The sequence below is a fragment of the Rosa rugosa genome, chromosome 6 (genome assembly GCF_958449725.1).
Source record: "Rosa rugosa chromosome 6, drRosRugo1.1, whole genome shotgun sequence".
Classification (NCBI taxonomy): domain Eukaryota; kingdom Viridiplantae; phylum Streptophyta; class Magnoliopsida; order Rosales; family Rosaceae; genus Rosa; species Rosa rugosa.
The window spans coordinates 1,057,320-1,127,977 of NC_084825.1; the positions used below are offsets into that span (position 1 = coordinate 1,057,320).

General features: G+C 39.3%; 6 protein-coding genes and 3 long non-coding RNA genes across 10 annotated transcripts in view; 4 read left to right on the plus strand and 5 right to left on the minus strand.

The window, feature by feature from the left end:
* Positions 1 to 2,154: 2,154 nt before the first annotated feature.
* On the minus strand, positions 2,155 to 2,737 carry LOC133714059 (uncharacterized). The gene is made up of 2 exons (XR_009848412.1): positions 2,518 to 2,737; positions 2,155 to 2,423 (listed from the first exon to the last, which is right to left on the minus strand). It is a non-coding gene; the product is annotated as an uncharacterized LOC133714059 (long non-coding RNA).
* A 15,296-nt stretch (positions 2,738 to 18,033) lies between these two features.
* LOC133715362 (thioredoxin-like protein Clot) lies at positions 18,034 to 19,358 on the plus strand. The gene is made up of 2 exons (XM_062141841.1): positions 18,034 to 18,239; positions 18,912 to 19,358. Exons 1-2 carry the CDS (start codon positions 18,095 to 18,097, stop codon positions 19,163 to 19,165), a joined length of 399 nt encoding a protein of 132 aa, XP_061997825.1. The 5' UTR covers positions 18,034 to 18,094; the 3' UTR covers positions 19,166 to 19,358.
* Positions 19,359 to 19,828: 470 nt separating this feature from the next.
* LOC133717343 (sister chromatid cohesion 1 protein 3) lies at positions 19,829 to 26,064 on the minus strand. 2 transcript variants are annotated; one of them, XM_062144041.1, is made up of 14 exons: positions 25,909 to 26,064; positions 25,205 to 25,466; positions 25,078 to 25,124; positions 24,918 to 24,967; positions 24,750 to 24,820; positions 24,117 to 24,652; positions 23,898 to 24,015; positions 23,684 to 23,820; positions 23,021 to 23,589; positions 22,281 to 22,320; positions 22,104 to 22,149; positions 21,856 to 21,976; positions 20,883 to 21,026; positions 19,829 to 20,078 (listed from the first exon to the last, which is right to left on the minus strand). In XM_062144041.1, exons 1-13 carry the CDS (start codon positions 26,030 to 26,032, stop codon positions 20,928 to 20,930), a joined length of 2,220 nt encoding a protein of 739 aa, XP_062000025.1. In that variant the 5' UTR covers positions 26,033 to 26,064; the 3' UTR covers positions 19,829 to 20,078; positions 20,883 to 20,927. The 2 variants fall into 2 exon arrangements, with proteins under 2 accessions (XP_062000025.1, XP_062000024.1); XM_062144040.1 differs by having other exon boundaries at positions 19,829 to 20,086.
* Positions 26,065 to 27,721: 1,657 nt separating this feature from the next.
* LOC133715578 (small ribosomal subunit protein cS22) lies at positions 27,722 to 29,771 on the minus strand. The gene is made up of 4 exons (XM_062142114.1): positions 29,417 to 29,771; positions 29,071 to 29,172; positions 28,676 to 28,975; positions 27,722 to 27,884 (listed from the first exon to the last, which is right to left on the minus strand). The coding sequence occupies exons 1-4, from the start codon at positions 29,711 to 29,713 to the stop codon at positions 27,846 to 27,848; spliced, it is 738 nt and encodes a 245-aa protein (XP_061998098.1). The 5' UTR covers positions 29,714 to 29,771; the 3' UTR covers positions 27,722 to 27,845.
* A 1,580-nt stretch (positions 29,772 to 31,351) lies between these two features.
* LOC133714931 (large ribosomal subunit protein eL6-like) lies at positions 31,352 to 33,080 on the plus strand. The gene is made up of 4 exons (XM_062141216.1): positions 31,352 to 31,678; positions 31,930 to 32,036; positions 32,481 to 32,662; positions 32,771 to 33,080. Exons 1-4 carry the CDS (start codon positions 31,422 to 31,424, stop codon positions 32,924 to 32,926), a joined length of 702 nt encoding a protein of 233 aa, XP_061997200.1. The 5' UTR covers positions 31,352 to 31,421; the 3' UTR covers positions 32,927 to 33,080.
* A 117-nt stretch (positions 33,081 to 33,197) lies between these two features.
* On the minus strand, positions 33,198 to 37,462 carry LOC133714930 (FT-interacting protein 1). The gene has a single exon (XM_062141215.1). The coding sequence runs from the start codon at positions 36,428 to 36,430 to the stop codon at positions 33,395 to 33,397; it is 3,036 nt and encodes a 1,011-aa protein (XP_061997199.1). The 5' UTR covers positions 36,431 to 37,462; the 3' UTR covers positions 33,198 to 33,394.
* A 6,505-nt stretch (positions 37,463 to 43,967) lies between these two features.
* On the plus strand, positions 43,968 to 54,591 carry LOC133714932 (uncharacterized). The gene is made up of 6 exons (XR_009848885.1): positions 43,968 to 44,188; positions 51,652 to 51,727; positions 51,820 to 51,904; positions 52,739 to 52,808; positions 53,022 to 53,323; positions 54,173 to 54,591. It is a non-coding gene; the product is annotated as an uncharacterized LOC133714932 (long non-coding RNA).
* Positions 54,592 to 55,712: 1,121 nt separating this feature from the next.
* Positions 55,713 to 57,374, minus strand: LOC133718905 (uncharacterized). Its single transcript, XR_009850650.1, has 3 exons — positions 57,040 to 57,374; positions 56,854 to 56,929; positions 55,713 to 56,426 (listed from the first exon to the last, which is right to left on the minus strand). It is a non-coding gene; the product is annotated as an uncharacterized LOC133718905 (long non-coding RNA).
* An 8,365-nt stretch (positions 57,375 to 65,739) lies between these two features.
* LOC133714479 (disease resistance protein RUN1-like) overlaps positions 65,740 to 70,658 on the plus strand; it is a 5,866-nt gene continuing 947 nt past the window's right edge. The window contains exons 1-5 of the mRNA XM_062140602.1: positions 65,740 to 66,336; positions 66,441 to 67,554; positions 67,688 to 68,007; positions 68,060 to 68,486; positions 70,412 to 70,658. The exon at positions 70,412 to 70,658 is cut by the window's right edge and continues 947 nt beyond it. Coding sequence (XP_061996586.1) covers positions 65,855 to 66,336; positions 66,441 to 67,554; positions 67,688 to 68,007; positions 68,060 to 68,486; positions 70,412 to 70,658 — 2,590 coding nt within the window. The 5' untranslated portion in view covers positions 65,740 to 65,854. The remainder of the gene's footprint in view (positions 66,337 to 66,440; positions 67,555 to 67,687; positions 68,008 to 68,059; positions 68,487 to 70,411) is intronic.

The window sequence follows — 70,658 nt, forward strand, 5'->3', positions numbered from 1 at the left end:
TGTATTACTCTTTGTGTCTTTTCCCTCCATGCTTATAAATGTTCTAATTATTTAATTTGCTAACTAGTAAACATTTGGCTCTATTAAAAAAAAAAACTTTTCTATGTATTTCAATGGACCATTTTCTACTTCTTTTTCTGTTTATTTGAAGACCGATTTTTTTTTTAACATATGTATTTAATTGTAAAATATTATTATAATTAATAATTAACTCTCATAATCTTCTATTTAAATCAATTTTAAGAATTCTCATGTAGAATTTCATATCTTTGTCATGTCAGTGTATCTTATTATACTCCAAATTACTACAATCATTATACAATTAATGTAACGCCCCAAGCTGCACCTCACCAGCTTAAACACGTCATAGTGCCGCGAGCCTCTAAAACATAAACCGAATGCTCGATTTACATTCTAGAGAACCGCTAGGCATTTTGTTTGAAAACTTTTCATATAAACACAGTGGAAGCTACAAATAGTTTTGAGGTGAAAATCCTTGAGTTGCTAAAAATTTATTTCATTCGTCTAGAACTTGGAATGAATTCTCACACATGAGGTACAAACTTCAAGGAAATGAGAACTCAACCAAAATTGACCCAAGGCTAACTATCAACAAGTCTCGGAATACGAAGTTCGAGAAATAGAATTTAGAACAAGGTCTAAACGACAAAATTTACCGAACTTGTTCCGCACACCCAGCTCCGTCCGCTATTGTCCCGTTACCAGTGCACAGTACCTGCATTCACACTGTTGTAGGGGCGAGCTTTCGTCCTCGCTGCTCTTACAGGAACTCTACCATGACTAGGTTTGAAACCACTAAATAGATATTTGAGATCCCAGTATAAAAACATGCTTAAACCAAATATTTTAAAGGAATGACAAACTTTAATGTGTTTCAACTTGAAAACTGATACATGATGCTTAAATAAATACGGCGCCAAATCCAAATACTACCTGATGGCAGGTCCCATAGACCCACTACATGACCTTACCTCAATTTAATTTATCACCAGGTAAGCGTAGCGAGAGCGTCCGCTACCTAGCAACACACACGGATCGGGTCGTCTTTGCGATCGCGCACCGTCTGACCGGTGTAGCTAACCCTCCGGAGGTTTAGGGAATCGAACCCAAGGAAGTCAGTGCCCCTTTCGCCCTCAAGCCATCACATTTCTCATGCTTTGGTTAGTATGCGTTGCATTTTAACTTAACCAAACCATACCACTTAACATGCATCATTTTAATAACAATAGATAAGAAAACTACTAACCGAGGAGAGTCCCGAATCCCTATCTGAATTCCGATGCTTTCTCTCACGTATTCTGAGAGTCGCGAACCTTCCGTTCCTCAGGTGACTAGAATCCTAGATTCCAACATTTCGACAGTTAATAATCCATTGAACAATCATATGAAATCTCGATGATTAATGAATCGTCCAACCAACCTTTCTAGTTTGACCAGAAGTTGAATAAGGTTTTACCAACCTTTCCTAATTTGACCAGGATTGACCATTTTGACCACGTTTAACCGACGTTTGACCAATCGTAATAGGTTTGATAATTAACCTAAATTACCAAACATTTTACTTAAATCATGATATCGACCATATATATTAGGTGCACCCCAAATTTTACGAAGGCCACCCAATATATAAATTTCCGGTCTTTACTTACTATCACTTCCCGTAGTACTCAAGCAACGAAAGTTATGTCCAATTTCCAATTTCGTTAACAAATAAATTCAACTTTACTTAACGATTGTGTCCATAGTAATTCGAAGGAATTACTAAACACACCCAATGTTTTTCCAACATAATTTCGACTCAAAATGGGTGTACGTAATTTACTCTGGACACCCACATTAAGCAAAGCATAAACCATCAGTACCAAATCAATTACTCATCTCTTTACGAGACACAAAGATCCAGCCACCATAATCAAGACTCCTTATATAAATACATCACCTAAACACCAATTACCATTCTTAACGAGAAACGGGAATCAAGCTAATCCAATTTAATTCAAGTATTGACCATTACATGGTTCAAAGACCTTTCCGTTTTTCTGCAAGAAGCTATCAAACAAGGAGTGGCTATACTCCCAGACAATGTTTATGGCTAAATCCCATCCATGATTAAATCAACTCATAGCCCTATAATTGTCAACAAGCAGACCCACTCATCTTTCTTTAGTTATTAGAGAATCAAAGTTATCAAACCAACCAGGCATGCTTCATGAATTTCATAAGGACGTCATCCATGAACCAAAAACCACAAATAATTATACCATTCATTGCCAGCTTACCTTCCTTGACCAATTTAGTGAATGAGTTCACTGATGCCCAACACCCGAATTCCTCTGAACTCCAATTTCGGCACTGAACACTTGAACCCACTTCTCCAATTCTTATCTCCTCATTCGTACAACCTCATTTTCCAACAAGACCAATATTATCAAAGTTGTAAAACCTGATTTCAAATTCAAATTCACCAAGAACATATATGGGCTCAAGGAAGCTTACCTTAATTGATTCCAAATCCAAGCCTAAGACGGTCATCCTCAAATAATGGGTTAGACACCCATATTTTCCTTCAAGTAGTAACCATCATAACTGGTAGTACGGTGGTTGACGACGATTACACAGGTAGAGGAGTGAGATTGGTGAAACTTTTATTGGAACGCAAGAGAGAGTATGTAAACCGATTCGGTACGTGAAGGAATCCAGACCCAAAGCATTTAGCTTTTGCTCTCAGTGCATGGTTTTGGGGCAGACTAGAAGAGAGGAAGATGAAATAGGTGAAAGTGGGTCAGTGGTTAGGCGGGTAACCAGAAGTCTGGACACGTGCTTCATTCCCAGATGCACACCTCAACTATCTCATGCACTCTAATGCGTGTTTCATTCCCAGGTACACACCTCAGCTCTCTCAATCTTGCAGGTTTTAATCTCACTGTTCACAGGCCCTATAAAGTTGTCCAATTACTAATGGATGGCTAGGATCAAGAGGTGGAGACGGTGGATGGCTAGGATCGCTCCACCCATTTTCTATTTCCTTAATTAATTTCTAAAAATTTCAAAACTTCGGAAAATCGCTATAAATAGCTCGAGTATCCGGAAAATTCTCCGAAAATTTTCCACAAACTCATCGTGTCGTGTACTTTATTATCCACTCCTAAATTGAAGACTTCACTTTGTGAGAATTCCCGATAATTTTCTCGAACACCTTGACCTTTATCGTGATCGTTAAACAATTTCTCGTATGATCTCCACTAGCTCGAGACATTTTTCTGGGGCTCACAATTAAGTTCATCAAACACTTTTTTTGAAATATTATAGGTAACTGATCATGTAAACATTTCATAAAAATTCATTAATGATTTCCATGTTACTTTCTAAATTTCCATCATTTTTTTTTTCGAAATTTACTTAGATCGAAATTTCAATTTTTTGGACTATCGATATTTCCTCGATATTCAATATTTTAGTCCTTGATTAGGTTTTCTAGCAATCAATTTAACCATTCATTGATAATGCACGTGATGATGTGATATATAAATATGATACCCAGAGATGGGACGGCCAAGAAGGAATGCAACCTGGTCGATCGCCTATCAGGACCTATTTATTCCAATTTATTTTTTTCAAGGTTATACCTTTATAGATTTATGTATGGATCACATCAATTGTATGTGCTTATTTTTTATTTACTACTTTTAGTCCTTGCAATGAGTCTTGTTCATAGTTAACAGAAAAATTGAAACATTTTTTTTTTTGAAATAGAAATTGATTTCATTAGATCAACAATCAATAGGCTAGAGTCTACCATAACTTACATAAGCAAAACTCAGCAAGAAAAACCGAACTAAACTAACTAAGCTAGAGCAGATCATTATAATCTCTGGGACGCTCGCATTTAAGCAAGCATATCTAAGAATGCATAAACTCCGCTCTCTACGGAAAGGAAATCATTCAACTAGCTATTCCTTGCCAATCACGCAATTGTGGTACAAGCAAGAAACTAGAAACTGTTGGATCATAATTCAGATACATATTTGTGCCCTAAAACATGAAAATTACTTGTTCTAAAGTCCAATTTGATGTTGACTAATTCAATTTCATTATTTTCCTAATCTTGTACTTTACTTAATCTTTGTGTTTATTTATATATTTTTATTTTTCTTATCATGTTAGGAAATAATGGAGAAGAGAAAGTGAGCTAGACAAGAAAGGAGGGGTAGCCTCCTGACCAAACGAACTCCGAATGAGTTGAAACCTTTTATTTTCATCCTAGACATCCCAAGGATCATTTGTTATAAAGAATACCAGAGAGCTAGTTTTGAGTGAAAAGTCTTCAAAAAGTCAGTCCAATTTTCTGAAAGACGAAAACTGGAAAACCTGACCTGTACTTATTTCAAAAGCATTTACGGCCAAACCACAATGAATTTAACTCTAAGATTTTACCAGGATGATCCACACTCATGGAGGAACATTTGATATGAACAAGTCAGAGGCCCATTCTGAAGTCTTAGTGGAGAATTAATTGAAGGAATTAAGGGGCAGAAAGTGACCTAAAACCAGCTCAACATTCATCATGTTCATATTTCCCACCCACATAAAGAAAGCTAGATGTTTTTCTCTTTTTCCTTGGATATATTTTTCTACTCCAATCTCTTTAATAGATTATCAACACTCCCATACTCCACCTTCATGCTTTGTTTTTATTCATCATTACTTCCCTCTTTTTCTTCTCTATATAAGGCACCACCATGCCACTCCATAAACATCTTCTTTCTCTCTTCATCTCCTTCATAAAAACCTCCATATCCACCTCCCAAAATCTAAACTCATATTATTCATACTACTCTATCTCCTCCATCACCACCACCATTTCTTATCCTCTACCTCCATTAACACCATCACTACTACATCATTTCTCCACTCTCTTTTCTATCATCCTTTTCTCCATCTAGTCCACCTATTCACACAATACATAATACAAGCTTCACTATCTTTTATTATCAATGCTTCAAGAGCAAAAAGGAGAGGGAATCACCACCACTACCATCACCACCAAGACGTGAGCTTGGGGACCATCCGACACACCACTAAGCCAACTCTATCCCTTTTACTCTAGATTATATTTTCGTGTTTAATTTGATTATGAAGTTAGTATATGAAATTATGAGTGAGTAGTACTTTGTTGGGTTGAAAGCCCTAACCAATTTTGTATGAATTGATGTTTTAATTTACATTTGATGTTATTTGTGATTTTCATCTTCATATGGTAATTTAAGAAGTGAATGCATTCATTTAGGGAGTAGTTAACCTTGAGCATTGATAGCATGATAGCATCCTCTATGTGCATGTGAAGGTTGTGAGTTAAAATCACCTAAATCTAGGATTGGTTTGCTTGCATGATTATCTAAACTCAAAGCTTTATCCATCTAGGAATAATGAATTGAGACTTAACCGGTAATAGGCTAGGATTTGTTCTTAGGTAGTTAATTCTAGACTTATCTGGTTGGAATTGATAACATTAAAGGAGTTTAAGCCTTTGTAGTCTTATCCGGATGCAAAGAGGGTAATTGGAAAATTAGAATATCATCACTTGTATTTGAATTTCAATACTTGCAAAGGAGGTTAGTGGTAGACAATCCAACCCCTAACTTCATCCATTATATTACTAGTTTAGTTTAGAGTAGTTTAGTTTTCATTTGAGCATTTATTTTAATTTGGTTCACTACTCTATCCAACAAACAATTTCACTATCACCACAATGCACATACTCACTATGAGCCTAGATTTCCTTGTGAATTTAGGTTTGTGATTGTACATTTGCATATTCTAGCTCTCCTTAGGTTAACACCCTAGCTAGTGAAAGGAATCCAATCCTCGTGGGTTCGACAATCCCTATACTATTACTTGTACCCCTTATACTTGAGGGTGGCTATTTGGTTAACAGAAATGTCATAGAAGACTCATAGAGGTCCATTCACTCTCACATAAGCTTTACCCCAAGTACAGAAACTAAAAAAGAGCTAACTCTTTCCTTTTCGAGTTGGAGTGTTTCCCCACAAACTGCTTCTTCTTTGGAGACTTGTTCTTCTCCTTACCCTCACCATGTTTTGAGGTCTTCTGTTTCTCACCAAAAGACGACTTATTCCTTCTGCCAATAGGTCGTCCTTATTTCCACTTTACACTCCCAGAATGGATCTCCTCCTGTGCCGGATCCAGGCCAAGATTTTCATAATCAAGAATGAATCTCTTACCCACATCCAGACTCAATTTCAGCTTCTTTAAGGAGATAGTCAGATTGTCATCTCGCCCCCGACGCTTACCAGTTATGTGCTCTGGAGTTCCTGCTGTCTCTTGAAGTTCACACACCATAACCTGTCGCTTCTGCAACAGAATCAAAGCATTCAAGCATGGCTCCCCACTCGGACCAGGATCTGGAGTCTAAAACACCAAGAGTGGGCATGGAGTAGGAACCCTAACTCTCACACCAGTATTGAGCCCGCTGCTACTAGCAGTGCCAGATGTTGACCCCGCCAAAACTCCTTGCACCGACGAGCCCCCAACCATCGCCTCCTGCACAGTATTCTGGGACCCCAGAACAGTCCGTTAGGCTTCATCATCATCTTCATCCAGCGCCGGCCCTGAGCACAGCAATTCCACATGCGTGACAAGTCCACAAACTAAGCATCTCCTAAAAAGCTTGTCATATCAAAATTGGCATCGAAAATCAACCTTGATCATCCTCCACCAAGTACCACCACTTGAAAGGCAATGGTTTGTTCAGCAGAATCTCAACCCTAATGCTGAGTTTCCCAGTCTTCTTAGCATTCTTATCAACTTCCTGGAAATCCCCCAGCGTGCATCCAATCATGGTCATGACACATTCAGACCGAAACGCCGGTGGGATTCCCTGAAGAGTTATCCAATACGATGCCATGGTTAGGGGCACTTTCTCCACCGGCATGATGCCAACGTACCACGCTAGAGCCACCAGCGTGTGATTATACCCCCACGGTGCACCACACTAGATCCAAACTAGATCAGACGGGTCCTACAACGTGAAGAGCATCCTCTGCCCTTCTTCTTCCTCCACCTGCAATGACCCATTGACCCTCCAAGTGTTGTGAAACATCCCCATAAAAGACTTGACCTTGAAGTCCCGAGCGGTGAGAAGCTTGCCCACGAAGAATATGTTCTCCTGTCACAAACCTTTGCCCTGCGTTGGTCGCAAATCACTATGCCTCTTGCCTTCAACGATAGCAAGAGATGAGGCTAGTCTAGCAGCCATTGCATCAACAAAAGACATCTTGTTGACAAGGAGAAGCACATATCCGAAACCCTAACCCTAGGTTTTGAGAGAGAGAGAGAGAGTTGACGGCTTAAACTAGGTTTTTTGACGAATATGAAAAATTGAAACATTTGAATGTTAATTATTTCTTTTATATGAGGCCACATTTTAATTGATGGCTTAACATCTCTAAACTTTCAGGATTGGCAATGAGATCACAAAAATTCTTTACAATATTCACAATGGGTTCTACATACTCAGATTTGTTACAAACTCAACCAAATGGGTGATTTAGAAATTTGGACGAGACTAACTTTTTTTAATTTCAAGGAGTAGTGATACTTTATTCATCAATACTTATTCATTCTTTTTTTTTTTTTTTGACGAGAATACTTATTCATTCATTTGAAAAGAGGAACAAGAAAATCGCCTACGACATTGAAGAATTCTATACTTCAAAAAAAAAAAACATTAAATAATAGTCATCCAAGTACTAATTTTTGTCTTCAGGCTTCAGCTCCAGCCATGAATAGCTACTATAATCACAAAGTGGCAAGTATGCAGGCGAACGAACAAGGCCGGCCGGTAGCACTACTGTAAGTTCTTAATTAATTGATGATCACAGCCAAAAAATATATGAGTTATTGGGGAATTGAGGAACTACTATTGGAGCTCCTGACGATGACGAGGATTTCATAGATTTACTTTTGCTGGATTCGTTTGAAGAGGGAGCTTTCGCAATGTAACTAGCATTTCCTGCATCATCGGAAACTTGTGATGATGATGAAGGAAAGAAGCAATTTAGAAGAGCTGAAAGTTTGGCCATTGGTTATAATGTTCAAAACTGAGGGGTTCTGGAAAAGAAAGAGGCGATCGAGGCTTCACGGTACTGAGACAAAAGGTACTGTGAGATCGAGAACTCGAGGTAGATATAGATTTGATGGATCAGGTAATTGCTGTTTGTGTTGGTTACTCTTGCGATGTCGTTAACATATTTATAGAGGTGGATCGACCGAGATACCTGCTAGCTATAGCTTGTTGATTTGAGGACTGTACTGTACACATTTATGTTTTTAGGGTTTGCTCTTGTTAATTTCTCTGCACTTTCATTCGCAACTATCCGTGGTTGCTTTGACTACACCAGAAGAACAATATAAGCGCGTATACGTATCCGTGTTTTGTTAGTCAGTTGCTAAGAAATATATATGCATGGTAGCACTGCACGTACAAAAGTTGACCTTTAATTTTTTTTTTTTTTTTTTTTTATGACAGTTGCCCTTTAATTTGGTTTTCTCTAGTTTATACTGAATTCATCTGTGAATTAAATGAATAAATTCTAAGAATAAGTCGCAGTCGCTCCTTTTGCTATGCATGCTTCATTCTAACAAGTAGTAATGCATGGATTGACTGATTAAAAGTAATGCCTGTGAACTTCTAAGAAGCTAGGCTTTCGATCAGCGTTCAGAACGTGTAGATTTTTCCAAGATTGTGGCATCTTTTTATTTATTAAATTTTTATTTTGTTGAGAATAATCATTGTTATTAGACGAGTGAGGAACCATAAAAAACAAGGAACATTCAAGAGAGAGAGAGTAAACTTTTTCTTCTCATGCGCGGTCCGATGACGTGTCTTTAGGCTGTCGTAGTCGGACAGACCGTTCTAACCTGCAAGGGGAGCGGCGGGGTTGAGGGGCGTAGATGGGATCATGACTGGCCGGGTTGGGGTTTCCGACTAGATTGTTTCGATCCGCTGTCTGTGGTGTGTTGGAGATCTGCAAGTCGAAAGATAAGGGGGCTAGTGGCTGGAATATGTTTGTTAATTGCTTGGCTAGAGCTGTCAGCCAAATAGTCATTCTTAAGTATAAGGGTATAAGTAATAGTATAGAAATTTAAGAATGATTGTCAAACCCACGAGGATTAGATTTCTTTCACTAGATAGAGTGTGAACCTAATGAGAGTTAGATTATGCAAATGTACAATCACGAACATAGAATCACAGGAAAATCTAGGCTAGCTCATGGTGAGTATATGCAAGATGGAGTAAAGATTTGATTTTGGTTTTCAAAGATAGTTTTGGATTGGAAACAACTAGAGGTTCAAATGTAAACAAAATTACTCTAAACTAATCTAGTGATCAAATGGATGACAGTTAGAATTTAGATTGTCTACCATTAACATCCCTTGCAAATAATGATGCATTTCAATATAAATGATGTCAAATTAATTAAAGCAACCCCTCTCGGGTGTATTACTTAACTCCTTAAGTCATGCATTTCAATCCGGTTAAGTATCTAGTGCATTACCCTAAGTGCATAAAGTTTGGAGATGAAGAAATCATGCAAACCAACCAAGCTTATCTCTGAGTAATTGTAATTCACAACCCCTACATGCACACCCAGTGTGCTTTCATGCTTTAACATTCAAAGGTTACCAATCTCTGAACATTATATCATGACATAGCAAACACACAAATTCAAAGTGGTAAAGTCTAACTAAGCATATATATGCATTTAACTCTTGAACTAGCATGTAGGCATATTAAAGAAAACTGCATCACATCATATTATAACATCAATGCATACAAGATTGGCTAGGACTTTCAACCCTAACCCCAAAAAAAGTAATACTCACTCATAATTACATATACTAAGTTCATAATCAAATTAAACACCAAAATATAATTTAGAGTAAAAGGGATAGAGTTGGCTTAGTGATGTGTCAGATGGTCCCCAAGCTCATGTCTTGGTGGTGGTGGTGGTGGTGGTGATTCTCTCTCCTTCTTTCTCTTGAAGATTTGATGATAAAAGATGGTGAAACTTGTATTATGTATTGTGTGAATAGGTAGAGTATGTTGTATATAAACCGCCCAGGCACAAATATCGCAAGCACAAAGCTCACTAGCCACTCAAAACAATGCTAATAATGCCCAGACATGATGTCAATATCATACACTTGCAATATCGGATAGGCCACATCTAGGCCCACATTGGAAACAAAGGGGTGACAAGCCCTAACCTACACTATAAATACATGCCTCTCCACTCATTCAAGGTAAACCACCATTCTTCACTTACTCCTACCTAGTTTACATTCTTACATGAAACTGACTTAGACATCGGAGAGTTGAAGGCTCGTTAGCCCGGTCTTCCCTCTGACCTTTGTTCATGGCTAGCAAGTACGGAATCTGGAGATGGAAGCTCTCATGACCACTCCATTTCTTACACATAAATATTTGGCGCTAGAAGGAGGGTCGAACCTCTTGAAAACACCCTCATAGCTCACCACGAGCAATTTCATAATTTCACCGGAAATTTTTTTCTGGCAAAAAATTTTCTCTCTCCCCTTGGATCTCCCTCTGCTAACACACCAGGAGCTCATATCTTTACATCTGTTTCTTGATCTTCATCTCATTCACATGAGAATCAAAACTTTTCAGCTTCTAGGATTAATTTATAGAGAGCTTTGAGGAGAGAGAAAGTAGATCTGAGACTCTCTCTCTCCTCCATAACTGATTTCTCGTACCATTTTGCAGCTCACCTCCTTCACACAATCTTAATCCAACGTCAAAGGGTTCTGGGTTTTGGAAAATCATGCCATTAAGTTGCTGTCTGCTGGGTTCTTTCAATCAATAGAGTTTTTGAGGAGAGAGAAAGTAGATCTGGAATTTTCTCTCTCCTCTACTGCTGCTCTACAAGCACCTCTATGCCTTACCTCTACCACCACGAAGCCCAAAAACCTTCGGCGAGTCAAACCTAGTCTCCATCTCGTCCGACAACTCCGAAATGAGACTCACGCGCCGGTTTACGGATACTCAGAAACCTATTTGGACACCCAAATCCTTCTAGCACCCATCTATGTGGCACACCCATCTCTATGCATTCAAATCAGACCTGCAACACTTTTCTTGTCTGGACCTGTAACACTTTTCTTCTTTAGTCCACAATTCTCACAAATTCACAGTTCTGGGCTCGTAGCTGAGAGAGAGATGGAAGACATGAACAAAAATCCCATGTTATTGAACCACTACAATGGTCGAAACCAGGGGACTTCGATCTGCTTCTAGGGTGTACTAGCTCCACCAAAGAAAGTTCATGCCCCCACGCGCCGCCAATACTAACATCAAATCAAAGTCCCGAACTCTGTTCTCATCTACACCATTTTAATTTGAATTAACGTCATACTTCACATGCTTCATTGATTACTACAATCTAAAGCATGCCTGCAAAATGCGATAATTTTGGCAGCAACACCTAATCAACAAGCCTAACAACTTTCTCAACTGTGACAAAGTCAAAAAATACCTCGAAGTGGTCGAACAATTAAGCAGCCCGAGTGTACAGTGATATTTTTCAATTATGCCTTCCTCCATGCTTCGAATCGCTGCAAGAGGTTTGGAGAGCTTGAAGTGCGGTTCAAGGCTCTTCTAAAGAACCTGGTTTGGTCTCCTGTGGTGGCCGAAATTGAGAGAAACTGGCGTTGACCACTTTTGCTACAGTAACCGTAAGCTTCTCAATGTTGGTTCTTCATTTTCCAGCCATGATGCCGTGAAATACCATCGTGGGTGTGGCCTGGAGGTGGAGACGATTCGAACGGTGCAGGCTGGGTGTCGTTTGGTGGCCGGAGTGGAGAGATAGCTGAAGTTGCAGAGGAGAGAGAGAGGCAGCGGGGGAGGAGAGAGAGAGAGAGTTACCCGGCCACAGTAAAAATAATTTGAATTTATCCTACTTACCATCTACAGTAGCTTTCGTATTTTGCTTATAACTTTCACATACGAACTCCGATTTTCATGTACCATGTATGCACGGACTCCGTTTAACGTCCTCTACGACTTCTATGAAGAAAATTTTCTCAAATTTTGACCCAAACATTTAGGGCCACTAAAAGTATTGAAACAGTGTAAAAAGTGAAAGTAATTGTCATTTACCGTCCAAATGACTAGTAAACCGGTAAATTTAAGTTCGGGACGTAACAAATTCTCCACTTCAAAGCCCAAAATTGATGTTCTCTTCCCTTTTGCAACTAGACCTGTAAATGGACCGGATTTGGATCAGATCGACCTGAATCCAAATCCATTTACTTAAAAAAAAATTCAATCCAAACCCGCTCCATTAACCAGGCGGATCATTGATAGTTCGATCCAAATCCATATCCGCCGGATTAACGGACACCCGATCCACTAATCTGGCCCATTTATAATTTCAAAAATTTTAAAATTTTAAATAGTAATATTAAATTTATAATTTTATATCATGATACCTCATAAAATATTAAAACAACATGAAGAGTATCACCAAAAGTAGAGTTACATTATCAAAATTCTTAATGCTTCTTAGAGTCTTGGGTGATGGACTGTCCCTATATTTTATATATTTTTTTTAAATAATAATATTTTATTATTACGAAAACAGGCCGAATCATTAAAGGATCGGATCGACCTAAATCCGTATTTGATCCGTTAAATAAACGGGTTAACGATTCAGATCATTAACGAATCAAAATTTTCGATCAAACCCGTCCAATAGCCACCGATCTGGAGCGGGTCCGAATCAAAATCCGGTCCATTTACAGGTCTACTTGAAACATTCTTACATAAATAAGAAAATGATTTAGTGAAAGCTAAAATAAACTCAAAAACAAGTTAAGTTCAATATTTAGGGGAGTGCATATATATACAGATCCTATCCAGAGCGGAGGTCCACTTTGAAATTAAAGTGTGAACTTCGAGTTTTGGGTCGCTTTTCGGTCGCACATCCACATCTCAACCGATCAATTTTTAGGTACTAGTGTGTAGATCATCTATGCAAATTTTCAGACAAATTGATGATCGTTAAAGCAATGATCACTGCCTTAAAGCTAGTACGGTTCAGGTTGACAGATTCAGTCCGTCGGTTGGTTTAAGCGAGTTATATATAGACACACACACACACACAGAGGATTCTTCTCAGGTAAGGATATCCTTACCTAAGCTTATGGAATGGATTTTCAGTTTTTAACCACTTTTCGATCACATATTCACATCTTAACCGTTCAGTTTTTAGGTCCTAATGTATAGATCACTTCTGCAAATTTTCATCCAAATTGTTGATCATTAAGGCATCCAAAACTGAAATTTACACGAACGAACCGAATCTGTCGGAATCGAAACCGTTTGTGTTCATTGTTGTAAATTGCAGTTTTGAGTGCCTTAACGATCATCAATTTGGCTGAAATTTTACATAGATGATCTATACATTATGACATAAAAACTGAATGGTTAGAAGTCCGCACCTAAGCTTGGGTAAGGACATCCTTAGCCAAGAAGGACTGTATATATATATATATATATATATATATATATATATATATATATATATATATATATATATCTAACAGCGCTGATCGGCTGGCAACCGACTCGATTTCTTCATAATCGGGTGAAGTAGTCGGTCAGCATGTAGGCAGGAATTCGGTGGAATTAGGCGGTCCTAGGCTGGCCTGGGCGTTCCTAGTCGGGTTTGGGCGGGGATAGGCGCTTGTCTTCTCTCTCATCTGAGTCGTCTTCTCTCTCTGTCTCCGCCTCTCTGGGTCGCCCCTCTCTTCTCGGCAACCTCTATCTCTTCGTCAACCCTCTCTCTCCTCTTAAATTTTCAGACCAGTTATGAAGCACAAAGTCTTCAAGATCTGTCTCTGTAATAATGGCTAGAAAGAGAAAAACTAGGCAGGTGATGAAGAAGATGAATAGTGTGGCTGCCTTAGTTTTTAGAAAAATTATCTTCAATGACGCGGTCATCAAGAGTCATTGCTGCAATGACAGCTTTTACTTACTTGGTATAAAAAATAGAGTCCCACTCTTGTTTGGACCCAAAATGAGCATTTTTGCCTGACAAGGCACGTCTTGGAGAAATTGAGCCAAAGTCAGTGGCTCAAGCTATATATTGTCGACAAGTTCGAAATATATATTTAGAGGCTAAATAAAGCCTACTATGGAAGCATGAAAAGTTAACTTTAGCACATTTTCCTACTTCGGCTAGGAGAAACTGAGCTAAACAAGGAAGGAGGGGCGGCAGACTAACCAAAAAAGATTCAAATAAGTTGAAACTTTCCAGATTAATACTAGACATCCCAAGGATCATTTCTTATGAAGAGTGCCAGAGCTAGTTTTGAGTGGAAGGCCTTCAAACAATCAGTCCAATTTTCTGCAGAAGCAAAACTGGAAAACTGGACCTGTAAGAGGTCCAGCAGCGTTTCCGGCCCAACCACATGGAAGAAAGCTCTAAAAATTTGCCACAATGATCTAAACTCATTGTGGATCATTTGATGTGAAGAGGTCGAAGGCCCATTTTGAGTTCTTGGTGGAGATATAGCTGCAGCAAAATTGGAGCAGTAAGTGCTTAAACCTAACATTCCATTAGTGTTTAAGTGCTTAAACCTAACATTCCATTAGTGTTTTAAGTGCTTAAACCTAACATTCCATTAATGTTTAAGTGCTAAAACCTAACCCATTATGAGTTGTTTAAGGCCAAATAGTGTTGCTTGGTAGCCTATATATAGAGGCTACAACAAGTATCAAAAGAAAAACAACACAATTCAACAAACATCTCTAAGATGATCTAAGTTCTCTCTAGAGCAACCTCTCTAAGAGCAACTCCTCTCCTTCTCTTTCTCTTATCGGTGATCACACTCCTAGTCCTAGTCTTCTCAGAAGCCGACTTTCAGTGCCACCAAACCCTCTGTCAACGTACTTCGGTCCTAGTCTCCTCGGGAGCCGACGGTAGTGCCGCGACCAAAAGAACAACAACACAATTCAACAACATCTCTAAGATGATCTAAGTTCTCTCTAGAGCAACCTCTCTAAGAGCAACTCCTCTCCTTCTCTTTCTCTTATCGGTGATCACACTCCTAGTCCTAGTCTTCTCAGAAGCCGACTTTCAGTGCCACCAAACCCTCTGTCAACGTGCTTCGGTCCTAGTCTCCTCGGGAGCCGACGGTAATGCCACGACCACAACGGTTACAGAACCAGCCAAGCAAGGGTAACGCCCTAGCAACCCAGCCAAGCTAAAGTCACGCTTTAGCAAGATCTCAATACTTCCCGGTGATTTCGCTCTGCTCAATCTGCAATATTGAGTATCGACTTGTGAACAAGAAGAAACTTCAGCAAAGTCCTCACCACAAGGCACAAAGAATCCCACGACGAGGTTGGTGCTCTCCTCGTCTACAATCGCTTGATAGAAGTCAGGTCAAGGGACACCCCCGATGACCGCACCCGAACGGTGCTGGCACGCCCGCGCAGAAAAGAGACTGTTGACCAGCTGCAACAAAATTGGAGCCAAACAACTCTCTCTCATTCTATCTTGTAGCTTCGTAGCTATTTGTTTTTGTCTTTCACTGAGCAAAGGAGAGTGGTTCTCTCCTATTATTTTTTGGGGAAAATGATCATTTACCCAATTTTGAGGTTAATTAACCCCTCTTACCCAAACACTCTAAGAGATTGCCCACTTACCCAATATTTTATATATATATTTTTTGCCCCAATACTCAATTAAGTTTTTTTTTATTACTTTTTATTTATTTTTAGGACAGTTTTGCCCTCTCCTTCTTTGTCACTTAGAGAGAGAAGTCATCAGAGACCTTGCCAGACTCCGGTGACCAGTGGCCGGCGCGGACTCCGGTGACCGGACTCCTGCGATCGATGATGGAATCAGGCGACCGGTCCCCGGAATCCTGAATCCGGCTACCAGACTGGTGATCAGATTCCGGCGTCTGATTTTATTGCCCCCTAATAATACCCAGTAATCATATTATTGCCCCCAATAATCATATTATTACCTTCCAATAATCATATTATTGCTCTTCAGTGAATTACATAACCTCCCAAAACCAAAATGAATACACTACAAGCACAATTGATCAATATGTTCAATTCTACATGTTCACTTTTTTTTTTCCTTCCCCATTATTGGAGCTCACAGTTTACCAAAAAATATATATATATTGGGCCACCCAGAAAATGCTCTGGGCATCCACTGGAGTGTGAGACGGGTTCCTTTTTTCACCGGTGCTTCCTCGACAGCGGTTTGGAGGTTGTGACCGGTCGTGACTGGAGTCTCTGCTTTAGCTTCTCGAAGAAGACGACAAGGTCACTACTCTCCGCCGTCTTGCCCCTCCAAAACGAACATGATCTCGGACCCAACCCGGACTCGAATTCAAACTCCGGCTGCCTCTCCAGCATTACTCACTTTCCTCACTAATTCTGATCCCGTTCCGGCCACTCAGGGCCTCAACTTCGTAGTGGTCTCGGTCTCTGAGGAGACGGCCACTGAGCCAGCACGCTGCCAATCGAAGATTGAGGCCAACAGCGACGGCCACGTGTTCGGGTTCTTCATGCCGATTCTGGCCATGTCCAACGGCGAGACTGCTTCTGACAGAGCGATTCGATTTCACCATGAATGAGATGAGAGAGAGTCGTGTTGTGGATGGAGAGAGAGAGAGAGGCTGAGGGGAGTCAAGAGAGAGAGTCTGAGGGGAGTATTAATTTGTTAATTAAAATGAGGGCAACATTGTCAATAGATGTTAGATTGGGTAAATAGGAGTAAAAAACTCTCAGTGAAGTGAGTGAGCAATTTTTAGGCTCAAATTGGATAAGTGGTCACGGCCCCTATTTTTTATTTTATCATTCACTGGACAAAAGGGCGTGGGACACCTTTTGTTGTATAGCCACTTCAATTGATCAACAAAGAGACAAATCAATTGGATTAGTCTCCGTTTATAATTGTCATTTAATTATTAAAAAAAAAAAACAATAATATCTTATTTCTAAATCACTTAAGCTATATAAATTTTAAAAAATTAATAAAAAATAAAAACCGCCTAGGCCCCGGGTTACCGCCCGACTAGAGCCTAGTGTTTTTTAGAATCTTGCTAACAGTAAAACCCTACAATTTCCAATAGATTTAAGTCACAAACCTTTGAAAAATTCATATAACTATCATTTATTATACTGTGAAAATTAAGTTCTCTTGTATATAAAGATACTAAGCTATTTTGATCATATTCTTACCCTCCTTGATAGAATTTCTAACTACGCCACTAGGTATGGCAATGATGGCCTGTCTAAAGACTTTTCACCACCAGAGCATCAAGCTTGGAATGTGCCCTTTGGACTCTGGGTGTTGGGCTTTTGGTGTTTGGGCCTTGTCTGTGGGCTAGCCTATGTTGTCTTTTGGGCCATGGACAACCAATTTAGTTTAGGTGTTTTATTTATAATAATTCCTTACTTGTGTAAGAATCTATGCTTGTTAGTTTTTAGTGAGCGTTAATGAGTTTTTTTTATTACTTTGCCTATTTACTATGTCGTAGTGTTGACATAATTTTATAAGCTTGCTTTCATTAAGTAAGCATGACACGTCTAATGAATGGACTCATCCTTTGTAATACTGTGCTATCACCACAACTTCTTGTATGTCTGTAAATATTAGCAGAAAGATATGTAATGATCATTCTGACAGCCTTACCTTTTACCAATGAAAATCTATGAGATGATTATTCAAAAAAAAATTATATTAAATTAGACTGCAATTTTTTTTTTCTTTTTCTTTTTGGTATTAGACTAATATAAAAGAAGCAAGAAATGTTTTTTGGTTTATGGGGGCTAATGTATTTGTCCAGCAAATTAGGGTAGGGAGGAGGAGCCACATAAATTTACCAACCTATCCTCCATATCATTTGCCTATAAAAACCAGAAACACCAATCATCATCATCATCATCATCATCATCATCTTCTTGTTTGGGTAATTGGGTTTTGATTAAAAAGTGAAGAGAATGCCTCTGACGGTGTTGGACGCGAATATCTCCAGCTTCGACAGCGTGTTTGAGAAATTCAGAGCAGAAGCACCAAAGAATAAGGCCAATCTCATCCTCTTCTTGGCTGACAAAGACCCTGCCACTTCTCTCAGTTGGTGTCCAGGTATCTATCTATCTATCCATCTACTCAATTTTCTTCTGGGTATTCTTCAATTCTTTGGTCCTGTTCACTCCCCAATTTTCCTACTTTATAGTCTCACTTTCAATTCTTGCCAACTTGGTGTCACTTGCTGTCTCCTTGCTAAGGTTGCGCGTGTTCAGATCATTGAAAAGTAATCATCTTTCTGACAAAACTGATCCGTTAGGCTTACTAGAATCAATTGGAAAAGTGCCATGTTGTGGTCCTGATTATCTTCTTTCTCACTGTGGATGCTAAATGCACATCAGAATCATGCTTTGGGAGTATCTTAATTTTGAGGGAGCCTGAATCTGTAGATAGGTTATGTTTATAAATGAAGTGTTTGGAATAGGATAGTTCAAATAAGAAACTAAGCTACTCTTTGAATGTGAAAATGGATTGTTGGCATTGACCTGTAGTAGTCTTCACACTGGTTGGTGAGATGAGAAAAATTGGATTATGATCTTATGACTTCTGCTTATGGCTCCAAAAAGCCTTGACTTGATAAAAAAAGCAGGTGTTTTCAGCTTTACCAAACACCTACTTGTCCAATGAATAACTATTGGTTGGGCATGTGACCTGTAGTATACTAGCAGAGGAGCTAGTATACTCCTCTGCTTCATTTTAAGGCGCTGATTTTCACTTTTTCTGTGTCAGATTGTGTGAGAGCTGAACCTGTAATCTACAAAAAGCTGGAAGCTGCACCCGGTGATGTCGCACTTCTGAGAGCATATGTTGGAGATAGACCAACATGGAGGACTCCTCAACACCCATGGAGAGTGGACTCAAGGTTTAAGGTTACTGGAGTTCCAACACTCATCCGCTGGGAAAATGATGCTGTCAAGGGTCGCCTTGAAGACTATGAAGCGCATGTTGAAAAGAAGATCGACACACTTGTTTCCGGAAATTAAGTTTTTATAATTCCAACAGAAAGATGTTTGAATTTCCATGTGTTATGTGACTTGTTAGACTTCATGTCAAAGTTTAGCACCAATGGAAATTGGGAAATAAATGTTCCATGCTAGGAATGTGTGATTCACAATTTAGGTATTAAAGGATGTGTTGCAGTTGGCAGTAGCCAATTGTTCTGAATTCTTCTGCCAATTTACAGTCTAAACTATGAATGGTCCTGCTATGTCATCGACATAAGTACAAGTACAAAACGTTTAGATACATTGGGCATCAGTGCTGATTGATGCATAACATAAGCTCATTTGGATTTGCCCGCATTCTTTTCTCTCGCATATTCCGAAGGACAACCATTTAATCTGCATACGATACATAAACTGAAGGACAACCATTTTAATCTGCATACATACCCTGAAATACTGAAGGATAATAAAGAGATGGATTCACAACATCAACATCAAGAGGTTAACTAGTAATGAAGAATCATAATCTTGATGAATTTGGTCTACTTATCGTTTTAAAGTATTTGAGAAATTAAGCTATTAAGCTAATGAAAGGTTCTCAGTATAGATTATAAATTATCAAGAAAAATAGTCAACTGCAGCAGAACTCCATGTTTCTTAGCTAGAAGAGTCAGCAGTGTCTGATAATAGCGAGGGTAATTGAAGGTACAAAAGTTCGATGAAAATACCTAATAAATTTGCCATTTTCTATATAAATTAGATATGCGAAAGTGCGGAACAATTTATAGATTTATATATGGTGAACTGGATTCACTAGAACATGATAAGAATAATTTACCACAACCTCTACTAACTACACATGTGGACTAAACTTCTCTATAAGATCAAAATTTCTTTGCAATTGCTGTACAAACTCCTGAGCTCCCTTCTTTATTCTGTGACCTGGCAATTCCTGCAAAACTTCAGATAGAGTAAAATTAGCCTGCTTTTAGTGTACTATCGTGGAACACATGTCAACGGCATACTCACAGAAAAGTAAATTGAAAAAAATAAAGCACGCAAGAAAGAAAGAAAGAAATGAAAGTCCTCAGTACAACATTATACCCATACATTACTGATAGTCATTGCTGAGATAGTCACCAGTCCTCCTTAGTCTACCATTGCAAGGAGATAGTCTACCACTAATGTATTGGTACAACATTTTACTGAACGGACACCAGAAAGAAGGATGACTGAAAAACTTAAAAAGTGGGTCCAAGTTCCAGAAGTTCTCACTCTTGCAAGTTACAACTGTTTAATAGACAACACCTCCCTAACACAGAAAATTCGGAAATTATATAACATAAATAAACTATTAGAATAGTTTATCCAGATCCCATTTCTAAGCCTGTCAAATATCTACTTCAGCTTCTTAGAGCTAGGGTCTACTCTTAAGTTTCATATTCATCCCACATTCCCCATTTAGATAGATTCTCAAACAGATACCAAAATCACGTTTTTTTTAAATAAATAAAAAATAATTAAAAAAAAAAAAAAAAAAAAAACCTTCTTTTCTAAGCAACACAGATTAAGGCATTAATTATTTGACAAAACTTGCCCCTCATGCATAAATCTTATATATTTGGTTCACATAATCAGTAAGAAGGTATCACAGCATAGCAAATTGCACAATAGAAAAACATTAAACCCACTAATATCATTACAACACAAAACTCAACCACAAAGACTGCCCGGAAGTAGCAATAAGATCCTTTACCTATATATGTGAAAGCCAAAAGCACATCATCAACCTCGGATCATCTTAGATTTGAGCCTTTGAGAGGGTTTGAGTCAACTTCAGACTAATGTCACCATAAGGAACTTCTTGTTTTACATCAATAAGATCATAACTCTTCAAGACCTGAAATATACCAGGAATAATTACATTTACAAATAATAACAGATGGCAAAAGTTTATGAGAACAATTACATACAAACACCTACTTCAACAGGCAGCAAAAGTTTTGCTTGTTTACAAGGTATAAAAGGAACAAGCAACTAACCAATTTAACAAAAGATTGAGCATCCAACAAGTTGCGTTTTTCCAAAAAAAAAAAAAAGGCAGAAAACAATTTTCTAAATAGGGACCAAGACTTGGAAAGGAAAATTATAATTATTAAATACTTATGCCTTGAGGAAACAAGTTGGAAACTTTGGCTGCTAAGCCATAAACTGTTAAAAGTGACTCTTACCATTTATTACAGAAAACAGAAAGGAAACTCAAACTAATAGCTTAATTAACACCAAGCATATCAAATGGCTGAAAAGGATAAGAAAAACACAGACTGAGATATCGAAATCATACAGAAAGTTTTGTTTCCTCAAGGCATAAGTATTTAATAATTATCAAGTATCCCGAATTGTATGCATACTTCATTTCAACGATCAGTGATATACAGTGGGCATGCTATGCCACAAAACTTCAAGTAATTTTTATCAATTTACTTTCCGACCAGGACAATACGAAAGAGACCTCATTTCTTTTACCATATTTAAACCACATGATGCAGCATAGAAATCATTCATCCAACAATATGTTGTCCATTGTTTAAATGCCACTTCATGCGGTACAAAAAAAATTTAGTCAATTTGCATTATCCTGCTAATAAAGAATTTATTCAAAACATTTTTTATTTTGCCCTTATTTTATTCAAAGCAATAGCCTAAAAGAAATGTCGGAGAAAAATTACCAGTGTTTCAAAGAACATTCGAGCACATAGCTTTCTTCTTTTTCCTTCTAAAATTTTGTTCAAGCTGAGATCACTGGATAGGTCTTCTGGAGATTGGCTTTTCAAATATTGAGCTACAGCCCTGCACAGCAAATGAGTAAAAAACAATAAAATATGAAGGTAACTAGATACTGAGAACACAAACGTACCGTGACAAACATCTAAGCATCCTTTACAAATAAAGAGAGAAGGGATAGAAAGAGAAGTACCTGGTTCTGACCGACAATGAATCAACTCCTTCTGTCCCTTGAGAACCTGGTATAAGCATAGATACATCATTCAAACAGTGGATGTAAAAGTACAGAAAAAACATGAATGAAAGTAATATACAAGTTATAGTTCAATCAATGATAAATACACAGATGAAATAAACATTTTTCAGTTACCAGCTGGTGTACGATCATCTGCTTCCAGAAACCAAAGATCCTACAATAAAACATTTCAGCAAGTTAGACAACTGTGTCATAGTTAACTAGTGCACATATCACATTATTCATTTCATATCATAAAACATTATTCATTTCATATCATATTATACATCACATTTATTTACCACATCATATAGCATTATGTGTTAACTAGTGCGCTTACCATATTATTTCTTACATGTTTCACCCATTGATATTATAACTTCTACTGTAATTTTCGTCCTTCAATAGCCTATCAAGTGTATTGTATAAAGTACGACAACACACATAAAAGAAACTAAATGTTTGAAATTAACTAGATAGAAAGATAAGCTTCAAGCTTCAAAGAGTATGGCATGTTCTTAATCAACATAGCTCAGTCAAGGCTCATTCAAGCATTATAAATCTCAAAAGAGTGAGTTGTGTTCAATTTTTTTTTCTTCTTTTTAATAGAGAAAGAGTGAGCTGTGCTTAGTACATCAAGCTGATTGCATCATGTTGGAACAAGCCTCGGGTTCTTTTTAACAAGTCTCTAATATTATACTGGGCCTTACATCAACGGAATCCAAAACCTAGTGCCTCACATAAACATAAAAGATAAACTGAGGTATGCACTGTTCAACAAAAGAACCAAATTGTAAAATGAAAAGCAGAAGGAATGTAAAGGATAAACACAATTCACATAAGAACACATATACAACCAAATACTTAAAACTTACTTCTGCTTCTGCAGTCATTGACACAGGGTTATGTGAAGGAACAGTGTAATCAGGATGTACCCCCTCTCCTAACATTGTCGGTGTTCCAAATTCAGATCCAGTTGACACTTGTAAATCTGGTGTCTGCAGTATTTGAGTTCCAGTATTTATTTCAAATGAATGAACTGAAGCTGATCCCACTTTTGGTGATGGGGCAGGAGTAAAGTCATCTATCATCAGAGAACGCTTGATTGTAGGCGAATCGGGCAAAACCCCATCATGTTCAACACCTCTAAATTGTTCAGCGTCTTGGCCACACCCAGTTGCAGGAGAAGAAGGGGATTGTAGACCCTTCACTGGGGAAGATTCATTGGCAGGGACAGAGTCTCCAACTCTGTGCTCTGGGGAGACATCAATTGTAACAGGAGAGAAAGGAGGAAGAGGAGACACTGCAGCCGCATCTTCTGAGACCACTTCGGTTGTGGGAGAAGGAGACGTTGGCCTAGGGTCTGGAAGAGCTTCCTCAAACAAATGGGATTTTGTAGATATGTATGTTTTGTCATAAATGTTACTAAGATCAGAGCACAACCCTGCAGACAGACACAGATTCTCATAAAATAAGGTCATTACTATGGAAGACAAGCAGCAAGAGAAAACTGGTGAAGGAAATGACAGCTTAATTACCGGTTAATGAAGGCTGAAGGAACACTTGTTCCTTTCTTAAAACGTTTTTCAACTTCCAAATACCCAATGCAGAGGACGGAAGTTTCTTCCTTTTGCGGATTATATCACTGGCATCTTTAAGTCTCTTCCCAATAAACCTACAAATTCACAACCTTGTCTCAGTAACCAATACCAGAAGAAAGTGGTCCTATAAGAATAATATCTGTAGTCATACTTATTAGATAATACAACAGGATCATCAAAGTACTGCTTTTTTCTTTTCCTTGGTCTTGGCTGCTCAATAAGTGGCTGTTCAAGAGGTGGCTGTTCAATACGAGGTGTTGATTGGATTGCTGCAACAACAAGAGAAAAATTAAAAGGCAAGATAAAGTTGGGGATTTTTATTTTTACATCTAAAGCATATGATAAAATAGAGATCGTAATGCAACCGCACCAACTGAAACAGATGTATTAATATTCTGTCGGTCCTCTGACAAAGAAGCAACAGAAGCTAGTGTTTCTGAACTTGGCTGGACCGCTGGAGATGGCCCAACAGAATGTATACTTCCCTCCATAATTGGAGAAAGAATGGCTTTCTCATTTGTTGGTGGGTCATGTTGTTCAGTAACATCATTCCTATGACTGGAAGCAAATGGAAAGGTTTCTGAGCTAATATCAGAAACTGCATTGCGTTGAGCTTCTATTTCTGGAACATTTTCAGGGGAACTGTTGTCTCTATGACTCAAATTAAGAATTTCTGTAGGCTGACTTGGTCCAGGATCTTGACATCCAAAATCCTTCTGAGTCTCCTTTTCTGGACAGTCTGGAAGGGTAAAATCATCGCTAGGCCTCCGTTGTTCGTCTGTCGGACTAGGAACACCAGAAATTCCTTGAGAACCTTGAAGGTTTACCTCGTCATTATGTCTTGTTCGTTCATCTGTCAGATTGACCGGACTATGAGTACCCTGTTCCGGATGTGGGGGGATGGTGCTGTAACCATGGAAACATAATAACTTATCATACTGCTTTCTGAAATAAGAATTTAAAAGCATTACGTTGATAATTCAAAGTTCATTAGGAAGCATACTCCACATCCATAGGGGTAACATGTGAACCAAAATCCTCTATTTGATGCGATAGATCCTCCATCCGGATATCCTAAAAAGATTAAAGGTTTCAATCAGTAATATTGCATTTCCAATACCTTAGGATTGAAACACTAGTATAAAAGAGAGCAAATACAAAAAAAAGATACCTCGTCAAAAGTTATAGCAACATAAGGGTTTGTTGCAATGGGAAATTGTTCTGTGATATGAAATTAAAATATGTTAAGACTTCCATCAAAAGAGGAAGCACAGATAAAGACATAAGAAGAAGTAAGATGAAAATTTCAAAAAGAAATTCACTTCAATAACCTGTTAACGTGATATCCTCCTGATTCCCTAGATGATCATTGTGAGCCCTGAGGAAACAAAATCACTTGATCATAAATTGTTTGGAAAAAAAAAATGGAGCTGAAAGATGGACAATTGAGAATATTACCCGTCATAATCAAAGTCGGGACCGCAATCCAAAGCATCAAGGCATAATGTTTCAGGCAAAGTGATAGACTGAAGCGGTGCTTGCATTGCGTTCTCTGGCAAGCTCAGGTCTATAGAAGCAAAGGCCTTTTTGAGGCCATTCAATACAACGTTACAGTCCTGGTGAAGATACTCGACTTTCTTTGAGTAAATCCGAACAACCCCTAGTAGGAGGTGCCCTGACATTCTGAGTGCAATAGGAACCTCGGGAAACATGATGCGATCTAATAACCAATTCATTGGGAAATTGTTAGCTAATCAAACTTAAACATTTAACTTTCTACGCAAATCAAATGAATATGAGAAATCAATCTACCAACAAATGACTGAAAAAGCATTCTGCAATGGAGCCCAGAAAGTGATGAAAAACCAAAACTGGGGAAAGAAAGAAAAACCAAACCAAACCAAAGGATTTGAACCCAAACTCAGAATGATTGGTTGTGAAGCGAAGATAAGTAGCAATGTTATTGGATGTATAGGAAAATTGAAACCAGCGATTGGAGAGAGAGAGAGAGAGAGAGAGAGAGATAAAGAACGCCAAAACCAGACCGAAATAAAATTGGGCAATTGGAATAGTGTAAAACTAAAAAGGGTAATCTTGGATGGATGACATATAAAGATCTAAACAGAAAGCAGGAAACTTGGAAGCAAAATTCGGAAACTGACCGACGGTGGAGGGGATGTCGGTGGCGGCGTAATGGGACTTCTTGAGTCTGTGCTGCAGATGGGCTGCGCACCATACGGTTCCCAATGGGCCCTTCCGAGCCAAGATTGTGTGCGAGTAGAACATCCTTCCTTCCTTGCTTGCTTTGCTTGCTCTCTCTCTCTCTGTTCAATTGAAACCGCAGCAGCAGCGGTTTGGGTTATAAGAGTTCCCCTATAGACTATAGAGATAAGGGGTTTAGGGTTATTGCCAAAAATTAAATACGCCCATTCAATTGGGGGGCGGGAAATATGAAACGTGCCGCCATTTTTGGATTTACCAATACCCCACTCTTTTCTCCCGAATTACCTACTCATGCCATTTATTTAGAGACTTATATTTATTGATTTTATTTGGGGATGGGAGAGGGCTTATATGTCAATTTCAAAACAAATTTATGGTTTTTGGAGACTTTCCTTCTAAATACAGATTTAGAGAATTAATCCTATTGAATCTTGGATTATGTTACGAGCCCATAATTTAAGGCCCTTAATCCCCGTCTGACAGAAAATATGAGGGGTTTGAGAGTGAGAAGAACTCCAATGGGTGTAGAACAGAACAAAACTCATTCAAGTGGGATGTCGTTGAAACTTGAAACACAACAAAATGAGTCTTAGGAATTAGGATAGTAACCTATAGTTTCATGAGATTTTTCAACCATGCATGTAGTTTCATGCATCCACTTTCCTTGAAGCCTATAAGTCTTGAGGCATTCCATCAGCAAATACACAAGCGATCCCCAATTGCTTGTTGAAAATTACTACCAACTTCTAAAATCAATATTAAACCATCACGGCTGCAATATTTTCTTCTGCGTACAACTCGTGTATTTCTAGCTCACAGGACAAACATTTTGCAAATAATCACCAAATGAGTAGCCCTTCCATCAGATGCTTATTCAAAGGAACCAGCTGCTATAGCCAAGTCCATGCTTTAATACCTAAATAAAAAGACTATGAGATAGCTTTCGCTGTTCATTCAGTGGGCCTTGGGGGACGACGCAGCAAGAAACCTGCAAAAAAGAGAGAGACGGAGTCGAACCAAACATTTGCCGACTAACAGAGCTAGCTGGTTTGCTTTGTTTTTCTTTTCTGTTGTTGATCACATGTGTGAATGTTCTTAATTGTAAGAGGTAATTGTCAGTGTTTGATAACCGGGCTAGTAGCATTTGTGTTCTGTATGAAGTTAAGGTGAACATTATATATTCTCCAAGTCAATTTTCCTAGATAAATAAGCCAGTACCAGATTACCAAAACACCAGCAAGTTTCCTATTGTTTTGATCATTCTGTCTTTTCAAAATGCTGTGAACTGGCCAGCTATTAATAATCAAAAACCCTACTGGTTCATAGCTACTGACGTAGAATAATTTTCCAAATAAGGGGTGGTAATATTGAGGAAAGAAGCATACTAGCAGAAAGCGAAATCAAAATGCATTTCATCTCCATTTTACCGAGTGTTACAAAACCAACAATGGTCATCTGAGAACCTATTAAATTTATCTAGTAGCCACAGTTGATATCTCAACAAATTCAACCAAATTCAATCATAAAGCCTGACAAGACTAATTGACTACAAATGATGACAGGTGATGCTTTAGAATCAAGATAATTAATTCAGTCAAAGTGAATCTTGGACAGCACCAAATCTGACTAGCTCATTAACAATTTAACATCAGCTTCTACCACAAATGATAGCTTCAACTTGAAGGCACCAGTATCTCAGATCATATGTTCTATTAACTGTTGGCTTATACGAGGATAGACTACAAAACCTCATGCCAGAACCATAAGAAGAGAAAATACTTTTGACTTTTGTTCTACATAGAAATGGTCTGTCCCAATTTTTGCTACAATAGATACAATACAAACTCTCCAAACCCAAAATATTTCTGCCAGTTCACTATGCCTTGTTGACGCGAATTCTTTGGCCTTCAAAAAACTGCAGTGAACAAGATGTAGTAGAATAAATACTCACAGCATAACCAAAGCGGGTAGCAACTAATTCAGTAAGGAAACATGTGCTCACATAGTTCCAATTATTCACAATAAAGCAGTAACCCATATCCATGCCAATGAAAACATTTTTTCACCATAGATTATGACTACAATGTGAAAATCAGCAGGATGCAGACACAAGGAAGCATGCATCATGTAGAATGAGAACGGGTTTTGTGCTTCGTACTACATATTGCTACAAAACAATTAGCAGGAAACTATGCAGACAAGAGGAGAACTAATGATGAAATTCCAAGCACATGCAAATTCGAAAAGTAGGCCAGTAATTCTCTCTTTGTTCATTGAATGAAATCATTGCCTTGGTAATATGAGAAAAACACAAGAGGGATATCGATGAGCCTACAAAGTAACAATAAAACTAAGTTAGATAAATGGGTGAACCTATATGTGTGTGTGTGTGTGTAGGGAACGGTTCTACAGCGGACTTGCACACTTTGCAATATTGCTGTTTCACTGTTTGATACATTTACACATACACCTATATCCATGACTGACTGCAATTACATTTTCAACAAAGGTCATACCTTTATATCTTGTATAATCAGAAGTGCAATGAAAACTTTAAAACATATAAAAGAAAGGAAATAGGAACAAAATATGGTCAAGAATACTCAAGGGAAGATCCACACACACACATGCACACAACTGCGTATATGCCTGTATAGTTAGATTCACCACTTCCTCAAAAGCATGACACAGAAGTTAGAAACTTACAGTATTGTTGAAAGATGAGATGGCAGCTTCTACATCCTCCTCTGATGAGAAAGAGACAAACCCAAATCCACTAGATTTTGAGGTTCCTGGAACCCGGGAGACCTTTGCACTAAGAACTTTTGCTTTTTCAGAGAAAAGCTTTTGGAGTGTATCTGTAGTTACTCCCTTTCCAAGATTTCCAACATAAACTTTGTGGGGGCTGTCGACAAATTGGGACTCTTCTGCCTGGACAAGTGATAAATCTGGTTGTAGAAGGGGTTTCTCGGTTATGTTTACCTTGATCTCGCGTCCTCCAATCTCCTGTATTAACAAGGAAATGGAAGCATACAATATGTCATCAATCAGTCTTTAACAGTGTTTGTCAATAGAAACCTACGAATCTCGGAAACACTTACAGTTCCATTCAGCTTCTCAACTATGGTATTTGCATCTTCAACAGTCTCTGCTGTAACAAATGCAAACCGGCGACTTCTTCCTGAGTACTTATCATACATCACCTATGACCAAAACAAAGGGAAAAACAGTCAGATATCTCCTTTTCTCATTCTCTTTTGACAAAAAAGAAAGCAAACTCAAACTGAAGGAAACAAATCCTCCTGTGTACTTGAGCAATACATATCTCCTAAGTCCCAACTTGGATTTTAAGATAGCAACCTCTTCAAATTATAAGCATTTAACATGTTTCAGCTAAAGTTCTCTAGTTTAGGTAAATGTAAGCAGAGAAGCAAGGAGATGAGGTACCTCAGCCTTCTCAACAGCACCATGTTCTTCAACAATTTTGGTAAGCTCGGCATTATCCACAGTCCTGGGAATGTTGCCGATGTAGACTCTCCTGGCGGCTTTAGAAGACGGGTCGGCGGCGACTTCTTCGGCAACAGCATACAGCCTCTGCGAGTCTCTGGAGGTCAGCTTCAGATAAGAGCCCTGAAACGGTGTCGCTTTCAGGATTTGGAGGGTCAGCTTCGGTGAGGCTTTGATGGGTTTTGTGGGGTGGTGAAGGAGATTGGGTGATGAGAAAAGTGATGAGATTGTCGCCATTTCTAAACAGAATTAGATGAACGCAAAGGTTTTAGAGCAGAGGGAGAGTGAGAGTCTCGGAGGCATTATCTCATTATCTAAAAGCTCGAAGTTTTCTATCTCACCCGCGGGTGACGACTGCTTTTTATTTTTAACTTTTTTTTGTCGTAGTCAAATTACCCCTATGTCAGTTTACTTTTTTTTTTTTTTTTTTAAGAAAAATAGACAATTATTAATCCACGAAATTACAAAAATGAGGATGACACTGTAAATCCGAACTACTCCGAGTAGAGAAGAGGACTCACTCGTACCCCTAAAATAGAACTAGCGATTACAAACACCATGAGCCGATAGGGGCTCAACTGTAACCTACAGACAAACAACCTACCTCAGGAGTGTAGATACATCCTTACAGCTAACCTCAAGAAGAGAGTAGCCCCTTCCGACACCATATACCAAAACTGCCAGTATACGTGTAGAGACGTCTTCCCATTACATTGACAACAACAAAACATTGAAATTAGGAAAACAACTAGTCCATGGAGATGACACCATAACAATGGCACAACCTTTAGACCTAACCCAACAACTCTAGCTCTAAAGGGTAGGGATTGATGAACCCTAAACACTTAAAAACCAAAATTAAACCCTAAAAAGAAACGACAACAAGCCGCCGCGAACCACCTCTCTTCACGAAAGAGTCGACAATAGACCATGAACAGTGAGCACGGGAGATTCGGACTAGATCCAAAACCACAGCAGTAATCCAATTTTTTCCCTGTCATTCTGCCAGACCCATCAAGACCATAAACCAGCCCCATTACACAGGAGCATCATAGTGACAGCTCAAAAACCACCCAAGCAATCGCTCTGAACAACTGCCCCAGACTGCCGCCGTCAAAATCAGAAAACCCATGGCACTTGGAATCCCCAAGCCTGGCCTCCGAGCAACTCGACGAATAACTCGAGAGTCCAAACTACTGAACTACTGGAGAAACAAATCAGCCCGTCCAACCGCACCATAGCCACATCGAGGTCGAAAGCCAACGCCGGCGTAGAGGCGTCGTCGGACAAGCGGAGAAACCAAGTTGTTAACTGCCTGTTTCCAGTTTTTGCGGAGCGAAAGAAAGATAAAAGAGACCCGTTCGTTATTGTCGTAATCGAAGAAACTTTTAGAGTATATATTTTTAATATATGATCGATTTCTCACTATGATCGATTACTCACTATCAATTTACATTATGACATTTTAATTTTGATAAATTGCTGCGTAATCCCATATCATTTTCAATTTTTAGCATTTATTTTTCTATAATTTCATCTAAATTTATAATAAAACTCAACGTGAAATTATTGTGATAAAATATTCAAAACTCTAAACAACTTATTAGAAGTGAAAAACATCAAAATACATTGATGTATTGTAGCATGCGAGTTGAACTTGACGACAAATTTAGACGAAATTACATAAAACTTAACCCCAAATTGACAATAGGAGGTAAATTGACAGAAATTGAAAAAGTAACGGTGCAAGCGAGCGAAATCGAAAAATCATGAGGTAAATTGACAAACATGGGAAAAAGGGGCCGAGAGGCCCGTTTAATGCATAAATGGGCCGTTAACCTAAGGCCCGGTTGGTCCGCAGCATATATATATAAGTGGTAGTCTGTCTAGGGTTTTGTTCGGCCGAAGCATTTTCATTTAGAGAAGGAGAGGCAGTGATCTCGTGATGGCGCCGAAGCAGAGGAAAGCTCAGGTGAGCAGAAACCCGGATCTGATTAGAGGGATCGGGAAGTACTCTCGGTCCAAGATGTACCACAAGAGAGGGCTTTGGGCTATCAAGGCCAAGAACGGCGGCTCTTTCCCTCGCCACGATAAGAAGCCCGCCGCCGACGTCCCTGCCGTCAAGCCCCCCAAGTTTTACCCCGCCGACGATGTCAAGAAGCCTCTTACCAACAAGCACAAGCCCAAGCCCACCAAGCTCAGGTCCCTTTCCTTTCACTCCCATCTCTGTTTCTCTTGGTCTCTGTGTGTGTTGGTATGTAGCATATATGTGTTTCTGTTGTGAATTGCTTCCAGGTATGGAAATGATGCGATTTCATGTAAAAATCTCAACTTAGGTTTTGGATTTGGGAAAACTAGAGACTTCCCTGCTACCATGAAATTACAGTTGAGATTAGATGTTACTGTGTTTACTTTGCAGCTGAAGGGATTGTTGACATTTTAATATTATGCAGGGCAAGCATTACCCCCGGAACTGTGTTGATCATTCTGGCTGGAAGGTTCAAGGGCAAGAGGGTTGTCTTTTTGAAGCAGCTTTGTTCTGGCTTGCTTTTGGTCACTGGTATGTTTTCTTTTTCTTAATTAACTGACTGAGAAATTGTTTTTGCTTTTGGTTACCAAGTTGTGCCTTTTGTGTTCATGTCCCTGTGATCAATGTACATTTAGTTTGTTATGGTTGTGTGTCATTGTGCTGTGCTGGTTAGAACCTGCGGTATTGAAGTGATCAAGAGAACTATTTAGCTGATAACTTGCTCATAAGGGTGTTTCTTACAAAGCTAATTGCTTAACCTGTGGAATTAAAGTGATTAATTTTTTATAGAGTGCTTGATATCAAGTTCAAGAGAACTATTCAGCTGTCTGGCAAAAATCTGCTCATATATGTCTTTTTTACAAAGCTAATTGGAGTAATATCTGTTGGCGTGCCTGACAACTTTTCATCAACATGTTCATGCCTTGTCACGATTTTTCTTTCAACTATTTGCTTACTGTGTTTCTGTCTATCCAGGGCCATTCAAGATTAATGGTGTTCCTCTTAGACGGGTGAACCAATCTTATGTTATTGGAACTTCAACCAAGGTTGACATCTCTGGTGTTAACGTGGAGAAGTTTGATGACAAGTACTTTGCTAAGGAGGGTCAAAAGAAGAAAAAGAAGGGAGAAGGCGAGTTCTTTGAAGCAGAGAAGGAGGTTGGTGTTTGATCCTTTTTTTCTTTTCAAGTGTTTGGTGGGCATGCCCATATTTTAGTCCTCTGCTTGATCTTTCTTCTGACCAGTGATAATTTTCTTGTATTGCAGGACAAAAATGTACTCCCGCAGGAGAAAAAGGATGACCAGAAAACTGTTGATACTCCATTGATTAAAGCCATTGAGGGAGTTACAGATTTGAAGACTTATTTGGCTGCAAGGTTTTCTCTCAAGCAAGGAATGAAGCCACATGAGCTTGTTTTCTAGAGAAGAAGTTGGAAGTATTAGGACTTGCTTTTCTTTCCTACAATTTTTCAAGTTTTGTTTGAACTTGGTCTCAGGGGTTGTACTTTATAAAGTTTTATTGACATTTAAATATCTAATCAGATGTTTTTGGTCATGCATTTGAAGTTTTATCTTATATGATTGTCTTGCTCTTTTTTTTTTTTTTAGTCTTTTTTTCTTTTAAAGTTTTGATACAATATATGTATTTGAACGTGATGCGAGATGGATAATATAATCACGTTGGAACAAATAGATCAAGCTTACTCTGATGGTTTTCTATCTGAATAAATCTGATCTCCAAGAACAATCTACAAAATCATCTTGAATTGTTTATTATGATGTACACCTGGTACAAAAGAAATTTAAACACAATTTATTAAAGAACAAGCTCCAGATAAGGTGGGTTAACATAGAACATAAGGAACTGTTAAGTTTTTCCAGTGATTAGTTTCATAGTAAGCTGTCTGGTCGAGCTGATAATCTCCTGAAGAAATTGCTTGGTGCAGAAGGCAGCTTGCTTCGAAACCTTGGGTGCCTCAAGTAATACAATCCTGCAATCAAAGCAACCACTCTAAAGGGGGTCGCATAAAGAACCACAGCTGCACAAAGACTGAACATTATGAAAAGGCTGGTTGCTCTTGGGTCTCTCCAGCTGAGTAGAGACTGAAACCTTTCTCCTTGTGTTGCTATGTCACCCACAACGGTCTGTATCCTCCCTGCCACACTCCTAATCCTGTCATACCTCATTCGAACAATGTCGTGTGGTCTTGAGCTCGGAAATGTGTCAAATTCTTCATCAAGCTCATCCGGGTGAACTGCTTCAGCCCATGAAAGCTTGATATCCATATGAGGAGGATGTCTAGGCCTGAATCTATAGTTCCACATTCCAATAAGGAACATGTAGACAAAAAGAGTTGGAAGTATCAACTCTGGGTACCAAATCAGTATCAGAAACAAAATGTGAACGAGGACTGTTGTCATGGAGTTTTTCCAATTGCATACATCACCAAACCATCTGCTCATGCAGAACATGCTGGAAAGCAGTGACATGATTCGAAAGAAGTTGGCTTTGCTCCTTCTCATGCTCCACATGTGTGAATCAACATCTAACATGTACTCTACCACCTCCTTTCTAAGCGGGGGTTCAGCTCTGCCAAGCCTCGCTGCTACAATGTTCATTGCTTGGTATCGTAAGTTGTCTACTTGGTTCACTGTGAAAGGATGCAAGTAATGCATTTTTGGCAGCAAAGGGTGTCCATAAACATAGATCATGTTAGCTAGAGAAAGGGTGGTGAACCGAACTGCTAGTTGGAGTTCTCCCATTTTCTTTACTCCATTAGGTTGCAGAACAAGGAGTGGATATGAGTGTGTATACATTCGATGAGCTTCAAGTGTTGACAGTCGAATGCGTACCTTGCCAATTCGTGAATCTCTTGCTGCACTGGCTGCCATTGGTGTTGGTTTCTCAGCACCACCAAGGTGGCAATTGTCGAAAACTCCCAACGTTATCACGGTGCAGGGATCATAAACTTCCCATGTGTACTGCTCATTCCATCTAGGACTCAGTGTGTCGAGAATTGTTCTGGTGCGAACCCATTTCTGGCCATATTTAGCTACACAATAAGCATCTGTACTTCCTCTGCCACCCTTCATCTTCATTGGAAGAAGCCCTTGTGCACTTAGAATCCCCACTTCCAAAATCCCAACAGGCTGCTTCCACAGCTGCCTTGCCGTTGGCCTTTGATCACTTATGTACATGGTTGATTCATCTAGTACATGGTATCCACCTTCAAGACAAACTCTCAGGTGAATTCTACTCGAAAACTTGAGTTCTTTCCTCCTATCAGCTTCCAAGACACCGAAGCCATACTTCTCAAGGTTGAACCAGCGCGAATGAACTGGCCTGTGGTCAAGCCGCTTCTCAAACATGTCAATGGGCATGCTCATCTTTCCCAGCACTTCATCTTTTGAAGGGTGGACTCGATCTTCAACGGTGACAGTCAGTTGCTCTTCAAAAGGTTCCGCTGCCACAAAGACTAAATCTTCATTCCACAGTGGATTAGCAGTATTAGTTGGGCATATCTTGGTTCTGAGGACTTGGTTTCCAACCTGAGCTTTAACGAAAACTTCTGGGAGGTGGCTTCTGTCATTAGGCAGCACATCTTGAGCTTCAATCACATTCACTCTAAGGTACCACAGCTTTGGTGAGACGTATACCTTGGATCGGATATTGTAAACACCTTCACCATAGACTGTTGCAGCGTCTGAATGCCATGCATCTGGGAATGCTTCATCAGCCTGTGTTCCCATCCAAACTGCAACCATGACTTCACCTCTAACCTTGCCTTCTCCACGGCGGTGCTCAAGTCTGTACCATTGAGGAGCAAGTGGGCTATCCGGTGGAACTCTGGTGGGAATCTCATTCAAGTCAAAAACCACTCTTCCAAGATAATCGTCTCTTCCAATCATCTCTTTGTCTTTGACAAAAACTTCTAGTACAGATGACTGAATGCGGTCTTTTGAGAAAGCAAAGACCTGGTTCCACTCCGGATTAATTTTTCTCTCGAAGTGCCTTGTTCTTCCCTTATAGTTGCCCAGCTTTACTTCCACATAAGGATCACAACTTGCGGTAATGGAGCTGGGAGGGAGATCTTTGGCCTTCACAACTCGAACATAGAGATAAAACATCTGCTCAACAAGGTCATAAGTGCTTGCAAATCTCTCACCACCACTCATCCATCCTCCTCCTCCATATGCTCCACCATTTGGCCACCTCTCACCAAGCTGAGGGTTGGTGTCCTTGAGGTCGTAGTCTTCTTCGTAGCTATGAGGAGCTTGCGGACGAACTGGCTGCATGGTAATGCCTGCTGCTTTCTGCACTTGATATTTTTGTAGGTGATGGAATGTTACTGCTTCTTTCGTCTCCTTCTTTGGATCTGGAGCAGAGGAAGTGCCAATCAAAGAAACAGTAGCAACAGCTTTCGGAACAGCAGTGAATACTTTGCTATGAGATAGGACTTTGTGTATTTCTGGTAGTTGATGAGACTTGGAAGGAGGGGCTTCTAGTGTTTGGGGTAGAGGAGATTTGGGTTCAGATTCTAGTGAAATATAGATTTTTAGGCCAATCTCACCCTTGACAGATGAGAAAAACCACTTCTTCTCTAGTTGGAATCTTTGATAAGCTTCCTTGCCTTTTTTAACAGTATTTGAGCAAGGAATTCTTACACTTCCAAGGAAATGTCGGCCAGGAATAGGGACTCTCCTCTCGTTGTACACAGAGACTTCAATGGTTTTGTGATGGAAGTTTTCAGTTTGGTGGATGTCGAAGACAAGTTTCTGGTTCCAAATGGGGTTGAGGTTCTTTGGAACAGTTTTGGTTCGGCTAAGCTGGTTCACAAAATCAACTTCTACAAATGGACTAGCAGACCCCTCTCCGTCTTTGGGCATAAGATCATGAGCATCTACAACTTCTACCACCAGCTTCATCTTGGCTGCTGGGAGAATCTATGAGGAAGTAGCACCTCACAAGTGATCCAAAACTAGCTTCAGAAGCAAAGAAGTTGTATAAAGGAAGGAACACAATTTACAAGGATAAAAGAAGAAGAAAGAGTAGAGGTTCTTTCTCTTGCACAGTGGTGCTATTGTTATTTTTGGAGAAGCAAGGAATGTCTTGATGAAGAGATGCCTGCCACTTCTTTAAAGTTCCAAACCAAAAAATGGAGGGAAGCCTTGAGCTTTTTCTAGAGTAGGAAAGTGAACCTCTGCCATACCTTAATTCTCAAATTATGATTAGTTTGGTTACCAAGATATCATGAATTTGGTTCCACAGCTCAATGCAAATTTTAATTTTGGGTTCATCCTTTTGATTTGAATAACCAAACAGGGCATTATCAGCTAGTATCATTAAGGCATCACTGACCTGACAAAGAGAACCTTTAGATATATATAAAGATTATTTTGTGTTTTCAAGCTGTGTTCGTTTTGCTTCTCTTAGGAGCCATATTTTACTTTAAAGCTTTCCTTCCTTAATATATATGAACCATTAGAGATTTGATTATAGAACTGGCAACTATTTTTCATATCACCTACTTTTGCACGTGGACTTCATAGTTCTTTTGCTGGGGAATCCTACCATTCCAATTGTGTTGCTTTTTGTTTGCTGAAGATGAAGATCGATATATCTAAAGCTAGTATTTGTTTGATGCTGCAACTTTCTTCCGGATCGATCACTTGTGATGCATTCCAATTGGAATCCTAATTACCATATTCCCAATTGACCCTTCCCTTTCTGTTTTGACTTTTGACAATGCAGGTCTTGTGCTACAGCAATAGGTGTTTGATCAAGGGCAAGCCTGTCAGTTGATTGAACTCTGATAAGTGTGTTCAAGGAACATCCCTTTCTTGGGTAGGCAGTAATCAATCTGTATGTGAACTTTGGAGTAAAGTAGTTAGGAAAAGAAAGGCGCGCATAGTTGGAGGTCATGATTTGCATGCAAAAGCAAATCTGCAGGGCTTGTGTTGTGACTTGTGAGCTATCTCAAAGATGCTTTTCTTTCTGCTTAAATTATACACTAGGTTTCTTCTTTAATCTTGTTTTTAATTGTTGTCTCCCTCATATCTTCCATTGTTGAAACTGTTCAACATCATGTTCAAGCCAGCTCAATTCCTTTCTAAACTACGCGGTTCAGATTCATATACATATGCTGGGATTGATGCACTTTCATAAAACTGCATTAATGGGCCACAAAACAAATAAATAAACGAACTTTGTTATAGATTTTAAGTTTTTTTTTTCTCTTTCTTTAAAAGAGGATCAAAGCCTCAAAGGGTTTCACTCCTGCCTCCATGGTGACTCGAACCCATGACTTCGTACATAGGTAGTGGGTGCTCTAACCACTGAGCTAACACCACTTCGTACATAGATTTTAAGTTCATGTTCAAGGCAACTCAATCCATTCCGAAATCATATTTTCAAATGAAATACAAATATTTAGGGTTAAACTAGAATTCCTACTTTCTTAACCATATGTTATGCTCTTTGAAGGCGGTTGTGAAGATCATTACTAAGATTTTGCTCGTTCAGACTTTTTAATCTGACACAGCTTTGGGTACATAACTAGAAAGAATGCCTCAGACCAAAAAAAAAAAAAAAAAAAACTAGAAAGAATGCCCGCGCATTGCTGTGGCTTTTTTTTAAAATTTATTTATTTATTTATTTTTAACTCAAATTATACATATTACAAATAACATATTATTAAATATTGCTGTGAAAGGTAAGGCCTAAAATTTTTTTGTTAAAATCAGTACATGGGAGTTTGTTCACTAAAAAAAAAAAAAAAGTATAGGAGCTTTTGACACCGTTACAAAAGAATAGAGCAGTATTTCAAATAACTTATGAAGGCTGAATCCCAACAGCTCAATGGTAACTCAGTACATATGTCACATCCCGAATTTCGAATAAAGAAATTCGAATCCGAAACGCAATAACTTAACAAGCACAAGAAAACACATAGAAAATTCTTCATTAAAATTAAGCGCTAAAGCAAACTGAGCTCACCAACATCAATATGGACTCGTTCTTTAGAGTCACATATTAATTACAAAGAGTTTACAAATTAAACTGAATGACAATTCAATAAGTAAACACACTCACTACACAGCGGAAGAATAAAACTAACGTACGCTTCCACTTCCAAGCTACAACAGCAACCAACCCTCAGCTTCGATGACTGTTACTCTTACCTACACAATAAACCTTACACCATGGAATAGTGCACCGGATTGAAACAACAACCCGGTAAGCTTGTGAAGCTCGTATGAGTAAACCTAAATAACCACAATTGTACTCGTAAATAAACTAAATAAAAACAGTAATCTCTGCATAGAAAATTAGTTCAGGAGATCACCCAAAAGCACTCAATATAGTAATCCCTGCGTGCATGTATTTTAGTTCAAGAGATTACAATTAAATCAACAATCTCAGTTTAATCATTTTTCAACCCAAAATCAAATTAAAGCAACCAACGTCACCTCCATAATTCATTTGAATCAAGTCCCACATGGACGACAAAAGAAAGGACATCGACACTCTCCTTTAAACAAATATACCCATGGGCACACGATAACTCAAAATTATCCCCAAAGAAGTATATTGTACTCAAGGGCACACAATAACCCAAAGTTATTCCCCAAGAAGTATATTGTACTCAAAGGCACACAATAACTCAAAGTTATTCCCTAAGAAGTACATTGGCAGACAGACTAGAGCTCTAACTGAATCGTTGCCTGTCACCTCAGCCAAGGTTCAAGCATACGATATAATTCCCTCAATCACCAATGTGACAAAAGGTCCTCAGACTGAACATTTAAAAGTCCTCATGACTCAAATGTTACCACCACTCGATTACTCTTTCATCACAACAAATCAACAATCCCATGATATCACATATTTCCACAAAGAGTAAACGCACAAAACCACATTCTGAATAATTCACAGTTCATACTGTAATACCCCGAAAAAAATCCAAATTTAATTCCGTGGTTTTTTAGAAATGATTTCATGATAGTAGGAGCGAGTACGAAGCTTGGAGAAGTTGTGGAATTAGCTCGAACGATTTTATTTTCGAAAACGAACGTTTTTAGGGGGTCAACAAAGTTGACTTTTTATACGTTCAAAATTTGGGAAAACTTCCTTCATGAAAGTTTTAGAGCTCGTCGATACGAGTTCGTGGACATGTGGAACGCAATATTCGGAGTTCGTATGATTAAGTTATGAATATTTGAAAATTGGGAATTTTCTATAAATAGGAAAAATAACTGATTTTTTCATTAAGGACAAAAAAATCTGATTTTTGCGGAATAGTCCCCCCCCTCTCTCTCTCTCTCTCGCGCAAAACCCTCCCCACCCTTGCCGACCCGCCGACCCGACCCGACGCCAGCGGCGCCGTCGCTCGTCCTCCGGCCACGACCCGGCCCTCCCCGAGGTCGCCTCGAGCCGCCCAGCCACTCCCTGCCACCGCCTTGCCCCGCCGCTGCCCCCAGATGGAGATCGAAGACGCCCCAGCCATGTGAACCCGACCCGACCGGAAAACGACTTTTCCGGCGTTGTATGGGCCGATCGTCCCCATTTTCGTGATCTCCTCCTCATGCTGATCATCCCCATGTAAGCCTTTCATCACGATTTTGTGTATAGAACGCTAGATCATGGTTTGACTTTTTCGACGTCCCTGATTTAATCTGAATCTGATCAGACGCACGAGATTAATCCAACTTCAACGCTTGATCTAGGACGATCTAAGCCAAACCAGACTTAGCTCCAGGTATGGAAGTCGATCACCCTTTCATTTTGAACCAGTTTGTAGTTGGTCACTTTGCCATCTGAGGTGGTTGACCGGCGTTGACCGCCGCGTTGACCGCCCACTGACCACCGCTTGTGGCGGCGCATCAGACCATATTTCGAGTTTTCATTATCTAGGCGATGATCTATGCATCCATACGAGCGTTTTGATATATAACATGGTCATGTTAGAAAAAGTTGATAAATAGTGGATTTACGTTTTGACGTTACTATTTAACGTTTTTACGTTTATCTTCGGTTTACGATCTGTGAAGATCTGACCATCGGTTTTGCTTCAATTTTGGATATGTTGATCGTATGACTGTCCCGGTGACCTTGTGAGGTCACGGGCGAAGATCCGACCGTTGGATCTTCGTATAATTGAGAAATAGTGATTCGGAAGGCGATTCGTGAGAATCTGACCGTCGGATTTTCATATAATTTTGTGGAGATGTTAGTAAAGGCGATTCAGGAAGATCTGACCGTTGGATCTTCGTGATAATTTTGGAGGATGATCCTAAAGGCGATCCGTGAGGATCCGACCGTTGGATCATCATTAAATTCAGATCCGACCGTTGGATCATCGTTTAATTTGAATCTGAGCGTTGGATCGTCGTTTAATTACATATTTGAGTTGTTGGCTAAGTCAAGATCATTATTGGACTAGGTGATTGACGGTTTGAGTTGGTGGACGATTGTGGATCGTATTTTGAGCTGAATTGAAGACGCAGCGAGATTATCGAAGTGAGTAAACCTCACGTGGTTCATATTACGAACCCAATATATTTAATTGCTTTATTTTGCAATCATATGAACTATTGTTGGTGTATTAGACATTCCTGTGTGAATGTCTGTATATATATTATTACGTGAAATAATATGTATTGTTGGAGTTGTGTTGAGTTATTGTTGAGCAACAATATATTGTGAGAGGTATTGTGTTTATTGTTGAGAAACAATATATTGTGAGAGGTGTTGAGTTTTATTGTTGAGGAACAATAAATTGTTGTGATCTGTGGAGATCACTAGGTCACGAGGTGACCATGGCATCTATTAGTGAATCACGCTCTCGTACCGGGCTGGTGGTTATTAATAGTATTAAATCGTAATCACGTCTGTGGCCGGACGAGTGGTTACGTTCAGTTAGAGCTCTAGTCTGTCTGCCAAATGTGGAGTGACCTTATGAGTGAAATTGAGAGTAACTCATAAGTGTCTATATATATGTGGTAACCTTATGAGGGAAATTGAGAGTAACTCATAAGGGTCTATATATATATAATGAGTCTGTCTGCCAGATGTGGAGTGACCTTATGAGTGAAATTGAGAGTAACTCATAAGTGTCTATATATATGTGGTAACCTTATGAGGGAAATTGAGAGTAACTCATAAGGGTCTATATATATATAATGAGTCTGTCTGCCAATTGTTGAGTAGTGATGTGAGGGTAATGTTGAGGTTACTTGAGACTGTGAGGGGTCTTATGTGAGAAGTGTTGAGGATACTTGAGTCTTTTAAGAATGAGTTCTTAAAAGAGAGCCTCAAGAGTATCCTTCCTTTTATGGTGATCGTGTTGAGTTATAATAATTGTAAGGAAATAAATCAACAATTCTTTCTTGTTTACTCATACTGGCTGTAAAAAGCTTACCGGGTTTTGTGTTGTTGCAACTCCCGGTACACTATTCAAATTGTGTAGCGGGTAATCCTACAGGACAGGAGAACCAGGACGGTGATCGTGCAGTTAGAGCAATTGTTAGAGTTTTACAACAATTGTAAGTTGTGAGGTGTGTTATGCTCATTTGAGCTTTATAATATATTGTGAGAGTGAATTGTAATAATGAACTCGAAGTTTCGAGATTTGGATTTTGTAATTGTAATTATTCAGGTTTCGGATTTGAATTTATCATTCAAAATCCGGGGCGTGACACATACTCACATCACAATGTCACGCCATCCATATATATATTTCACGTAAATATATGTATACGTAGTCATCCACTCATGAATGCCTACTAATACCAACTATAGTTCGCACGCACCAAAAACCGAGAAATTCATTTTTATACTTAAAATTCATTTTCTTACCAGTGAACCGCAGTCCTATGAACCGTAGTCGATCAAGTTCATATCATTTGAAAACAAATCTTCATTTACGAAAACGATTTCACAATTATCAATTAATTCCGCATATTAAGTAACTCGGTTCGTAAATGAACCGCGTGAGATTTACTCACCTCTAATTCCTGCTGCGTCTTCTCTAACAGTCAAGATAAATTACCGAACGTACTGTCAATCACCTAAAGCAAGTACAACCTCGATTCAGCACACAAATTAACAAAAACCATTTAATTCTGAAACTCCCGAAACACTAAAAATCCGAAAGTGATGCCAATCGAGGCGAAACTTCATCCAAGACCACCCGAGGTCTCCGGAATACTTATACGAACAATATATCAAAATTACAAGTCGATCGGACGGCCGAATCCTCACGGATCGAAAACCGAAACAAATCGAAAACCCTAAAAATCATAACTTACTCATATGATTTCCAAAAATTACAAACTATATATCGAAATGCTTGTATCGACGAGTAGATCGCACAGAGGAGCAGAAACTGCCCCTGAGGTGGCAGGAAGCCGCTGGAAAACACCACCACATGTGGCGGCGCCGCCCAACCAAAGTCGGAATTTGGCCAAACTTCCTAAACAAAAGTTCTTCATCTCAACTTCAATTACAACTTTCCCAACTACACCAAAGTCAAATTATAAGCCAAAAGATCGAATTTTACCTTAGATTCGACAACTTGCTGCCATCGTTGATCTCCATAGTCATAGTTGTCAACTTGACTATTTCCATTAACATCGGGCACCACAGTCACTAGTATGAGTTTCTCTACTCATCATATATATAATTAGCCACTGCAAAACCATGAGTATCATAAAATGATCAATAAATGGAAAACACTAAATTTTACATTGTTAAATTAAAGCTCATCTACTCATCACAAATGATCAATAAAATGGCAGTATCAAATATGTCCATTGACTGTAGGAAAGAGAGTAACATGCATGTGACAAAACTAATCAACCATTTTATAAATAAGTAAAAATTTATCAGGGGGACTTTACTGTTTAAATGGATTAAGATTATAAGTGTGAAGGCAAACCTCAGGGTCCATCTAGAATGCAGTTCCCTGCAAAACTTGAATTTCATTCACTTTGGTGGTTATCTGGAAAAAGGCACAGCGAATACTATTAGGAGAAAAGATTCAAAATGATTGTGAAAACTATTGAAAATATAGAATGGCACAGAGGAACAGAAGACATACCCTTGCCAATCCAAAATCTGCAAGCTTGGCAGATCCATAAGTTGTCGCCTAAAAAATTTGCACAGAAAAAATGAATAGTTCAGAATCAATGTAGACAAAAAAATGCTGAAAGCAAGCAATGAATCCATAATTCACTACTTCATCTCTTTTCTGCTTCTATTCTGCTGTTAGAATTGCTCACCTTATCAACCTGCAAAACTGTAGCGGTCTACCGTCAATCTTGCGCATTTCCATGGAGTGTCACTTAATTCCCTACTCATTTTTAGGAAGCATATATGAACATGTCAAATCTACTCAAGCAATTTAAGTAACTTGGAACCTACAGTTCAAATGGCTCTACTAACCTGTTGTTCTCTCTTAGTGGAGCATTGCATGATATAGTTTTGCATTTTGAAAGTTTGTTGCTTATTCTTTTAGTCAGGTCTTTGATTTTATTTTTAGACATATTTGCTGGTAAGAAAAATGCAAATAATTCAACGAGTACTCTATGTTTCTTTAACTTGCTGTTTCACTCTTATTGTAGGTACTACTAATTGTGCGTTTTCTCCAGCATGAGTATCATCTTGGCCGACCTTTCAACCAAGTAATTTCATTTGCCATGTTATATATTTGTTTGTTAGTATGTGTGGTTTCTATTGGATGACAATATGTCATACTAGCATTTATAATCTTCTCTTTCGTATGATATAGTAGGCTACTTTGTACATTTATAGTTTTTCCATGGATCATAATACGATTGTACTGTGGTTTCTAACTGTTTTTGTTGTAAAGGGTGCGAAGCTATTTGTAAAAACATGTATTTAACTTGAGAAACAAGAATATAAGTATTGTATATTTAAAACCTTAATTAAAAATTAGAAAGTAGTGGAATTTATATGCGTGGTGTCAACCAATTTCTCTCTGCTGCATATTTTAACTTGTTTCCCGTCTTGCATTGGGCCATGGGCTTTGCTGCCATGGCATAACTGTAGTTGCCTAGGTGAATGGTTGTTTGATTCAATAGTGGGGAATTTTTTCACTAAACAAAAGAGATATTTCAGGACTTTCCACTGTTTTGAACCGGCTTTTGTAGGCTGATGTAAGTAAATACACCAAAATGTAGAAATCCACAATTCCTGTAGTGATAAGAGTTTTGATGGGCTGTAGACACCTGGACCAGACTGCTTTTATGGACCCGATCCAACCAAAAGAAATTTCCATGCTCTTGCGTAGCACTGAGTGAAGGTTCCAGATATTTTGTGCAATGCTGGAAATAGTATTCCATGTCCTGATAATTTTTCTCCTGGCTTATTCTGGTGAATTTCATGTGGCTGGGTTTAGTTTGAAGTTCCATTTCAACTTCAGTACTTTCTGTCCTTTTCTGTTCCACATTTGTACCAATGATTATTAGTTTATTACTAGGTTGCTTTTGCTTATCCACTATACTAATGGTCTTGCAGAACTTCGGAAACCTTCTGATGAATTTTCTTTATTTTTTTTGCGTAAGCCAATTGTTGATAACGATTTCTTCTGGTTTATTAATTAATTACTTGATTAATTTTTCTATCATTCATGGTGCTTCTTTAGCTTTACACTGATGCTAAGCCTACTTTGTTTTTTATATACAGGCATTAAATGGCTATTGTTTAACATTTGATCTTTTTTTTTTGAAAGGAAGGGGAAGAACCCCTAAAACACTAATAATCAAACGATAGAAACAACAGACCTCGGAGGGGACATTAGGCCTGTACTCCGGTTTACAATTAAAGCTTTAGCAATATCTTCCACAAGAACATCCTGAATAATAGCAGGACTCTCATCAACCCAATACTCATCAACAAAGGAATAACTAGCAACATGCGCTAACCTATTGGCTACGCTGTTAGCTTCTCTGAAAATGTGAAGCAATTGAAAAGAATTGAAAGTTTGAATATAATCCTTACAATCGTCCACAATGCGACCAATTTCTGAAAAATCATCATTTGTCCGGGCAATAGCCGCTGCAAGCACCGAGCAATCACACTCAACAACCACATCAGTCCAACCTTGATGTATAGCGATGAGGAGCCCTGCTCTCACTGCCTCAGCCTTCATCTGCAACGCAGAAGACACATGAGAGAAAGGTCGAGCTAGCGCAGCCATACAAGTTCCCATCTCATCCCTAACCACCACACCAATTCCACCTTTCCCTCTATCCACCTGAAAAGCCCCATCTATATTGATCTTGAGGCGTCCAGTAGGTGGAAACCTCCAGTAGACTCTTGGCCGCTTTTCCTTTCGTCGAGAAGTGGTATGAACTTTCTGATAGTCCCCAAGCCAACGAACCGCCCAGCACACCGAACTCCAGCTATGGAAAACACCATCCTGCCACAATACACAATTTCTTTCCTTCCAAATTACCCAAAGAAGCACAAAGAAAAGCTCTCTTTGTTGTGCGGTGAACTTGTCCAGCATATCAAAAATCCAATCCATTAAAGAATGAGCGGGATGACTATAAGAATGCAGTGTTAAAGGCGAACAAACCCACAAGGGCACCACCAACTTGCAATTCTTGAAAACATGAAGGTCATCCTCAATAACCTTATGACAGAAAACACACCTACTATCTGGCAAAGGAACACGTCGTTGAAGTAAGTTCCTCCTAGTTGGAACAACGCCTTTCAACAGACGCCAAACAAAGATGCGGACCTTGGGAGGGACATTGCTTTGCCATAGGATCTTCCAGTACTTCCCAAGGTTGTTTGCAGTAGAAGATGACGCTGCCAACACACTCCCCGACATTGCTGTATTCCGCGCAGCATGGTAGCAGCTTTTGACAGTAAAACACCCTCTCCGGTCGAAATGCCAAACATATCGATCATGAGGACCCCTAAGTGAGATAGGAATCCTAGTAATAATCTCTGCCTCTTCAGGAGAAAACAGTTCAGTGACGATATCCTCCATCCATTCCTTGGCTTCCGAATCAATCAGGTCACTCACTAGCCAATCCTCTGTACCTTCCATTGGGAGAGAGAAAGGTCTAAACGTATAGGGTAGGGGCAACCACGGATCAGTCCATAATCTGATTGTATCCCCCCGACCCACTTGAAAACGTAAACCATTTCTCAACAACTCTCTTCCTGCCAAAATACTCCTCCAAGTATAAGACATTCCACATTGTGGTTCTGCACTAAGAAAATCCAAATTCGGATGATATTTAGCCTTGAATAATCGTGCAATAAGGGAGTGAGGGTCTTGCATAAGTCGCCAACCTTGCTTGGCAAGTAAAGCTAGGTTGAACGTCTGCATGTTACGAAAACCAAGACCTCCTTCAGACTTTGGTGCACACATCCGTTCCCAAGCCAACCAATGAATCTTACCATCAGTCCCTTTATCCCCCCACCAAAACCTGGCCATCACCCGATGTAATTCGTTACACAAGTGTACCGGGAGCTGGAAACAGTTCATGACATAACTAGGTATGGACTGAGCGACGGACTTGATGAGGATCTCCTTCCCAGCAGCACTTAGGGTTTTCTCCCTCCAACCCGCGGTTCTCTTCTCTACACGTTCCGTAATGAAATTGAACGCCTCAGATTTGGAGTAACTTAACTCAGTTGGAAGCCCTAGATATTTATCATGCTTCTCCACCCGAGCTACTCCAAGTACTGAAGCGATACACTCCTGACGCAGACGAGGAACATTCTTACTAAAGGAAATACTACTTTTCTCATAATTGATGCATTGCCCAGAAGCTCTCTCATAGTCCCTAAACATCTCCTTCAGAACTAAGCACTCCTCAAAGTCAGCCTTGAAGAAAATGAATGAATCGTCTGCAAAAAACAAATGACTCACACTTGGGGCCTCTCTACAAATCTGTACTCCATGAATATCCTGCCGCTCCTCCGCGTTAGAGATTAATTTTGAAAGAACCTCTGCGCATAAAAGATACAGATAAGGTGAGATAGGATCCCCCTGCCGCAGTCCACGTTGAGGAAGGACTCTCCCCCGAGCTTCCCCATTCAGGACAAATTCATAAGAAACAGTTCTAACACAGCTCAAAATCCAATCAATCCACACTCTGCAGAAACCCAACTGGACCATGATAGCCTCCAAGAAAGGCCACTCAACTCTATCATAAGCCTTGCTCAAGTCCAACTTTAAAGCAGCATACCCCTTCTTCCCACTCCTTCTCCTTTTAAGGAAATGCGAAATCTCAAAAGCGACTAATGAATTATCGGAAATGAGTCTCCCTGGTACGAAGGCACTTTGATAAGGACTAATCATCTCCTGTAAGAGGGGCTTCAATCGGTTGGCAAGCACCTTGGATCCAATCTTGTAAAGAACATTGCAAAGACTTATGGGACGTAGGTGAGACATCAATTCTGGTGTCTTGACTTTGGGAATAAGAGTTACAGTGGTGTGGTTGATTTGCCGAAGCAGATCATTATTACCAATAAACTCCTGGATAGCTGCCACCACATCACCTCCAACAACATTCCAAAAGTGCTGATAGAAACCTGGAGAAAACCCATCCGGACCCGGAGATTTAGAGGGATGCATTTGCTTCAATGCAGTTATAACTTCATCCTCGTCAATAGTTCGAGTGAGTTGCAAATTCATCTCCGGAGTGACAAACCGTGGCAAAATCCCAACAACCTCCTGCAAACCGGTAGGGTTCGAAGTAGCAAACAGAGAGTTAAAATAGGTCAACACCACATGTTCCAGGTCTCCATCATCTGTACACCAGCTCCCACTATCATCAAAGAGTCCCTTAATTGTATTCTTCTTTCTCCTATTAGTGGCCCGCTGGTGGAAGAACTTAGTATTCATATCTCCATCAGAGAGCCAAAAGACCTTCGCTCGTTGTTTCCAAAATAGCTGTTCTTGTTGTAGCAATTCACTAAGCTTGGACTCCAGTGTACCTCTTATCTCCTCCCACTGTGTATCCACAGTAACGTCAAAACCAACTGCAAGCTGAGCACGGATCAACTCAATCTCCTTCTTCAAGTTGCCAAACTTATTCGAACTCCATTCCATCAACACCTCCCTCGTACGTCGTATCTTATTGCACACTGTGACCACAGGTTCCTCCCCACTTACATCTCCCCATCCATCTCGTACGACCTGCCAACAGTCCTCCTCTCGAAGCCAAACCTCTTCAAACCTAAACCTCTTCTTTTTCTTCCTCTTTCTACGTCTTCGCTTACGGGGTCTAATCTCAACCAAAATAGGTAGGTGATCACTCGTATTTGGATGAATATGACTAACACGAGATATGGGGAATAAATTCATCCAAGAACTGGAAGCCAAGAACCGATCTAGCCGAACCTTAATCACTTCCCCATGTCGATTCCCCCTCCAAGTAAAACTAGGCCCGGAAAACAATAAATCTCTAACACCACAGTGCTCCACTACCTCCCGGAAAGCCTCCATTTGCCGTTTACACCTTAAAGGACCTCCCTCCTTTTCATGAGACCAAAGGATTTCGTTAAAGTCACCCCCTAACAACCAAGGCAGATCACACTGTTGAGTTAGAGTTCGCAGCAACTCCCACGTCAAATGTCTCTCAGTGACCTTAGAATGGCCATAAATCCCCGTAAACCTCCACTTATCCTTATCCGAAGGGCTCCCCACAGTCACATCAATATGGTTTTGAGAAAAACTCCGGAGAGACACCTTGGCATCATCATTCCATAAAAGACACAAACCACCAGCTCTACTAAAACCGTCCTTCTTTTTATTTTTTCTGAAAGCACAAGAAACAGAAAAACAATTCTTCCACCCCAAAGAGCGTTTGACAGAAACCATCTCTCCTTGCGTACAACGAGTCTCACACAGGAAAACCATTTTGGGATTGATTAGGGATAGCATCCCTTTAAGTCCATCAACTGTCCAAGGGTTCCCAATCCCTTGGCAGTTCCAGCAGAGGAGATTCATGACTCGTGATGGGTCGAAACCGGACCCATCACGGAAGGGCGACGAGAACGCCCTGAACATGCAGTAGATACCACTCCCCTTCTTCTATACGCCCTCACCGGAAAACCCTTCTTCAACGTCCTAGTCCCAACCGGAGACATATGACCAGTGGGCCTCACTTCATTGGGGGCCTCCGAGGCCTTAGGACGCTCCCCTGTTGACTTTTTAGAATTCGTGAGCCGACCCTGTTCATCCACAGACCCAGCATCCACTAACATATTCTTGTCCGAAGAATGCGGAAAGTTCTCCGATTTCCGCCCCACAAGCAGAACAGCCTCCCCTAAAGTGTCCTTTAAAACAGCTGGATAGGAATTTTTTGATTTTGTGGGCCGACTCGGCCCATCCACAGGTCCGGCAGGGTGGGGCAATCCACCATCCACTAGCTTACTCTTTTTCGAAGATTCTGGAAATTTCCCATATTTCCGCCCTGCAAACAGATCTGCCTCCCCCAATGTCTCCTCTAAAACAGCTGGATGGGACCCCCTCAGTGTGAGCGCACAAGTATCTATCATCATAACCACGTGGTGTGGTGTGTTGGTCGAATGGCCTAGTCTGGAACCCCCAGGTCTAGCGTTCGAATCTCAGCTCCATCCCGTGGCCAGCAGATTTGAGGGACCCTTTGGGTTCGTGCGTCTGCGGTGCAGTGGATTAGTCTGGCTTTGCCAGGCTTTCGCCGCAATGTCGGTGCAGGTGTCCTGGCGCTGGGATACCACTGCATGGGTGTGTGAGTTACTAACAACTAACCCGATCAAAAAAAAAAAAAAAAAAGTATCTATCATCATTGAGGCCTGGGCCATATCGGGACTGTATGAAATTGAAACATCCCGTAAATTACTCCCCTGGTCTAAGTTGTCGTTATGCAACCCCGTGTGCTCCGCCACCTTCTGCCGCTTCCCACGTCCCTCCATCGAAGAATCCGGCAAGTCATTCACCTCAGTACTATCTGACCCCGGCGTTCCACGCTCATCTCTTTCCCACTCATCTCTGGATCTCATCATTCCGGACAAGGTGAACTCCGGTGCCTGCAGCGACCAGCCACCACTCTGACGTTTCAGGAGACCAAAACGCCTCCCGGTCCACTCCTCCGGCTATTTGTCAACCTTACTCCGCTCTTCCTGTAGTTGAAACCACTTATCTCTCTTCTCAGAACATAACAACTCATCATATTGTTTATCCTTGATGACCCCAGCTTTATGTAACTCACAATGGCCACTGTCATGTGTAAGAAATCCACAGTAGAAGCAGGAAACTGGCAGCTTAATGTAGTCCAGATCAAAACAGGACACCCTTGTCTGGCCAGGGAGTCTAACAGCAGCCATCCTTCTGAGAGGTTTGTCGACATCAACTAACACACGGATCTTCAAAGAGGTCCCCAAATAAATCCCATGTACCGGCTCATCCATTCGCACATAGTTCCCAACAGCGTTGCCAATTCGTATCCCCGTCTCCTTCTCCATGAACAACGGTGGAATACCCCGAGCCCTAATCCAGAAGAATTGCTTATTGAGAGGAATCTGGTTCGGATCATCCAACCCATCAGTCGCAACAACGGAAAACAAGGCTTTTTCGAAATGCCAGGGACAACCAAGGAGAACCCTATTTCGGTCATACTCATGGGTAAATGAAAAAATGATCCTATCACTCCCCTCCAGCGCCACAGCAGTAACTCTAGGTATGTCCCTTACATTCTTCTTCGGCGTCCATAGTGACCTCATCGTCCCAATCAACGCCTCCTTACAGTAAGGTTTGGTCGTCAGCAACCGGCCAACCAACAAGAACTTTCTAGGTTTCCAGTTCTTTGGATCATCCGGAAGAACAATCACCTCCGCCTCTTCCTCCGTCAACGCTAGTTTCCGCACCAAACCATTGAGTTCCTCCTCCATACTGGTTAGCCAGGAAGACCCCGCTTGCCACCCTTTACGAACACACTCAGATAGAACTAACATACGTGGGAGAGGCCCCCGACGTCGACACCACAATCAACTGTAACCTTTGACACGACCGAGACCGTCTCAAAGGAAACCCTTACTCCCTAGCGCTAGAGAGAAGAGACTTTTATCAACTACTAAAGCTCTTATCTTGGTAACATTTGATCTTTTTCTTCCCTAGGAATGTTTTTGATCCTCGGCAAATGCGTATTTCCGTACAGGGAAGTGGTGTTTATATAAAGGGAAAGAGGTTGCAGGTAATGATGGCATCCTTTGCTTTCTTATCTGTGCATGACATATGGATTTCTTGACTTCCACTACTTATATCTTGTTCGTTTACTCCATGTAGCATCGACCCCATACACATTGATGATCCCCTTTTTTCGACTAATAATGTGGGACGCAATTGCTTTTGGATACATCAATGTATCAAGGTAAACTATGTTATTTTTTTGGTTGGGTTATCATGATATTTGCTGATCATTTCCGGATTAGTTTGTGCAAAAACATGATGTGTGTTTGAGAGAGAACTGCTTAAATAAACAATTGCAGTTGTCGATCTGTAGTCATTACTGATGAATCAGTATATTTACGAGTCCACATGCTGAACTGGGTATCATATATTAAATGTTATCAAATAATGTGAGGATTCTGGAGGATTTTGGCTACTGTTTGCACATGCAAGTGCTAAAACTTTTATTAGTAGGGTTGTAACTTAATATCATCTTTCTGGGTACCGTCCCTAATTGGGTGATTTGTTCCCCGACTCTTTTGAAGATGGGTGCAGTGTGTGCAACAAGGAGGTATATTTTCCTTTGACTCGGTTTCAAGGATGGGGAGGAATACCCCGTCTGGAGACTGGCCCAATTCTTCACATATATGTACATGTATATTTTTTATTATTATTATTATATAAAAATTACTAAATACTAATGAAACCCAAGTCTAACACTTTAATTAGCTGCCTTTTCATTTCTCTGTGTCAATATTTTGATTATCAGATTTATAGAATGAGGGCCGTACACACACACACACACACGGCTTCTCACTTAAAGACTATCATTATTGGCTGATGTAGGCGTTTTCAGAAGCTTATTCTATTTTGGAGAATGAGCTTATTGCTTCTATTTGACAGATTTCTTAAGAAGGAAATTTATTTGTGCTGTTAAGAGTTCATAGATGCATTAATTGCTGGTGCTTGAGTGTAGTTGCCCTCATTCTCCCTTATTTGTCGACTGACATTATAACTTCTCTTGTTGCAAATGTAGGTTTTGCACCACTGGGCTTCCTAGTGATGTTGTTGTTGATGTTGGAGAAATGTCTTTCCATCTTCATAATGTAAGTTCTGTTCCTTTCATGTTTACATTTACATCATTTTGACAGGTATATTTTTGTCACTTGTAGTTACTGGTTATATAGATTGGAATAACTTTTCAACTTCAAACACAGTTAACTAAGAAAATGATCTCTAATTTTATATACACGATGTTATAATGGTAGTTAAAATTTTATTTGGTTGCCAAGTTCACACATTAATTGTCTTCCATGCAGTTTCTTTTGCTCTCAAGAAGTGGAGTCATGGAAAGTTGATTTCAGAAGCATCTGAAGATGGAGAAGAAGCATGCAATATAAACCTCATATTCCTGGTGGGCTAAAACTTTCGAACTGGTAGCCAAGTTCTGCTATGGGGTGAAACTTGAACTGACTGCTTCAAATGTTGTATGCCTGCGATGTGCTGCTGACTGCTGAGCACCTTGAAAGGACTGAAGAGTGTGGGAGGTAATTTTTCCTTGTCTTCAGAGGAGAGTTGTCTGCCCATCGCTAGCATCGTTTTCTGCATTAGTTATATCCAGGTACTATAGTCCTCTCTGTTGTTATTCTTTTTAGCCAGTTCAATGTGTATTATGTGGGTCTTGCAGAAACTACCTAGCTACAAGTAGTAAAGTTGTACTTTAATGATAATGAATACTCATACATACAAGTGAATAAAGTTGGTTGCCTATCAGTTTCTGTGTTATTGGAAAGAAATAGAGGTAACTATAGAGATTGGGCTCATTTCCGGCAATGATTTGATTAAGCTTCTGAACTTGTTCGAATATTATGATTCTTGATGAGAAACATTTCCAAATTCTAAAGATGAGGAACTGATCTTATTAATAATTTTAGAGAAACCATAAAAAAAAATGAAAAATTTCATTTAGAGTTTGCTATAGGATACTTCAGATCTAGAGTGGGCATAACAGGTTTTCGGAAGTGATCTTATGGAAACTTGAAATTATATTTTCACAGACAAGTTTTTCATTATTGCTGGGTAGAATATTCTCTGGTTTATGTCAATTGATAGGTGGACAGGGTATTAAACCGTTCCTCGATTTAAAATGCAAGTTTAACCAATTAGTTCATTAACTCGAGAGAAAAAATTCTGTAATCCCATGAAGTGAAGGAACTCAATTGTCTCGAGAGTGACAATCGGCTATAATGCATTAATTCAATGGTAATTTCTGAGAGAGCATTTCTTATTCTAGAAATTAAAATCTCAAAATTGCAGCCTTTTGTCTTGACTGATAATGAATGCATTGAACCAAAATGTGAATATTTGTATGTGTGATTTAGTAATATGCTAATACTCCTTTCAATTCCTCTGGATCCTCTTCCTTCTTGTCATTTTATTATTTGATGTTAGTATCTCTATACATATGCAGGCTTGAAGAGGATTGAGCTCTGTGTAGTTGGAACCAAAATCGATGATACCAGCTCTGTTGGCATCAAATTATATGGTCTCGATTATTGTTATTTTCGAGTTCTAGGTATTTAGTATGCTACTAGCTTATGATGTTCGAGCACTAGCTTTTTGTTGATAGTTTGTTACTTTTCTTGCTGTTACTAATGTTCTTGTCTCTGACATGTCTAGCTGCCATATTTTATTTTATTTTTTTTATCGGAATCTTGCTGCCATGTTGAAGGGAATTTTTTGGAGATGTCAGAAATTCCGGAGTTTTTCCTAGCATCGCTTCATTTTAATTTTTGGTGGTTACTGACGATGGCTTGCTGGATACATCTTAGTAAGGGAGCCAAAGGGCAGGTGCATGGGACATGTTCCTGTTTAATTGTTGTTCAAGATTACAAGCTAAATCCTAGTATGTCCATATATAGAATTCTTAATCTTGTTGTCAATCTATTCCTTACATGGAAATAGAAATTGTGTGAGAGTTCCTTGGAGAAATCAAGTTTAAATTACTTTCATTGTATAGAACTAGTGTATAAATTACTTTCTGAATATGGATATGCATAAATTCAACCTAATAGTTTGACCATTGTTGAACTTGCACACATGCAGATAATCTGTAATGCATTTGGTGGTAAAAAAACTTCAATTTTAGTACATGTTACAGATAAAATTTGTCTAAAGATGAAATTGGCTGTATTCATTATTTTGCTTATTCCAACTTCTAGAAAGTTAGTGTTAGTACTTGATATGACCAAACTAGAGCGTCTATATATGCTGAATATATGACAAACGGGACTAGGCTTCAATCACAACTTGATGCTCAATTCAGACACCCTGACCTGTTTAACATCGTCATCAAATTTCTTGGAAAACTACCACCTTTCATTTCTACTCACCATGCCATCTCTTTACAACGTGTTTCAACATCCAAATTCCTGCAATGCTAAAATCAAGAACAAAAAATGGCTTTTAATGCCAGTCTACCAGATTGGAAGAATGTGTGTGGAGTTTGGAATTATGTATTGGAGAAACAGATAGGTACAGAAGGTTGCATTTGAAATTAGCACTAAAAGAAACTTCAAAGTTGGGAGTTTCCACTTATTATAACTTGTTAAATGAAGCGTTCATTGGTCATTAATATGTTTTTTAAGTTCAAGTTGATGACATTGACCTAAGTAACAAGATGTTTTTATTGTATTGTGTGGAATATTGCAATATGCAATGGCCAAATAAAGTCCGTGAATGCTAATAAACACAAATTCAGAAACTGCTAAACAGGCCATTTTAATTTCCAAATGGTGATCGCAACTTCCATTTCAGACACCTAATATTTCCAAGAGACTAGTTTTCAAATTCGGAAACTACCAAACGGGTCATTTTAGATTCCGAATCGTGATTGCAACTTCCATTTCAATATCATTAGTTGACTTTTTTATCCTCTACATTCTAGTTTCGATAACATACCACATTGGAGGCTACAACTCTAATTACAAATATAAAATGAAGACAGTTATTTCAAATTCAAATTCAGCACCTGAGATGATTTCTGCCATAGGTTTAGGAGACAATGTCCGCATATTGTGACAATATATCCAGAAGAATGGGAAAAATACCTAAAGTCAAAGAGCAATGTTGTTTGTGTTCCTCCTATCTAATCCTGCTGCACCATACATGGTTTAAACTAGTGTTCTTTGAGCCGAGCTTAGCATGGGCAGGACATGTATCAAGAAATAACCATAATGCAATGCCTACTTATCCAGTGAAACATAACATACACTAAATTGGGAAGCATTATTGCTACAGAGAATTATGGTAAAACACCATAAACTAAATTGGCATCACTAAAAGCCCAAAGGGGTCAACGATTAGCATCATTAGAAGTGTTGTCATATAAAAGTGCCAGAATCAACCCTTCAAATGGCCATTACAACCCCAGATGCAAAACATCAATTCAATTCAAAATATGAGAAACCAAAATTTAAATATTATCCATAATATCAGAAGAAATTTTTAACCATTTGTGCTTTTCATGAAACACCGACATAATCTTGAGACCAAGCGACTTTCAATTCCTTGGGGCTAGAATGCCATCATTGGTGGGGGAACAAATTGTGCCATTCCTTTCCCTTGTAGTTGTCGTCCAACCAGCAGCACTGCTAGGCAGCCTACCAAAAACATTAGTACTCTTGCTCTCACTCTCCCCCTCCTTAACCTGTGAATAAAAGAAACTAAAAGGAAGCACCACAGCAATTTCAGAATTAGGGAGCCCAACAGGCAATCACATAATAATTTTAGCACCATTCTAAGAAAGAAGCAAATACCATCAAATTAAGAAAGACTATCAATCAATAGCATCCCTGAGATGTTTAACAATGCAGAATTAAGCATAAGAGTGAAGGTTTAAAGGAGGGACTTCTATAAAACTGAGGTTGCAAGAGAGATATAGAAGGCAGAGATATTTCAAAGAGGGTGCTCGTCTCAGTGGATAGATTCATGCATATTGCAAAAATATCATAGAAATTAATTAAATTTTGATCTCAATACTATATATTATTCACTAAAGAAAGCACATTAACATCACATTATCACTAAACAAAAAATAATAACATAGTTGAAGGTTTCTCAAGAGCCAAGTGCTTGTATTACATATCAAACCTCTTCAACAGTGCCCATGTGCTCGTTCAACAGCTCATCTTCAATAATGGGCTCCAAGTGCTTGCTCAAAAGCTAGCTGAGAAAAGACAAGAAAGTAAACACACAACTCCTAAAAATTGGGTGAACGAATAGAAACTCAAAGAAACGGTACTTTACTGAATAGAAAATCAAGATGAAGTGACTGACCGGGACGGCTAGAAGACTCAGCTCTGATTGCCATCCAACAAGAAAAGGAGGCCAAAGCCTTTTTTGACAAAGTTATGCAAGTTCAGGCCACTTTAAACATGTCATCTGTCAGTCTCTTGCCTGTGAGCATCTCAAATAGCAGGATTCCATAGCTATAGATATCACCACTTGTTCACACCTCCATTCCTATGCCACATTCTGAACTTCATTTCCAAATGTACAGAAGAATAAGCATACAGCCTATAAACTATCATGTATGTGTGCATCCCAACCTAAAGTCTTCCTCTCTTAATGATTAGACTTGGCTAAATCTAGGACCAAGACAAACATATATGCATTCTCAATCACATTCTAGATCAGTAGATCACTTCTAGCATTTTTTTTTTTTTTTTTTGAGAATGCACTTCTAGCATATTTATGTATGTAACATGAAAAAGAAAAAAAAAATCCAATGTGAAACGTTGTAGAGAAAGATGATACTGAATGAAACAAGAAAAAGATGCATCGTATCAGCTTTAAAAACAACCCACTTTAATAGTTCTAGCAAGTTTTAACAACAGAACCGCAAAATAGTTCGTCTTACAAATAGGGATGTTCATAAGAAGTCTCATAAACACACTGGGCTCCTCCCCAACCTACTATAAAAATTCCTCTATAACATCTCACCCTCTTCTAATAGCTTCTATCAAAATCAGACCCTCAAAATCCATAGACACAACTGCAATCCACTATGAATCTCAAACTTACCTCTTCGAGACTTCCAGCTACACTCTATTGCCAAGTGCAATGACTACTTTCCTCGAGATAACTTCAGTTTTCCACGGCCTTAAATCACAAAAAGAAAAAAGAAATCAAATATAAATTAGGAAATGGAACTATAAATCAAAATATACCCACCTAGATTGAACCAGACCTAACAAATTCCATTCGAATTCAACAAAACTGATAGCCGGATAGCAAAGCGGAAATCCTTCAACTTTAACCTGGATCGAATCGGGCACGGAAAGAGGTTTCTGGTTTGTGAATGAGTCGAGGGGGATTTCGTGTGTGATTGAGAGATGGGAGGATGAATTAGATGTGAAGTGGTGATCGAGGTTTTCAAACAGAGATTGTTTGCAATTGGGAGGGCGTTTAGGTCGGGAAGAAGAAGAGTACAAGACATAAACAAAGTTAAAATTGGAAGAAAAATAAATAAATAAACCCGGTCTAAGTCTTTCTATCCCAAAAGTTTTGGCGGAAAAATTGAAATATCCCCAAAATTAAAATTCAGAGCTCTAGAGTCCAAAATTTTAGATTTCTCACTGAAGGAAAAAAAAAAAAAAAAAAAACTAACCCCAAATTACAAAAGGCAAGAATGTCAAAGGATTATGGATTTGAGACACTGACCATTAGATGTAACTCACATTGTTTTAGGTTTTAGGTTCAAAAATTCAGCCAATTTCGTCATAGTTTTGACGTCGATCCACTCGACCAGTCGATTAAGGCTTGATAACTCTATTTTTTTTCACTACAAGCTTCAAAGGGAAGGGCAAAGTGGGATCGTACACTTGAGAACCCGACCTTTAGATGTGACAAGTACATTAGTTTAGGATTCGGGTTCAGAATTTAGAAAATCCGTCATCGTTATGATGTTGTCGACTCGGTCAAACAATTAAGGCTTAGTAATCCTATTTTTGTTCACTACAAGCTTTGAAAGGCAAGGGCATCATCGGAGCTTCCACTTGAGAAACCTTCCATTAGATGTTGTAAGGACATTATTTTAGGCATTGAGTCCAAAATTCAGAAAAATCCGTCATCAATAGGATATCGATGGGCTAGGTCAAACGACAAGGGGTTAACAACCCAATTTTTTCCCAATACAACCTTCAAAGGGCAAGGTCGTCATCGGATCATCCACTTGAGAATCCTTCCGTCAGATGTCCCAAGTACAATATTTTTGGATTCCAATCCAAAAGTCGGCAAAATCCATCATCGATAGGATGTCGATCGGCTAGGTCAAACGACTAAGACTTAATAACCCTATTTTTTATCTATACAACCTTCAAAGGGCAAGGTCGTCACCAGATTGTCCACTTAAGAATGCTTCCGTCAGATGTCCCAAGAACAATATTTTAGGATTCCAGTACAAAATTCGGCAAAATCCATCATCGATAGGATGTCGATCGGCTAGGTCAAACGACTAAGGCTTAATAACCCTCTTTTTTCTCTATACAACCTTCAAAGGGAAATGTCATCCCAGGATCGTCCACTTGAGAATCTTTCCGTCAGAGGTCCCAAGTACAATATTTTTGGATTCTAGGAAAAAATTCGGCAAAATCCGTCATCGATAGTTGGTCCATCGTCTAGGTCAAACGACTAGGGCTTAATAACCCTAAATTTTGCTACACAACCTTTCAAGGGCAAGGTCTTAATCGGATCGTCCACTTGAGAATCTTTTCGTCAAGTGTGGCAAGTACATTCTTTTAAGGTTCAACTCAAAAATTCGGCAATATCCTTCATCAATAGCATGTCGATCAACCTGGTCAAAGGAATAGGGGTTAATAACCCCTTTTTTTTTTTCACTACAAGCTTCAAAAGGCAAGGGCGTCATTGGATCATACACTTGAGAATCCTTCCGTCAGATGTGGGACGCACATTATTTTAGACTTCGGTTTCAAAATTCAGAAAAATCCGTCATCAATAGGATGTCGATCGGCTCGGTCAAACGACTAAGGCTTAATAACCCTATTTTCTCTATACAACATTCTAAGGGCAAGGCCGTCATCGGATCGTACACTTGAGAATCCTTTCGTCAGATGTGGCAAGTACATCATTTTAGGCTTCAGGATAAAAATTCGGCAAAATCCTATGTCGATGGGCTAGGTCAAACGACTAGGGTTAATAACCCAATTTTTTCCCTATACAACCTTCAAAGGGCAAGGCCGTCATCAGATCGTCCACTTGAGAATCTTTCCGTCAGATGTCCCAAGTACAATATTTTAGGAGTCCAGTCCAAAAGTTGGTAAAATCCATCATCGATAGGATGTCGATCGGCTAGGTCAAACGACTACTACTTAATACCTATTTTTTATCTATACAACCTTCAAAGGGCAAGGTCATCACCAGATTGTCGAGAATCCTTCCGTTAGATGTCCCAAGTACAATATTTTAGGATTCAAGTACAAAATTTGGTAAAATCCATCATCGATAGGATGTCGATCGGCTAGGTCAAACGACTATGGCTTAATAACCCTCTTTTTTCTCTATACAACCTTCAAAGGGAAATGTAGTCACCGGATCGTTCACTTGAGAATCTTTCCGTCAGATGTCCCAAGTACAATATTTTTGGATTCCAGTAAAAAATTCGGCAAAATCCGTCATCGATAGGTTGTCCATCGACTAGGTCAAACGACTAAGGCTTAATAACCCTAAATTTTGCTACACAACCTTTCAAGGGCAAGGTCGTAATCGGATCGTCCACTTGAGAATCCTTTCGTCAGATGTGGCAAGTACATTCTTTTACGCTTCAAGTCAAAAATTTGGCAATATCCTTCATCAATAGCATGTCGATAAGCCTGGTCAAAGGATTATGGGTTGATAACCCTTTTTTTTTTTTTTTTCACTACAAGCTTCAAAGGGCAAGGGTGTTATTGGATCATACACTTGAGAATCCTTCCGTCAGATGTGGCACGTACATTATTTTAGACTTCGGTTTCAAAATTCAGAAAAATCCGTCATCAATAGGATGTCAATCGGCTCGGTCAAACGACTTAGGCTTAATAACCCTATTTTCTCTATACAACATTCCAAGTGCAAGGCCGTTATTGGATCATACACTTGAGAATCCTTCCGTCAGATGTGGCACGTACATTATTTTAGACTTCGGTTTCAAAATTCAGAAAAATCCGTCATCAATAGGATGTCGATCGGCTCGGTCAAACGACTAAGGCTTAATAACCCTATTTTCTCTATACAACATTCCAAGTGCAAGGCCGTCATCGGATCGTACACTTGAGAATCCTTCCGCCAGATGTGGCAAGTACATCATTTTAGGCTTCAGGTTAAAAATTCAGAAAATTTCGTAGTAGTTATGACGTCGATCTACTCGGTCAACCGACTAAGCCTTTTTTCTTATTTTTATTAAGTCGCACTTCAAATGGCTAGACCTTTAAATAATACAAAGTTTGAGACACATTATTAAAGTACACGTCACGCCGAGTTTGTGAGAATTTTTGCCGACTCCTGAGCTATTGATTACAATTTTTAGAATTTTTGGAATTTTAAAAATTATTTATGTATTATATTCTCAAAAACATATCAATTATTTATTAGAAAATAATTTTGAAGAGGTGCGATCTGGACCGTATACTTTGCATCTTTTGATCTGAACCGTTAATAGTAATTACATATATATATATATATATATATATATATATATATATATATATATATATATATATATATATATATATATTGCCTCGCCGCCCTCGGCCCAGATCCTCGCCTTCGTCTCCGTCAACAACAGCACCACCTCCAAGTTCTCGGCTTCATCTGCGTCTACAACAGCACCACGTCGCCGCCGTCGCCGCCCTCGGCCTAGAACGTCGCCTGCATCTCCTGTCGGTTCAGTTCGACAACAATCTTGGCTTTGACTCCCTCTCTCCACCTGACCGAATTTACAATCGTCACCACCACAACCACCATGAATCCAACGGCTGTGATCTCCTCCGCCTCCCCCTGTTTGGACCCAAAATGAGCATTTTGGTTTGACAAAGCGTGTCTTGGAGAAATTGAGCCAATATCAGTGGCTCACATATATATTTTCGATAAGTTCAAAAATATATTATTAAGAGGCTAAATAAGGCCTACCAAACATGGAAATGAAAAATCAACTTTAGCACATTTTCCTACTTCGGCTAGGAGAAAGCGAGCTAGACAAGAAATGAGGGATGGCGGACTAACCATCCGAACTCCAAATGAGTTGAAACTTTCCAGATTAATTCTAGACATCCCATTGATCATTTCTTATGAAGAGTGCCAAAGCTCGTTCAAACAAACAGTCCAATTTTCTGCAGAAGCAAAACTTGGAAACTGGACCTGTAAGAGGTCCAGCAGTGTTTTCGGCCCAACCACTATATGAAAAGCTCTGAAAATTTATCAGGGTGATCTAAACTCATAGTGGAACATTTCTTATGAAGACGTCATGGTCAAAAACGGAGTGCTTGATGGAGATAAAATTGAAGGAATTTCCTTGTCTAGAAAGGCTTGGAAACTGGACCTGTAAGAGGTCCAGCAGCGTTTTCGGCCCAAACACTATATGACAAGCTCTGAAAATTTATCAGGGTGATCTACACTCATAGTGGAACATTTCTTATGAAGAAGTTACCGTCAAAAACTGAGTGCTTGATGGAGATAAAAATTGAAGGATAAGGGAGCAGAAAATGACTCAAACCTAACATTCCATTAAGTGTTTAAGTGCTCAAACCTAACCCATTATGATTTGTTTTTAAGGCCAAATAGTGTTGCTTGGTAGCCTATAAATAGAGGCTACAACATAGAACAATTCACCAATTCAAACAACAACAACACCAATTCATACATCAAAACATCTCTAAGATGATCTAAGTTCTCTCTAGAGCAAACCTCTCTAAGAGCAACTCCTCTCCTTCTCTTTCTCTTATCGGTGATCACACTCCTAGTCCTAGTCTTCTTGGAAGCCGACTTTCAGTGCCACCAAACCCTCTGTCAACGTACTTCGGTCCTAGTCTCCTCGGGAGCCGATTGTAGTACCACGACCACAAACCAATTCAGACACATTCACAACATCAAAACATCTCTAAGATGATCTAAGTTCTCTCTAGAGCAACCTCTCTAAGAGCAACTCCTCTCCTTCTCTTTCTCTTATCGGTGATCACACTCCTAGTCCTAGTCTTCTCGGAAGCCGACTTTCAGTGCCACCAAACCCTCTGTCAAAGTGCTTCGGTCCTAATCTCCTCGGGAGCCGACTGTAGTACCGCGACCACAACGGTTACGGAACCAGCCAAGCAAGGGTAACGCCCTAGCAACCCAGCCAAGCTAAAGTCATGCTTTAGCAAGATCTCAACACTTCTCGGTGATGTCGCTCTGCTCAATCTACAATATTGAGTATCGATTGTGTGAACAAGAAGAAACTACAGCAAAGTCCTTACCACAAGGCACAAAGAATCCCGCGACGAGGTTGGTGCTCTCCTCGTCTACAATCGCTTGATAGAAGTCAGGTCAAGGGACACCCCCGACGACCGCACCCGAACGGTGCTGGCACGCCTGCGCAGAAAAGAGACTGTTGACCAGCTGCAGCAAAATTGGAGCCAAACACCCCCCTTGGCTCCTCCTCCGCCACCTATTTTTTCTATTAATTTCTGATCAATTTAGTTCTGATTGGGTGTGTGTTGTTTAGTCCTGTGTTTGTGATTTACATGGAAAGTTGGTCTGGGTTGTTGATTTACATGGATTGCACAGCTGATAATAGAGAAGATCATCACCTCTGTTTATGGTTTTGAAATCGAGCAGCTGCTGGTTTAATGGAAGAGGATGGAATTGGGGACTGATTCAGAAGCGTTTACTGAAGCAGTGGGACCCACGACGTCAGATTTCTTCATATCAATGTTTCACTCGCCAGATAACTGCGCGTGGTCTGCACGCTCCCATTATAACCGTGGTCCACCTCAGGGGCGGATCTACATAGTAACTGGGGCGGGCTTGAGCCCGTCCGAGAATTTTGGGCCTAAAAAAAAAATTAGATGTATACTTTTTTTTTTTAGTTGGGTATTGTCCACCTCAAGCCCGTCCAGGCCGTCCTAATTCCTAAACCCACTCCCGAGTCCGAGTCTCCAGTTCACTCCAATCACTCGACCTCGACTTCTCGATTCTCCAGTTCGTCTCTCACTCTCTCCGGAGTCTCCTCCTCCTCCTCTAAACTCCTGGAGGCTGCAGCTATGCCATTCTCGGCTTCTCCACTTCTCTCAGAGAGGACTTCGACTTCTCGATTCTCCAGTTCGTCTCTCACTCTCTCCGGAGTCTCCTCCTCCTCCTCTAAACTCCTGTAGCTCTACCATTCTCGGCTTCTCCACTTCTCTCAGAGATCAAGACATCAACATTCAGGGGCGGATCTACTTCTCTTACTCTCCCTCTTCAATTTGGGGCAATGAATTCAAATATTCAATGTAAGATTTTGTTTAATTGAATCAATCCAATTTGGGGCAATTTATAGGGTTAAGGAATAAGGATTGATGTGAAATTCATGTTCGTAGGTTGTATTGGATTGAAGATTTCGTGGATTGAACTCATTGAAGAATGAACTAATGAAGGTTGCGGTCAGCCGGTCAAATTCTCTATTTCTATTGGTCTGGGCATTCTCTTCTTCTGCAATTTATTGTTTAATTGATGTGGGTTAAATGTGATGTGAGTTTAAATGTTTAATTGATGTGGGTAAGTGGGTTTGATTAATTGATTGTTTTCAAAACTTATCAAGATCCATCACACATCAGTGGCCGCTGGGTGCCTGGGTCCTCTTTGAGTTATTTCTGCAATTTTGCTGTGCAATTGTTGTGGCCTTGTGGGTTTAAATGTTTAATTGATTATTTGATTTCAATACTTATCAAGTGGGTTTAATTAAAGTATAAGGCAACAATTGTTGTGCTAATGAGTAATCAAGTTTGGGTTGTTTAATCAAGTTGTATAACGATGCTCACTAAGCAAGTTTGGGTTTAATTAAAGTGTTGTGCTAGTCAACTTTGTGTCTTTGTACTTCAAACAGGACTCAGGAGGCTTCTTTCTGTTTGTTTGTTTAATTGTGAATTGCACTATGATTCTATGAATTGGAAGTGGAACTACGAACTGGAACGTTTATTTTAGTTAGATTTAGTTAGTTTAGGTTCTTGTATTGCATTGCACGTTTATTTTGTTGTTGATTTTGTTTTTTAGTTTTGTATAGATATGCATTTGAGGGGTAAGACTCACTACGTCCCCCCCTGACTGACCGTCGAGATTCTCTATATATATATATATATAATTTTTTTTTTGTTTAAGAAATCCCAGCCCGTCCAATGGTTCAATCCTGGATCCGCCCCTGGTCCACCTGGACCATGGTCCATATTAGAATTTTTGGTACTATGCATGATAGTCAGTGGAGTGGACCAAACTTGCACTATCGTGGATTAGTGTGTAAGATGCCTTGCTATGTTTGATAAGTCACTTCAACGGAATGCTTCATTTTGAACAGTCGGTGAGAGCAATAATGGTGGCCTCTGAATAGTCTACTTTTTGAATGATTGAAAGGGACTCGGCTTCTCTGCTAGAATATGACTTGCTATAATGTGTTTGGATTTTACTCACAGCCGTCAGATATAGATTTAAGGGCAAGATAATGCCACATCAAGAAGCATCAAGAAGTCGCTTCAAGTTCATCCCTTGCAGTTTTTTTCTAGCAAATTATAGTTCTAGCAGAGAAGCCAAATCCGATTGAAAGATAGTTCACCGAAAGTGCTGAGAAATTTCCTCTGTGCTAGCTTTTTACTTCTGACTACTTTCCAGGAAAATGTATGCATGCATAGGTTTTTTACTTGGTGTTCTTTCATTCTGGTGAAGAATATAAGTTTATTCAAAATAGATGAGCTAATTAAGTTGCTGAGGGCAGAAAGAGAGCTGAAAAACTGATTGGGAAGTGTTCTAACCAGGTTAGTACAACTGCTAAGAACACTAGTCTTGCTGTGCAATTACTCATCTGTTTTGCATTCTGAATCTTTGTATTCATCGGAAAGGTTTGCTTATTTTGACTTGTTGATCTTCAGGCTATAATATGGCTGCTACTTCTTCTTGCTCTGCTATCATCCCTCGGGAGAAATATGATGTATTTCTTAGTTTCAGAGGCGAGGACACCCGGAATACTTTTACCAGCCATCTTTATGAGGCTTTATGTCGGACCAAAATCCAAACTTACATAGATTACAAATTGGAGAGAGGAGATGAAATCGCACCTGCCCTTCTCGAAGCAATCAGTGAATCTAAGCTTTCGATTATCATTTTCTCCAAAAACTATGCTTCTTCTGCATGGTGCTTGGATGAACTTGTGCACATACTCGAATGTAGAGATAAACAGTTTGTTATACCCATCTTCTACGGGGTAGATCCATCAGCCGTACGCAAACAATTTGGGAGTTATGCGGATGCATTTGTTGAACATGAGAAACGTTTCAAGGACTCAATGGACAAGGTGCTCAGGTGGAGAAAGGCTTTGACAACAGCAGCCAATATATCTGGGTTTGATTCCCAAACAATTAGGTAACTCATTCATTAACTCATGCGTCCATTTGTGACTTCTATTATGGCTATGAGTGTTACTGCATCACTTACTAACTACTTTGTCTTTCATATGTATATGGCAGGCCGGAGTCTGATTTAGTTAAGATTGTGGTCAATGACATTTTGGCGAAATTGAATTGCAAATTGCAAATCGCACGGGGTTTAGAGGGCCTGGTTGGAATGGAAAAACACATTCAACAAGTTAAATTTTTATTATGTCTCAACTCACTGGATGTCCAGATTGTAGGTATTTGGGGTATGGGTGGTATCGGTAAGACCACCATTGCTGAGGTTGTATTTGATCGTCTCTCTTCTCAATTCGAAGCTTGCTGCTTCATTGCAAATGTTAGGGAATCGGAGGCGAAACATGGACTAAATGATTTGTGGAATCAGATTCTTCGTAAACTACTGAAGGAAGAAAATCTATGTATGGCCACATCATCTCTTGTCTCAAATTTTGCAAGAGAGAGGCTTCGCCGTACAAAGGCCCTCATTGTTCTTGATGATGTGAATGAGTTTTCCCAATTAGAACTTTTAGCTAGAGGTGATTGCAATCTGTTTGGCCCTGGAAGTAGAATACTTGTAACAACCAGAAATAAACGCATATTTAGGAATAGTGTTGATAATGATAAGATATATGAGGTTAAGGAATTAGCCTATGATGAAGCTCTTGAGCTCTTTCATTTGATAGCTTTTAGAAATAAGTCTACCCCGGGTGATTATACAACTTTTGCAAAAGAGGTGGTAGATTATGCTGGAGGCAATCCATTGGCTCTTACAATCTTGGGCTCCGTAATATTCTGTCATTGCAAGAGCAAAGAAGACTGGGAAGGTGAATTAGTGAAATTAAAAAAATTTCCTAACAAAAAAATCCAGAATGTATTGAGGTTCAGTTATGATGGATTAGAAGAAAATGAGAGGGAGATATTTCTCGATATCGCCTGTTATCACAAAGGGAAGCATATTGATGAGGCAAAAAGAATTTTAGATGCCTGTGGTTTTTGTGCCAATGCAGGAGTAAAAATTCTCGTTGATATGTCTCTCATATCCGTAGGTGAATATTCAACACTTCAGATGCATGATTTGATACAAGAAATGGGTCGGGAAATTGTTCGTGATCCATGTGTTAAAAATCCTGGAAAACACAGTAGATTGTGGCTTGCAAATGATGTTCGTCATGTACTGACAAATAATACGGTAAGAGCCGAATACACTCTATTGAAAAAGAAAAGACCAAGCAAAATCTCATTTTCTATAAAAGTTTAGTAAATTTAGTGAAATAATTTTTGTTCTCTACTGTATGCTCATATATATTTTCCATTGATTTCAGGGTACTGAAGACATTGAGTGCATGGCCATGAAGATGGATCTCATTAAAGATTTATACGTGAATGTTGCATCCTTCGAAAAGATGCATAAGCAAAGATTACTAGATCTATACTCATGCTCGTACACCAGGGGTGTCAACAAATTGCACCTTCCTCCAGGTTTCGAGTTTCTCCCTGAGGCCCTTAAATATCTGGGGTGGGATTTCTATCCTTTGACATCTCTGCCATCGAGGTTTTCTTCAGAAAACCTTGTCGAGCTTCATATGCGCAACAACCGACTTGAGCAACTTTGGAATAAAGGCGTGCAGGTTTGCTTAATTTAGTTCTTGTGTTTGAATAATGGTGTGGAAAATATAACTCTTGCCATTAATTGTCTTTGATTTGTTACAGATCAATCTTGGGAGCATAAAACGTATCGATCTTAGTCACTCCGAGCACCTGGCTGATGTTTCAGCTCTGATTGAGAGTCCAACTCTCGAGAGCATTGACCTTTGGGGTTGTAAAAGTTTGGTTCAACTTCCTTCATCGTTTCAGAATCTTGCCAAGCTTACTTCTCTTAGTCTGAATGGTTGCTCCAATCTCAAAATTCTCCCAGAGATGCCAGGCAATCTGGAAGTCTTAGTGTTGAATCGGACTGCAATAGAAGAATTGCCTTCATCAATTTGGTCTCTCGAGAAGCTTCATCATTTGGATCTTGAAATATGTGAAGAGCTTAAGAATCTTCCAAGCAGCACTTGTAGGTTGAATTCGCTCCCAATTCTTGATCTACAAGGCTGCCGCTCTCTTGAGTCTTTGATAGCAGCATTTTAATGTGGTATTTTAATAGTTAATTCCTCACATTTTGCTTAGTTAATTCCTTAACGAATCGATTTTTAACTTAATTTCTATTTTTTTAGGTACATTGGAGTAGATGATGATGAAATGAGCATTAGGTCCATAATTACCTATAAATGATGGAGAAAAATGGAAATGTACTAAAAGGTCAATTTTACACATTTTCCTACTCCGGCTAGGAGAAACCAAGCCAAGCAAGGAAGAAGGAGCGGCCGCCTGACCAAATGAACTCCAAATGAGCTGAAACTTTCCAGATCCATTCTAGACATCCTAAGGATCGTTTCTTATGAAGAGTGCCAGAGCTAGAATTGAGCGGAAGGCCTTCAAACAGTCAGCCCAATTTCCTGCAGAAGCAAAACTGGAAAACTGGACCTGTAAGAGGTCCAGCAGCATTTTCGGCCCAACCACATGGAATAAAAATCTGAAATTTTACCAGGGTGATCTACACTCATAATGGAACATTTTTTATGAAGAGGTCATAGTGAAATTGGGAATGCTTGTTGGAGAAATAATTGAAGGAATAAAGGGGCAGAAACTGATCTAAAAACAGCTCAACACCACATGTTCAAGTTTCCTACCCACATGAAGAAAGCTAGATGCTTTTCTCTTTTTCCTTGGATATATTTTTCTGCTCCAATAGATCATCATCACTTCCATACTTCTACACCTTCATGCCTTGCTTTCATTTCATCATTACTCCATCTTTTCCATATTTTACAAACCACTTTCATTATTTTTCTTCCATTTATCATTTCACTCTTCTTTTTCTTCCCTATATAAACACCTTCTCCTCTCACTCTAAAGACATTTTCCTTCATCCATTTCATCTTCTTTGTCTCTCCATTTCCATTCCATTTTTTCTCTCCATTCTCTAGTTGCAAAATTCTGCGTTTTCAAGTAAGAAGAAGAAGAAGAAGAAGGAGCCGGGAATATCATATCCTCCATCGTCCACCTTGAAGGCTTGCTTCCAAGATTCAAGATTTCAACGTTTCAAGCACTCCATCTCCATCTCCAACTCACGGTGTAATTCATTCTTTTTCCTTATTTAATTTTGTAGGAATTTGTTTCTAGTTAACAATAACATTAAGGGCAAAGTTTAAGCCCAATTTCTATGTTTGAATAAAAATTGTGATTTCTTTATGTTGATTTTTATGTTGCTTATGTGAGATTGCTTAATTGATTTTGGATTATGGAAAACTTTTATATGTATGTGTTCTTTGATGGCCAACTTAGGATATATGCATGTAATTGGTGCTAGATTTAAGTAGTAAAGGTTTTGGACAAAAGTCGAAATCAATTAAGGAGGATTGCAAATAGATGGACTTTTTCATACTAGGTTGTGCACTTTGGTTGACATCCTTTCTTTGTTCTTCATGCATTGAATGTGTTCTTGATTAGCTAGTTTTCTAGACTATGATTGCATGTTCAATAGGTTTAATTTAGGTGCTTTCACTTAGATTAAATATTCAAGGAAAGTAAAATATGGGAAATCATTTGCTTCGAATGTTTCACATGGTCAACTTATTTCTCATGACATAGATAATCAACTATAGGAATTGTAATTGGATTTCATTCATATGATTGTAGTTTTGATCTTTGTTTCTTGTGTTCCACCCTTGTATATGTGTTTTTACACTTTCTTTATTTCATTTAATTTTAATTCCAATTCTATAATCTCAAAACCCCCCTTTTTATATTAACTTGTATATATTTTTATTCTTTATTTTATTTTTGTACATAATACTTTTTACTTTATTATTTTAATTCTTTATTTGTTTTTTTTTTACAATGACAGGTGTACCCTCAATCCCCGGAATAGAACGATCCCTATTTGCTTATACTACTAACGATGTTTTCAGGGTTAAATTATGCGCTTGCTTTGAGCGTATCAGTCTTTGCCTGTCGAGCTACCTTCTGGGCTTGAGTACCTGTTCATGAGGTTTTGTGAGAGTCTTGGGTCTTTGCCTGTCGAGCTACCTTCTGGGCTGGAGTACCTGTTCATGAGTGATTGTGAGAGTCTTGGGTCTTTGCCTGTTGAGCTACCTTCTGGGCTGAAGATACTGGACTTGAGAAATTGCAAGAGTCTTAGGTCTTTGCCTGTCGAGCTACCTTCTGGGCTGAAGAGACTGGAGTTGATCT

Excerpts from the sequence above, each read along its gene's own strand:
- LOC133715362 (XM_062141841.1), top strand. The coding sequence starts at position 18,095 with ATGCCTCTGACGGTGTTGGACGCGAATATCTCCAGCTTCGACAGCGTG. Across the intron at positions 18,240-18,911 it reads TTCTCTCAGTTGGTGTCCAG|ATTGTGTGAGAGCTGAACCT; the intron begins GTATCTATCTAT and ends TTTCTGTGTCAG.
- LOC133717343 (XM_062144041.1), bottom strand. The coding sequence starts at position 26,032 with ATGTTCTACTCGCACACAATCTTGGCTCGGAAGGGCCCATTGGGAACC. Across the intron at positions 24,968-25,077 it reads GGAGGATATCACGTTAACAG|AACAATTTCCCATTGCAACA; the intron begins GTTATTGAAGTG and ends TTCATATCACAG. Across the intron at positions 22,321-23,020 it reads CAATGACTGCAGAAGCAGAA|GATCTTTGGTTTCTGGAAGC; the intron begins GTAAGTTTTAAG and ends GTTTTATTGTAG.
- LOC133715578 (XM_062142114.1), bottom strand. The coding sequence starts at position 29,713 with ATGGCGACAATCTCATCACTTTTCTCATCACCCAATCTCCTTCACCAC. Across the intron at positions 29,173-29,416 it reads GTGCTGTTGAGAAGGCTGAG|GTGATGTATGATAAGTACTC; the intron begins GTACCTCATCTC and ends TTTTGGTCATAG. Across the intron at positions 28,976-29,070 it reads TTGAGAAGCTGAATGGAACT|GAGATTGGAGGACGCGAGAT; the intron begins GTAAGTGTTTCC and ends TTGTTAATACAG.
- LOC133714931 (XM_062141216.1), top strand. The coding sequence starts at position 31,422 with ATGGCGCCGAAGCAGAGGAAAGCTCAGGTGAGCAGAAACCCGGATCTG. Across the intron at positions 31,679-31,929 it reads CCCAAGCCCACCAAGCTCAG|GGCAAGCATTACCCCCGGAA; the intron begins GTCCCTTTCCTT and ends AATATTATGCAG. Across the intron at positions 32,037-32,480 it reads TGGCTTGCTTTTGGTCACTG|GGCCATTCAAGATTAATGGT; the intron begins GTATGTTTTCTT and ends CTGTCTATCCAG.
- LOC133714930 (XM_062141215.1), bottom strand. The coding sequence starts at position 36,430 with ATGAAGCTGGTGGTAGAAGTTGTAGATGCTCATGATCTTATGCCCAAA.